Below are 70,510 nucleotides of genomic sequence, written 5' to 3'. Positions count from 1 at the left end.
TTCAAGAGGAAGTGCTGAGCAGTTCTTATCTCAAGGACATGGGAAAGCACTGGAGCATCCTGATTTGGGCAGGTCACTGACTTCTCTATGCCTCACTTTCCTCCAGTGTAAAGTAAGAAGAGCAGTAGCCACTGCACAGTGTTGTTGTGGGCACTGAATATTTAATATGCAAAAGCTTGAAAAAAAGTGCTGTGCCATTGTGCAGTTAATTAATAGTAGTATTGTATTATGAATGGCATTCTTAAAAACACAAAAAATTTTTCCAGACAGAGCAGGTTTCTAAGTCACACCAGGAAGAACATTTTCATTCCACCTGTGCTGGAAACAAGCTGGGTTATAAACCATTGTCTATGGCTCTGTGGGTTGTAAGACAGGCCAAGGTCATGTGTGCCTTGCCCCATACCTTACCCACTCTACCTTTTGGGTTCAGGTTACCATCTGAAAACACATGAAGCCAAACTGACTGAGGGGCATAAGCCCTGGGACTGTCCAGGACATCCCTGTTTCCTCAGCCATGCCTGTCAGGGTCATCATTCTTAGACTGATCTCACACACCAGACCCCATTGAAGACCCCAAACTCCTCCTAGGTACAAATAGATGCCAGAGAGCCTACTTCCCCCAATACCCAATACTCAGAGCCTTCAGTGAATGGGAAAAGTCTCTTTACTGTTGACTGATTACATTTCAAATATAGCATCTCACATGTCATATGGACCTCCCAGAAAATCCACATTCCTACTACACTTCCCTTGTAATTACACCTTCCAAAATGACTTTTCCACGCTTTCTGCAACCTTATATTCCCTATGCCTCAACTCCTGATGTTGATTCAGACATCTTTGAAGAAGGGAAGACAGCTCTTTAACCCCTCCCCATCACATGTACCCTCCCTCCACTGTCTCCGAAGGTTAGAGCAGCATGACCAGTTTGGTTGCAACTACACCCTTCTGAAACAAGTCATGTGGTTAATATGATGACCCTTCTATCTCAGAACAACTTTTTGTGTTCCCTTGAGTTAATGATTGCCTTTGTTTTTCATCTGTGGCCACCTGCCATACTAATCCACAAATCAACATATTCTTCAACTGCCATCAATTGAGGTTTCTGCCCACACCAACCCACTGAAACTCTTCTTAGCAAGGTCATAAACTTGCTCCCAGATGTGGTAGGCAAGACTAGGTCCTCACTGTCCATATTCCCTGTGCAGCATTCAACATGGTTGTGCTGGCCCATTTCTAAAACACATTTTTTTTTTTTTTTTGCTCCAGTGAAACTACCCTTACCTGATTTTTCTTTCCTAACACTGGGCACTTCTTCCAGTGTCCTTTTCTGCCTCCTCCTTCTATATGTTCCATTATCCCAGGACTCAGTCATCCAATCCCTTTACTTTTCTTTTTTGAGGTGTTTTTATACACTTTCTATAAGCTGATGATTCCCAAATCCTTATCTCCATCCTAGGTCTCTCTCCCAATTATCAGACTTACAGTCACTCAACTGCCCAATGACACCTCCCTATGGATATCCAATGGGCCTCTGAGACTTAACATAGTCAAACTGGGCTCTGGATTCTCTGCTGCCCCCTGCATCTCTCAAGCTTCCCCAACTCTGCCATCAACCACCATCCCACCAGCTGCTCCTCCCACACCTGACTCTTACCCTACTCACCCTGCTCCTTCTCTTCCCTCACCCTTGTCAGTCCTACCTCTCACATGCATCACAACTCTGACTGCTTCTTGCCACTCCTGCTTTGGAAACTCCCAACCTGTCATTTTCTTGTTCTAGAGGGCTTTGCTCCCCTCACAATACTGGATTGGCTTAAATGACTTCTCTTAAGAGCAACCTTCCCTGACTCTCCTGTCCAGAGCATCCCTCACTCCCACCTGTCATTTTCTCACTTGGGTCTATGTTAATACATCGCATGGTACCTACAGTTTGCTGTTCATGATTTATCTTTTCTCTCCCACTCCCCCATCTCTTTACATATATGTCTGTATGGCCTTTATGAAAACCCCAAAGCAGAAAGAACTCCATCCTTCATGTTCAGTACTGTAGCCCCACTCCTAATAGTGTTTTCCACATGGGGGTTTTCAATACCTTATGGCAAGAAGGAAGGGTGGTAGGGAGAGAAGCCCTGAGTATCAACCTCAGGTCTCCAGGGAGTTGCTGGGTGACATTCAGCAAGTCACACATGTTCCCAAGCTTACTTCCTTGATGTAGTAACCCCACTTCCTACCTCACTGACATCTTATCGGAATCGCATAAGTGTGCCAAAAAGGTTAAGATTTTCTATGATCCTTTCATAACAAAATGTTGCAAGCCTCCCAGTAAAACCCCCAATCTCAGAATATTCTTTAAAGTAGTCCTTTATCCTTAGGCCAGGTGGTCTAAGAACAAGTATGGCAGGGTGGGCCTCATTTTCAAGTGGACTGTTCTGCTTTCAAATAGACAGCTTCCACTTTTTTCCATGTTCCAGTTGTCTTACCTGAGGACCCTGGGTCACTAAGGCACACAAATGCTCTGTATTTGTGCAGACCTAAACCGAGGAGAGCAAAAGTTGTAGAAGCCTGAGAACCACTTCTGCGTTAAAATGAGGAGGGCACCTTAAGCGGGGATAAATATTTGAGAAAAATGCTGGACCCGAGTCCCACAGGTATGGAACTGAAGAGGACAGATAGCTGTCCTCAGAGCACATCTCAAATAGACTGAAGAGAAGCAAAGTAAAATCGGGTTGTGGGAAGGAGGAAAAAGATCGAAATATTTATCAACACTCTAAAGTGGATTGTTTTAAGGTTAAAAGAAATCAGAAGTTAAAAGTCCTTAGTAATTGTTAATATGCATTGCTGGGCACTATAGTGCATGCGTATAATCCCAAAGACTCAGGAAGCTGAGGCAAGAAGATCTCCCATTGGGGTTAGCCATAGCAATTTAGTTAGACACTGTCTTGAAATAAAACATAAATATGGGTGGAGGTCGTGGCTCAGAGCTAGAGTACTCACCAACCATGTGTGAGGCACTGGGTTCGATCCTCAGCACCACATAAAAATAAAAAAAGAAAGAAATATGTTTGCCTATAACTAAAAAATAAATATTAAAAAAAACATAAATAGCTCAGCTCTAACCCCTCTCCACCCGAATTCAATCCCCAGTGCCAGGAAGGAAAAGAAAATCTTAACAATAACCCAAGTTTAAAGCAAAATAAAGGAGAAAATGCACGTTTGGTAAAATATTCTATATTGAAACCTTGTACAGTGGCGAATTGGTTGTATTCGGGAATTTTCATCAAAAAGCTGCAGATCCCGGTGGCCAGGTCTGCTGCATTCCCTAGGGACCGGGGGCCCTGACCCTGCGGGTGGGGTCAGGTAGATGAGGACAGATGTTTCCTTTGCTGGACTGGGTTGGAGTCAGTCCTGTATTCATCCCTCTTCACCCAAAAGCAGCCACAGAAGGCGTCTCCTGGGCGGGGAGATTGGTACCGTTAGTCACTAGTTAAGACTAGAAAGTTTGAGGGCCTCGGGGACCTAACCCGCGGAAGCGCGGCGGCCGGGGTCGCTCACAAATTGTGGGGCGCAGCGCTGGCGCACGGCGTGCCTGACCCGCCGCCCTAATGAGGCGTTCTGTGCAGGTACCTCCGGGAGCCGCGGGATCGCGGGTCGGCGCCACTGGGAGCGCAGCGCCCGGAATCACTTAGCGCCATCAGTCGCGGGCGGGAGGGACCCACTTCGCTCACCGCCAAGGTGACCGCAGCATACGGTGCCAACTCCCCGATTCGCTGCGGCCCTGCACCCTCCCCAGCGGAGCGACGCTGAGCACCTGGCGGAGAAACGTGCGCAGAGCGGCCGCGAGGCCCCGGCCCTGGGGTACCAGAACTCGGACAAGGGATCCTGGACCCTGGCCGCCGCTGAGGTCCTACCCCACCTGCCGGACCCCAGCCCACCGGCCAGCGACCTCTCGAAGGGACTTGTGGCGGGGCGGGGGGGGGGGGGGGGCAAGAAGAGAGGCCACTGCGCAGCGAATGCTGCCCAGCATCGCCAGTGTCTTGGTTTAGGTACTGAGGTTCCTGGGTCGAGTAGCAGGAGAACACACCTGGCAAGATAAACAGCTGTGCAAATGTGTGAAGAAGCAGGATCCAAGCAAGCCAGCGTGTGTGAACGTCATGACATGCAGACTATAGAGTATGCTGAATCTCAGGCTGTAACAGTCTGCCCCAGCACTGAGTATGTTCCAGCCCTGTTCATTTTTCCTCCTTGAATCGCATAAAACCCCACGAGGCAAGAAGTATTTTTTACCCCATTCACAGACAGGAAACCAGAGAGAGAGAGATTGAGTCACTAGCCCAGGGATGCAAGATAATAAACAGAAGCCCTGGAAGTCAAACCATACAGTGCCTCAAAAAAAAAAAAAAAAAAAACAACCCTGACATTAAACCTTGAAAACCTTACCTATGTATGTATGTATGTGCAGTGTTCATATTTAGTGGTGCTAGGATGGAACCCTGGGCTTCCAGCTAGTCTGCCACTGGGCTACATCCCAGTCCTCTTTTATTTTTTATTTATTTATTTTTTTAATTTTGAGGCAGGGTCTCCCTAAATTGCCCAGTCTGACCTCCATCTGCTAAACTTTGGATCTTCCTGCCTCAGCCTCTGGAGTAGCTGGTACTACAGATAGGCACCACCACACTGGGCTCCCACAAGGACTTTTTTTTTATTTATTAAGATTTAGAATTAGAGGTTAATGGTTCCAGGCCTGGCTTAGGATTCAGGAGTGTCATCCAGTGATTCCTTATTCCTTCCCTCTACATGTCTAAATGTCTCTCCCCATGTCAAGGGGGCAGTCACAAAATGGGTTCCCTCCCCAACCCTCTTCCTCCTCAGGGGAAAGAAACCCACCCAGTACCCTCACTCCCAAGTTCTCAAGGCTTGGCAGGAACCTGGCTGCTGAGCTCACACCCAGTCCATTGCCCTGATTGAGTTTGGCCAGTCAAGGTTCATCCCTTCTGGGTGCTCTTGCATGCCCCTGAGAAAATGGAGTTCTGATACTGAGAAAGAGGAAGAGGTGGCTGTGGATCCATAATTGGGCTCTAGGTTTGGCTCAGTGGTAGCGCTCTTGCTTTAGATATGTCTGTTAAAACTGTGGCAGGATTTTATCTTTTCTTTTTATTTGTAGCTGGACACAATACCTTTATTTATGTATTTTAATGTAGTGTTGAGGATCGAATCCAGTGCCTCACACATGCTAGGCAAGCACTCTATCACTGAGCTACAATCTCAGCCCCCGGATTTCATCTTTTATCCATTCTGAGAGTTCCTGCACTTACAAAGCAGGCCTAACCAATTAACGTTTGCGGTGGGCTGACCTACTTGGACTCGTTTGCAAATATTTATCTTCTATGATACACACGTCTTTTTCCTTCTTTCCTGTCTCCTCTTCTTCCTCTTTCTCTTGATCCTCCTCCTCTTATTCTTTGTACTGGAGATTGAACCCAGGGGAGCCTTTACCACTAAGCCACATCTCCAGCCATTTTATTTATTTATTTTGAGACAGGATCTCACTAAGTTGCTGAGGCTGGCCTCAAAGTTGCAATCCTTCTGGCTCAACCTCCTGAATCTCTGGGATTATAGGCAGATGCCATGGTGCCCAGCTTCTTTTTCCCTACCTTCAAATTCGTTGATGATCTTTTAATTTTATTTCTATTCTTTTGGTGGTTTAAACATTACTTGAGGCTAATCCATATTGCTATCTTCCTCCAAAGCGAGCAGGATTCCTTGAGATGTAAAGGAATTCCTTTCCTTCCACTATCCACTATATTGTTGTTAATATTCTAATTTTTTAAAACCTGTTTATGAGACCTCTTCATATTCAGTATCGCTATTAATGATTAAAACCACATTCATACTTCCTTTTAGATTTCTAAATGGAGAAAAAGTTTTTTTCCCAAATCAATAATTGCATTCTAAGCCCAGAGGCTGTGCTAACTTTCTCCTGTGGGAAGATTGTTTTTGGAACCAGTCTCCAGCAGGGGTGTCTACTTTAGATTTTTCTAATTCTAGAAAAATTCTTCTTTGTACTGGAGATTGAACCTATATATCAAAGACCTTTTCAAGACTTATATATCTAACCAAGAAAACTTACAAAGTAGGATAATGTAGAATAGCTAACATTTAACTGGGCGCTAGCAGTGTGTTCTTGGCATATACATTACAAGTTACGCATATAGCTATATTATGACGTTTGATCACTACTTTCTTTATGTGAAACAGAGATACAATGAGGTTAAGCAAATTTCCTGAAGTGCCACAGCTAGCAAGGAACCCAATTGGGATCTAAACCTAGCATTCTTATTCCAAAGTGGCCCTGACAGGGATCATCATCCTTAGTTTTCAATGACTTCTCCCAGGGTTGTGATTTGCCATTCTGAAGGAAAATGGGTCTCCATCATACTCTAAATTTTGCCAAATTAGAGGGTCCAGCACAGTGGTACACACCTGTAATTCTACCTACTTGGGAGGCTGAAGCAGGGGAATCACAAGTTCAAAGCTATCCTGGGCAACTAGGCGAGACCCTGTCTCAAAAAATGAAAGAGCTAGGGATGTAGTTCAGTGGTAGAGTATTCCTTAGCCCCTGGATTTAATCCACAGTACAAAAAAAATCATAAGTCTACTAACAAAATGTTAAATAAAACATGTTCTATCCTCCTTAACTTGACATGTATATTTTCATAAGGACCTGCAAGTCCAAGTTCAAGTTTGGAATTCCTTATCTGGAATTCCCATACCCTTTGGAGTTCTGCAGTAGGACTTGGCAGTTTGGGAGGGCTGACTTCTCCTTATAGCCTTGCTCTGTCCCCATCCCAAGCATCCCAGGCTGCATGATCAAGTTCTGCCCATACCTCAAGAACTGCCTCCCTCTTCCACTGCTCAGGCATGCATGAGGAAGCACCCACCCTGGGGAACAGAACCAGGGAAGAGGATGTCTCCAGCACTAGACACAATCATGGGAAAGTTAGGCAGGCCCTAGCTCACAGGGTACAGATTCTGGGGGGACTTATCCCAGTCCTTGCCCTAATGTGAATCAGAGCAGGCTCTCTAAGGCATGGAGACAGGGCAGGAGCCTCTCTTGTCTGGGTCTTAGGCATCACTGGAGCTTGAAACCCTCAAACCCTGAAGTCTCACAGTGACAAATCCAACTCTGCCAGAACTCTGCCATCGGTAGGCGCAGGACTCCAGTGACTTAGGGCTTCATTTCCACCTGCCGTCGGACACTGAGATCCACACCAGAATTCAAACATCAGATTCCTTGTCTTCTGCCCCTTCCTGTGTCACTGACCTTGAGTTCTTGGATCCAGAGTTGTGGAAAAGAACTTGGGCAAAATTTAAGTACAGGCAAAATTTTATTAGGATTTGAGCCAGACGGAGGATACCACCCCTCTGACCTGGGGGTCAGAGACCCCAGGCTGACTCAGGCAAAGAACAAAGGTGAACAGTTTTTATGCACCTATGGGGAAGACAGGAGCTTGTTCTCTCCATCTCATCACAGGTACAGGTGGGACTATAGTTACACCTGTGCTCTGTCATTCTTTTTCATGTGTTGTGTGACTTACTGCCATCTTGTCTCTACCTTGGGGAGGGTTTATTATGCTAATAAGGTAAAGGAACGCTATTCCTCACATGTGTTCGCCTCTCACCACCTAGAGCTGCCTTTACCATCTGGAAAAGTGTCTAATATGATTATTTTGAGAGCTGGCATTTCTACTGACCTCATAAGAAGGCCAAGCTGACTCTCCCAGCTCCCTACCTCCTGGCATGTTCTCTCGCTCCCATAGCCTTGAAGACTAGTTCACTATTTAACTCCTACTTTTATGCTATGGCTGCTAACTGAGATGAAGAGCTAGCTTGACTCTCTTATTCCCCCTGAGATCTTTTATCCCACAGTCCTTAAGAGAATCCTGTTTTTCATGGGGGTCCCTGACTGTGTCACCTGGACAATCTCACACATCCCTCACATGGTTGAAATTATGTCACCAGCCCTCTGCTCCTGGTTTCATATTCTGTATCAGGCTTTGGAAATTTGAGCAAAAGGAATGTACTGGAAGGTGATGGAGAGCTCAAGTTTAGGGGAAAGCTAGAGAACCAGGCTTGAAAATGATGACTGCTGCAGGGCCCCAAAACATGAACCCAGGCTGTAACAGGAAATGTCATATGAAATAAATAAGTCAGAAGAAGGGTCTGGAGGGTCTTCATCCCACAGGGAATGGGTAAGGCTGGATAGGGCAGGGGAAGAAGTCAGGTGAAGATGTGGTCTCACCTGAGTTGACCCTCAGCATAATCCCACTGGGTTTTTTGAGTATAAGAGGTGCCAGAGAGTTCTCTACCCTGAAGCAAGAAGATTGATTGTTTTTTTTTTTTTAGAAACTAGGGATTGAACCCATGGGCATTTTATCCGTGAGCTACATCCACATTCCTTTTATATTTTATTTTGAAACAGGGTCTTGCTAAGTTGCTGAGGCCAGCTTTGAATTTGAGATCCTCCTGTCACAGCTACCTGAGTTGCTGAGATTACAGGTGTGCACCACCATTCCTGGCAAGAGGGTTGATTTTTTTTTAATATTTATTTTTCGATTGTAGTTGGACACAAAACCTTTATTTCATTTATTTATTCTTATGTGGTGCTGAGGATCGAACCCAGGGCCTCACACGGGCTAGGTGAGCACTCTACCGCTGAGCCACAACCCCAGCCCCAAGAGGGTTGATTTTTAAGGTATATATTTGTGTATTATTCAGTCATTGGCCAAAAAATCTGAGGAAGGAATCTCCCTTGATGAGATAGCTGCCATTGGCTGAGGACAGGTGATAGGAGAAAGGCCAGCTGTGAGCCATTAACAACCAATGTTCACACAACATCTGGGGAACAGGTGCCCCCAATAGTAGAGAAAAGAATCTGGGTGTACCATCTGGGTGTAGGGCCTGCTATGGATGCCTTCGGCAGGATCCCTCCACCCAGAGTCCTGTTCTGCTATCTATTTGCCTAGGTGTGGGCCATGTGCCCATCTCTTTAGTGTCTAAATAAACTCCCTCTGACTATAGTCGATGCAGAAGGGGTAATGCTCTAAAGGAAAATCAGGGTGAGATTACCAAGGGGAAAAGGATGTTTGTGGAGCTTCCGAATCAACTGAAATATTTTCTAAAATCAGAACCAGAATCCTATCTTTCCTGCCCACATCCCTACTGTTAGCAAAAGCAACCTCTTCCTCTTCCCTCAGATGGATCTGTTACCCTAGAAATGCCTTACCCACATGGTTCCATCTTTCTGCCCTCCTAGTCTGTGTTCCTTTCATCATTACATGCACAGGACCCCAAAATAGACTGAACCCTAGGTTTTCAGTAAGTGACCAACTGAGTTTGTCCCAACATCACATCCCTCATGTTCCTCCCCATGTGCTGGCTGCCTGGAGCCAGACACCTGTGAAGGGATACAAATGACTAGCACAGGGACATTTCTGGCCTTTTCCCTGCCTTGTCTGTAAGGGGGATGTGACTTTGCCCTTCTGTTCTCCTTCTCCTTCCCTACCGCCTCAGGTGCAGTGGTCTAGGATGTTGTGGTGTTCCAGTTATTGCTGCTGGATAACAAACCACTCCAAAATGCAGTACACAGAACCACCACCATTTTATTATGCTCACAGATGCTAAAAGTCAGGACACCTTTTATCTGCTTCACAATGCCTGGGGGCTCCACTGGACAGAGTGAGTGGTCTAGGGCAGGAATCATCCAAAGACTTCTTCACTCACATGCCTGGGCACCTGGGCAGGAGTAACCTCAAAGGCTGGGCTCAGCTGAAACTATGAACTGGAGCACCTGCCTTCCCGTGGCCTTTCTGTGGGACTTGGGCTTCTGATAGCTTGGGGGTTGTGAGATAGTTGGATTCACTTTTTATTTTTTATTTTTTCCCTTTGGTGGTACTGGGGATTGAATCCAGGGGATACTCTACCCTGAGCTATATCTCCAGTCCCCCTTCTTCTTTTATGAGATAGGGTCTTCTTGTACTACCCAAGCTGGCCTAGAACTTGTGATCCTCCTGCCTCAGCCTCCCTAATCATTGGGATTACAGGAATGCAATACTATGCCAGGCTGGATTCACTCTTGAAGGCTTTGCACTGTGGCTCAGGTCTTCAGGAATGAACATTCTAGAGCTGAGTTCTGTGGCATGTGCCTGTAGTCCCAGCTACTCAGGAGGCCTAGGCAAGAGGTTCACTTGAGCTTAGGAATTCAAGACCATCAACAAAGCAAGAACCCCATCAGAGAGAGAGAGAGAGAGAGAGAATGTTCCAGCAGAAAACAAGGAAGAAGTGATGTGGCATCTTAAAACAATCTCAGAAAGCACACAGGGCCCATACTGCCATATTCTGTTGGTTGGAACAGCCACATCTACCCAGGGTCAAGAGAAGGAACAGAGTTCATTTCTGACTAGGAAAATATGCCAGATAATTGGCAAACAATTTAAAATAATCATAGTGATGTGAAATCAGAAGAAAAGGAAACTAAGGTTCAGGACAGATTTTTCTAAAGAGCGTTGAAGATGCACACCTGCAATCCCAGTGACTTGAGGAGGCTGAGGCAGGAGGGTTGCAAGTTCCAGGGCAGTCTCAGCAACTTAGTGAGACCCTGTCTCAAAATAAAAAAAAAATAAAAAAGCTTGGGGTTGTAGCTCAGTGGTAAAGCACCCCTGGGTTCAATCCCTAGTATTGCAAAAATACAAGAAAAGAAAAATAAATAAATAAAGAGGGGGCAAGCAGCTGTACAATGTAAGGAGACAAATGAAAGGGGTTAAGACTTTTTAAGTCTTATACAGACAGAGCTGGAGTAGATTGACCAGGTTGAGCCCAAGCCTATACCCTGGTTTTTCAGCCAAGGAAACTGAGGATGTGTACTGCTTATCGTCATTTCCATCATCTCATTATAGAAGGTCACCTCACCGAGGCCATTGCATGCATAAGCACGTGCCCTGGCATCTCATTTCCCCTGTTGCTCATGCTCCTCTTCCCCTCCTCAGTCCCAGGAGCCAGAGCTCCCCCAGCCTGAGCTCATCCTGTGAGTGGGAGGGAGGAAGGCAGGTGAAAGGGGTTCTCTCTGGAGGCTCCCAGTTTCTGAGACAGGCTAATTACAGGCTTCCTAATTAATGAGCCATGGGGTTGCATTTCATTAGCTGACTCAGAGCTGATGTCTGGGCTCTGGCCCAAGGGAAGGGTACCAAGAGTCAGGGGGGTCTCCCCCACAAGGATGCTTTGCCCTTCTTCTTTTCAAACCCAGTTCTCTTCACCAGTTCACAGTGGCCCCAACCCACCCTTCTTATTCTTGATGTCTTCCTCTCATGCCATTCCACTCTACCAGGACCATACTGGGTTCATCTGATACTGATTCACACATGGTTTCCCAATCAGTTTTTTTTTCAGACTCCTTCAGCCACACACATTCCATACCTGGGGTCTCTGAAACATGACAAGGCCACCCCAGCAGGATACTGAGGCCCACTGTTCCTGTTGGCAGTTTGCTAAAGATCCTGCCCATGCCTTCCTCTTTCAGTAAGTGCACAGGATGGGTACTTTTCCATTCACATTCAGCCATATTTCTCCATTTATATGCAGCTAATTCTGCTGAGCCTTTGTTTGGGGAAGCATCTTCTATTTTTGTGCCTAGTGTTGTAATAATTGAATTTTCAAGAGTTATGCTGTGGCCTGGTCATGAGGTTGCTATTCCATACCTGCATTCTGCCGTGCCCTTGGTTCTGCATGGTGGATTTTTGGACACAAGTGAAAAGATTCCTGTATGTCATTTGATTGTTGGTTTCCCACTAGATCAATGATGGGATCTGTGGGAAACCATCTAAAATAGAACCTGAGCTAGTCATATTAGCTCCTCATATAACTGAGCATCAGTTTCCTCTTAATCCCAGAGCTGCCTGGATTAAACACATATAAAACATAGTTCATGTGAGGCTCAGAGGCATACATCTGTAATCCCAGTGGCTTGGTAGGCTGAGGCAGGAGTATTACAAGTTCAAAGCTAGCCTCAGCAGCTTAGTGAGATCCTGAGCACCTTAGTGAGAAAATAAAATAAAATAAAAAATAAAAAGGACTGGGATGTGGCTCAGTGGTTAAGTGCCCCTGGGTTCAGTCCCCAGTAACAACAACAACAATAACAACAACAACAAAACCAGTTCAGGACACTGTGCTTGATACTAGAAACTTTTCTTTAATTTTGGTACTGGGGGGGTGGTCAAACCTAGGGTGTCACATATGCTAGGAAAGTGCTCCACCACTGAGTCACATCCTTGGCCCCCTTTTAAACTTTTAAATGCACAGACTTTTTGTTTTTCTTTTGTGTTACTGAAAATCAAACCCAGGACCTTGAAAATGCTAGGCAAGTACCACTAAGCTACATCCCCAGTCCTTTTATTGTTTTGAGGCAGGGTCTTGCTAAATTGCCCAGGCTCATGCACAAAAGTTAATTCAAAATGGATCAAGGAGCTTGATATCAAATCAGAGACACGCCGTCTGATAGAAGAAAAAGTTGGCTACGATCTACATACTGTGGGGTCGGGCTCCAAATTCCTCAATAGGACACCCATAGCACAAAAGTTAATAACTAGAATCAACAAATGGGACTTACTCAAACTAAAAAGTTTTTTCTCAGCAAAAGAAACAATAAGAGAGGTAAATAGAGAGCCTACATCCTGGGAACAAATCTTTACTCCTCACACTTCAGATAGAGCCCTAATATCCAGAGTATACAAAGAACTCAAAAAATTAGACAATAAGAGAACAAACAACCCAATCAACAAATGGGCCAAGGACCTGAACAGACACTTCTCAGAGGAGGACATACAATCAATCAACAAGTACATGAAAAAATGCTCACCATCTCTAGCAGTCAGAGAAATGCAAATCAAAACCACCCTAAGATACCATCTCACTCCAGTTAGATTGGCAGCCATTATGAAGTCAAACAACAACAAGTGCTGGCGAGGATGTGGGGAAAAGGGTACACTTGTACATTGCTGGTGGGACTGCAAATTGGTGCAGCCAATTTGGAAAGCAGTATGGAGATTTCTTGGAAAGCTGGGAATGGAGCCACCATTTGACCCAGCTATTCCCCTTCTCGGTCTATTCCCTAAAGACCTAAAAAGAGCATGCTACAGGGACACTGCTACATCGATGTTCATAGCAGTACAATTCACAATAGCAAGACTGTGGAACCAACCTAGATGCCCTTCAATAGACGAATGGATTAAAAAAATGTGGCATTTATACACAATGGAGTATTACTCTGCATTAAAAAATGACAAAATCATAGAATTTACAGGGAAATGGATGGCATTAGAGCAGATCATGCTAAGTGAAGCTAGCCAATCCCTAAAAAACAAATGCCAAATGTCTTCTTTGATATAAGGAGAGTAACTAAGAATAGAGTAGGGTCGAAGAGCATGAGAAGAAGATTAACATTAAACAGGGATGAGAGGTGGGAGGGAAAGGGAGAGAGAAGGGAAATTGCATGGAAATGGAAGGAGACCCTCAGAGTTATACAAAATTACATACAAGAGGAAGTGAGGGGAAAGGGAAAAATAATACAAGGGGGACAAATGAATGTCAGTAGAGGGGGCAGAGAGAGAAGAGGGGAGGGGAGGGGAGGGGGGATAGTAGAGGATAGGAAAGGCAGCAGAACACAACAGACACTAGTATGGCAATATGTAAATCAATGGATGTGTAACTGATGTGATTCTGCAATCTGTATATGGGGTAAAAATGGGAGCTCATAACCCACTTGAATCAAAGTGTGAAATATGATATATCAAGAACTATGTAATGTTTTGAACAGCCAACAATAAAAAATTAAAAAAAATAAAAAATAAAATTCAAAAAAAATAAATAAATAAAAAATAAATTGCCCAGGCTCGCCTTGAAACTTGCCATCTTCCTGCCTCAAATTTCCACAAAGCTAGGATTACAAGTGTGCACCAACTTGCCCAATAAATGCATATTTTTTTGTTCTATGCATTGATATTTTATTATTATTAGTAGTAATAGTAGTACCGATAATTTAACCCAGGGATGCTTTACCACAGAATTACATCCCCAGACCTTTTTAATTTTTTATTTTGAAACAGGTTCTCATTAACTTGATAAGGGCATCAATAATTTGATGGGCTGGCCTTGGATTTGTGATCCTTCTGTATCAGCCTCCTGAATCGCTGGGATTATAGGCATGTAACACTACACCCAGCAAATGGCAAATGCAATATTTTGTGTTGTTTTAAACCCAGGGGCATTTAACCACTCAGCCACATCCCCAGCCCTTTTTATTTTTTATTTTGAGACAGGGTCTAACTAAGCTGCTTAGTGCCTCACTAAGTTACTGAGGTTGGCTTTGAACTTGTGATCTTCTTGCCTCAGCTTCCCTAGCCCCTGGGATTACAGGCATGAACCACCACACTGGCAATAACTCACTTTTTTCCTCATAGAGAAGTGTTGCAAGGGAAAACACAAAATATTTGTGTGATCATGTCTCCCCCCACCCCCCAATAATGAGAATTGAGCCCAGGGGCACTTTGCCACCAAGCTACCTCCCCAGCCTTTGTTTTGTTTTTAATTTTAAGGCAGGGTTTCACTAAGTTGCTTAGGGCCTCACTAAATTGTTGAACTTGAAACCTTCCTGTCTCAGCCTCCCAAATTGCTGGGATTACAGGCATGCACCACCACACCTGACTGGTTGTGTATCAAAAGTATGGTTATAGGTAACATTGTTATTAGTATAAACCTTTCATGGAAAAGATTGCCAACCACCACCAGGTTGTCTCTTGCTCTTTTATCACTCATCTCTATGACACTGGAGATTCTGTCACTCTTTGGGGCTGTCAGAGTAGCAGGCAAAGCCATCTCAAGCACCTCTTATAAGAAAAGGGAGTTCATGTTGGTAGTGTGGAGGCCCAGACTGTGGCCAATGCCCAGTGCAGGAAGGAGTTTCGAGCCTGCAATTCTCTCCATCACTCTTCTGCTCTCTCATTCTCATGAACTGGTACTTCTCCTGACAGGTTCATAAGAAGTAAGGGGCAAGCCACTCCACCAAGTTCATACTTTGGCCTAGCACTATCCAGAACTCTTGTCATGGTGGAAATGTCTTTATCTGTGCTGTCCAATACAGTAACCTCCAGCCACATGAATATCAAGCACTTGAAATGTGGCTGTTGGGACCAGGAGCTGAGTCTTAAATTATATTTACTTTAATTAAATACATTGTAATTAATTTTAATAGACTATCGACTACTATAGTAGACTGTGCAGCTCTGGCCAATTCTCAACCCAGCTCCTCCCCTTTCCATCCAGAACCCAAAGGAATATGCTGCATGTGCAAGTGGGTTGGGAGGCCAGGTGAGGCCACAGTAGGGGTGGCCAGGAAGGTGAGAGGTGGTGGTCAGACCAGCTCAGTACCAAGTCCTATTTCCAGTATGTCTACAAGACCTCTGTGGGAGGTGGCCAGTTTGCAGCAGCCCCATCCCCACCCCAGTGGCCATCACAATCAAGAGTCAGGCCAACATACAATGCCACCGGCAGGAGGTTGAGCAGCAGCCTTGTGCCTGTGGGTGGTTTCCTCCATGGTAGGTCTCTTTGTCTGCAGACCTATTTACAGCAACTCCAGCGTCAGAGGACCAGTTTCCTGGGGAATAGAAAGGCATCCAGCAGCTGAGTGGCCTTAAGCTGGAGGCCAATAGGAAGAAGCAAAACAAGTGTGGGCTTAAGATAAAAGTATGTATATCTCCAAGGATGTAGGCAGGTTCTGCCTACCCCTGTGGTTCCCATGTCTGGTTTTCCACTAGAGTTGCTAGGGAGTAAGAACCTGCTAGAAATGCAGATCATAGTCAGGTGTGATGTGAATGCCTGTAATCCCAATGGCTCAGGAGGCTGAGGCAAGAAGGATCTCAAGTTCAAGGCCAGCCTGAGCAACTTAGTGGGACTCTGTCTCAAAGTAAAAAATGAAAAGGACCAGGGAGATAGCTCGATGGTAGAGCACCCTGAGTTCAATCCCCAGTATTGCAAAAAAAAAAAAAAAAAAAAAAAAAGAAAGAAAAAATGTAGCTCACCAGGCCCCTGCAGCAGGTCTGGTCTGAGAAGTACCTCCAGCATAGCTGTTGGAGGGGAGATAAGGTGAGGGAAGGGAGCAGGCTCTGCCCTCATCCAGGTACTCTGCACTGCTCCCACTAACACCAAGTTGTTGGTTTCCAGGACTGGGCAGATAGGACATCCCCCAGAGAGAACATCTTCAGTGGAGAGCACTGAACACCTTGAACTACTGCTGGTGAAGTAGGCTGTTCCAGAGACCAAAAGAGGGTGAGGGTAGCAAGCACCCCCCCCACACACACACTCCAACCACAATGTGCTCTGCTGGGGCTTTCCAGGAACCCAGCACATGGAAGGGATGGTGAGATCCTGGAGTGGTATAGGCATTTATAGCCAAAGGGCACACAAGAGCCTCATCAGCAAGGGCATGGCTTGCCATCCATGCTTATGTCCCTGAAGTCTTACATGAGGGTTGCATCAAGGTAAGGATCAGAAGGAAGTAGAAGTAAGGAGAAGACTACCTCTACAGCCACCTTTGTGGGCAAAACCCTAGGAACTCTCAAATGCAGATTCCCCCCAGCTACTCTAGAAGCTGAGGCAGGATGATTGCAAGTTTGATGTCATCCAGGGCACCTAGTTGAGACCTTGTCTCAAAACTTCAAAAATTAAAAAAGGGGCTAGGGAGCCAGGCATGGTGGTACACACCTGTAATCCCAGCAGCTCAGGAGGCTGAGGCGGGAGGATCTTGATATCAAAACCAGCCTTAGCAATGGCGAGGTGCTAAGCAACTTACTGAGACCCTGTCTCTAAATAAAATACAAAATAGGGCTGGGGATGTGGCTCAGTGTTCAAGTGCTCCTGAATTCAGTCCCCAGTACTCAAAAAAAAAAAGGGTTGGAGATTTAGCTCAGTTATAGAGAGCTTGCCTAGCATGTGTGAGACTTTGGGTTTGATCCCAGCACTTTGAAAAAAAAAGAACGAAAAAGAAAAAAATACGCAGATTCCCTAAACCCAGCTGCACCTCTCTAAATTCTAGGGTCTGGATGGAGCCCTGGGCAGCAGCCCAAGGCCTGTCTACAGGACTGCGATTAATCTCAAGAACAAAACAGGAGCATGTGGGGGCCAATCCTTCCTTAATATGCTCAGCAGGGAATGAGAACACCATGGTGTACTTTCTCACATTCTGGTGAGTAGAGTCTGTTTGATATGGTAAACAGAATTGTGGGAATAACAAATTTAAAAGAAAAAAAAATACAGCCTATAAACAAGTGTTTTTTTCTGAAATGAGCCACAAGTAGAATAATGCCTTCCCCGCTTCTAAGAGCAGCCCTAGGAGCCAACTGAGTGCATGCTGATACGTGGCTAAGAGGTCACTCAATCCTCCCAACTGGCAAATGAATAGCAAACCTGTCATTTTGGGCTCTCCCAACTGAGTGGGTGTGAAAAATCCAGCTTTTGTTCTTTCAGCTTATTAACAAGAATCACAGCCTAATGGGTTGCAGCGACTACTCATGGCTGCCCTGTGATGGTTCCACTTGTGTGGACGCAGGTGGGGAACAGAAATATGACGACAGAGACAGGCACTCTGCCAGGAGGAAGATGTCAATCATCACTTTATTAAGGCGCTGAGTGTCTGCCAGTCAAAGGAGGAGGCTGAGTCATGAGCTCCACAGCCCCCACCATGGTCAGTATGACCCTGAGACCCTCTTTGCTATCCATAGTCCATTGTGCTCCACTCACAAGGCTCTGCTAGAAAAGGGTATGGACAAGCAATTCAGGGAGCCCTCAGCATGGGTACTCCTGCCCCAGTGGGGTTGGCTTCAGCAGGCCCTGGGATCTGGTAGGGGAGTGGCAGGGAGGCACAGGAGGGTAGGGACATCCCCCATCCTTCCCAGCCAAGCCTATGGCTTTTTTATCCTGTTGCCACCTGAGCAGGAGTGGAGTGTTTCCCCACTTAGTCCCTGTGCAACACTATGAGGTGATAAAGCCCTGGAGAAAAAACAGGCACTCTGTGCCTGCCACCATCAAACTGCAGGAAAGCTGTGACTCTGCTCCTGCTCCCACTCTGCTCCTCCCAGCAAGTGCTTCTCAGGTTGAGGCTGGTCACTCAGAAGTGGACCCGCAGCACATCCTGGCTGGCAACTGGCTGCTGGCAGGCTGTGCATGTCATGGGCAGGGAGCGCTGCTTCTCAGCCAGGCAGGGTCGACATAGGAGGTGACCACAGGGCAGCTGGTACATGGGCTCCTTTTTGAAGTAGGAAGAAAATGTTCTTTTGCAGGAGGCACATTCAGGGCCTGCGATGCTCCCAGGCTGCTCTAAATCAGGAGAACAGGATAGAGTTAGGGAAGGCTATTCCTTGGCCCAGGCTCACTCTGAGAGTCTGGCTTTTTCCTTCCTTAGCCCACCTCTAACTAATCTGGGAGAAGAGGTGACAGGGTACTGGGTAAACTGGCAGGCCTCCTCTCTATAATCTCTGACCAAATCTCAAGATTCCTATGACTGTTCAAGATGAACTGGCCTCCGGGACCAACAAACAGGACCAGCCCTTACCCCTAGTTTCCCAGCAAGGTATACTCTCCTGAACAGGCACAAACTCATCCTCATAATTGCAAGAAAAGGTGAAATGTGACAAGAAAAGAGAAAAGCAGAAAGTGGGCAGTTAGAAGGTCACAAGAGGGACAGCTGAGATTTGCTTTCAGTCACCTTCCCAACACCTCAACCCTTATCCTGTACTACCCTGGCATCTAGGGCAGGCCTCCCAGGGGGCCTCCTGAAGCTCCAGCCACTCCTCCCCCTCCTCCCCCTCCCCAAGCTGCACCTGTGGTGCTCTTCCTTCCCTGAGGTCCTTGCCTGAGGAAGCTGCTCTTTATCCCCTACTCTAGGGAGAAGCAGGAGCTGGCCTCACCTGTCTTCCTTCAGGTCCACTTCTCCATTCCTAGCCACCACTTCATAGGGGACCCCCAAAGCATCTCAAACTTTGAAACTTCTTAAACCTTAAAGTTCTACTTTGAAAATTCTTAAACCTAGCCCCCCTCCCACTCCATCCACTTTCATCATTATAATCCCAGCTACTTGGCACATCTCTTCCTGCCTGGATCACTTTCCTCCAGACTTGTCCTGGACATCTATTCTCAGCCCCCATCCATACAAGAGCACAACCTGACTCCCATGCCTCTGCTTTACACCTCCTGGGAGTGCCCCCCACCTTCTGGCACAGTCAATCCCTTGTGTGGCCTATGCAGCCTCGTCTCCTTCACACCCACTCTCATTCTTTAGGATCCAGCAACTTCAAATCAGTTCTTTTCTGCATATTTTGCTATTGCTGGTCTCCTGACATTGTGCTTACTGTTCCCTCTGCTTGAAATGTCCTTATGACATGTGGCTCAGATCACACCCCTTTCAGGAAGCCAACCCTGAATGCCCCTCTCCTGTGCCTCTGGAGCTTTTCACAGTTGTTCTCACACATGCCTGTTTCCTCCCCTAGCTCTGGAAGCCCACATTCATGCTTCTCCTCAGTCCATTCTTGGGGCCTAGCAAAGCACTTCATGTGGCCCACATTCAGTAAGTATATGTTGAATGGATCTGACTTCTGCACAAAGGGACCAGACATCAAGATATGCACCTCAGCTCCTTGCACTGTGCACCCCAAACCTCACAGGGAAGTCCAAATTGCAAGGTGGTCTAAAGAGTGCTGCCCTACCTCAACATCCCTGAGGCTGTGGCCAAGAAAGAAGGGCCTGGCCTCCAGTGTTTTCATTAAACAACCTAAAAGAAGCAGTGTATGTCCTCTAAACAAACAGGCCAAGAATCCACAATGAGTTGAAATATTCCTTTTCTTAATGGTGAATCTCTAAAATGAAGGGGAAAGCAGAAAGGAGAAAGAATGCAGGGAGAAGGAATGAAGAAAGGAAGCAAAAGGCCCCAATTCTCTCTAGCACCAATGAGAAGTTCCATTGAAGGGTTTTAAAGGCCTAAAGCCCCAGGGGCAGTTTCAGAGACAGAAAACAAAAGTCACTAAGGAATAAAGAAAAGACACAGAGTGAGATGAGTGAACCACAGTGTGGCTTCAGATGAGATGGAGAGGAGGGGAGGCAGGGCTACAGCATGCAGACCTCAGAGACAGCAGGAGGCTAGGTTCTATTTTAAGTTCAATGGTATGCCATGGAAGGATTTTAAGAATGAAGCACAGTTGGTAGAGTGCTTGCCTCCCATGCACAAGGCCCTGGATTCAATTCTCAGCAACACCACCACAACAACAACAAAAAATGAAGCACAGTGATCCTGTTTACATTTTAATAAGATCCCTCTGACTCCTGTGAGGGTACTGAAATAGTGAGTAAGGGTGGCTGAGGGGAGCCAGCAGGGCTACTGCAGGGCTGGTGGAAAAGCAGCAGGAGTGGTGCCATGGTGGCAGTCAAGGGAAGCAGTGCACACAGGAATAATCTAAGAACTACTCTGGAGGAGTAATGAAGGAAATGTCAAGGTCAGGACACTGATGTTCATGTTAAAGGCCTGACACAGGTAGAATACACTGCTTTTTGCCCAGATGAGCTGATTGAGGGGTGGAGGGGAACTTTAGAGGGCAGATACCCATGAAAAGAAGTTGAGCAGCTGTAGGGAGACTGGGGGTCTGAATCCCAAGGAGAAGTAGGAGCTGCATGGAAGGGAAGGGAGCCTCAAACCTCCCTAGTACTCCAGATGTCATATGGGAGACTGGCTAGATGAGAAAAATAAAAAAGAAGAAACAAAACTCCCCAGGAGAGAATATTTAACATAACATCTTAGAAAGAAACACAGCAGAAGAGTAGCTAAGCCATGAGTCCACAGATTGACTAAGGGCTGCCTGAAGAAGGCCTTCTCTGTGAAGGTCAGTTTGCCAGGAAGCCTGTTACCTCCTCTTGGAGAAGGCAAACAAGCAGTGTTCTCCCCAGGCTGGAATTAAGGAAGGAGGGAGCTGGCTACACAGGTCCACAGAGCCCCCAGGGACAAGCCCAGCATTCTGTATAGGACAGGCCACCTGTTCTATGGCTCTGGGAAGATACAGGGGGGAGGGACCCAGGTTACCCGAGCTGGCGCCTGGCCTCCCAGCAGTGCTGCTCCCTCTTATGCCCAGGTGCTGGAGCTGTCCCCTGGTCAGTCGGGCTGTGAAGGAGGGCATGGAACCAAGGGTGGACATCAAGGCAATTTCCAAGCTTTGCGATAGCTTCTGCTCATGGGACACTGGATCTGTTGAGAGATGCAGAGACTACAACATCCAGAGGAAGTTCAGCAAAAACAAAACAAGTCACAAGTCCTTTGAGGGCTACAAAATAGCACCTTCAACTCTATAGACATACATAAATGTAAAAAAAAAAAAAACAAACTAAAAACCTTCCTACTATCTCTTAGGACTTTGATGACAGAACAGAGGGAGTCATAGGCCTGGAAACCCTGAAAGTTCCTCTCCATCCCTCATGACTTCAAGGCCTTGGGCTCTCTAGCTTCCTGTTCCTGAACAAAGTGCAGGACAGGCAGGGGCCACCTTGTGACTCCATGAGGAACTGCAGCACCCTTTCTAAAGGCCTCCCTGGAGTGCACCAAGAAAAGGACAAAGCTAACAAATACCAGGTTTGTACTCCTACGCCTCCTCCCATCTTCCTTCCCCAGCTGCCTTAGTCTTTGCCTTCCTCAACTTCTCCTACTGGGGCCCTCAACACCAGGCAGTGATACTTGCCTGAGTTCTAGGTGTTGTGTCCTCTTTCTCCTGGTAAGTAAAGCAGAGTGGACTAACCTTAGTCACTCTGACCAGATCATGATCTAGGTAAGTAAAGCAGAGTTAACTAACCTTAGTTATTCTCTCTGACTAGGTCATATCAGAAAGCCAAGATATAGGATGAGGGTGGGGGCAAGAGGGGTTTGGGGGACAGCTGCTCAAGAAAGGCCCCAGGGATCAGCCTGTTGTCAGAATTTGCAAGACTTCCCCAACTCAGGGAGTGGAATATTTTGTCAGGTTTGTAGAACATAGGACATCAACTTAGGGCCTTCAAGGACCACTAGTCCACATGGCTCTGTGTCACCAAGTCTGTCAAGGCCAACACCAGTGAAACTTCTACAGACAAGAGATGTAAGGACCTTGTTGCATCCCATTGTACCTCAGATGCTTCCAGGAATTCCTGGGGTCATGCCAAAGACACAAATGTAACCATTAAGCACATTCTCAGCATAGCCTTTTAGAAAAAGACAGGAAATTAAAAGAATAATAAGATTTGAACAGACAGAGTTTCATAAGGAAAAAAAGAAAAAAGAAAAAAAGCTGCCAAAGAAAGAGATTCCTCCAAAAGCAACAGGCACTAATCACTAAAGAGAGTCTACCAAAGATGCAAAGAGTAGATTATTCTGATACTATTAAATTGTTCCAGAATACAGAAAAGGAAAATTTCCAAATTCTTTTTATGAAGTAAAAAAATCCCTGATCATACAATCAATCAACAAGTACATGAAAAAATGCTCACCATCTCTAGCAGTCAGAGAAATGCAAATCAAAACCACCCTAAGATACCATCTCACTCCAGTAAGATTGGCAGCCATTATGAAGTCAAACAGCAACAAGTGCTGGCGAGGATGTGGGGAAAAGGGTACACTTGTACATTGCTGGTGGGACTGCAAATTGGTGCAGCCAATTTGGAAAGCAGTATGGAGATTTCTTGGAAAGCTGGGAATGGAACCACCATTTGACCCAGCTATTCCCCTTCTCAGTCTATTCCCTAAAGACCTAAAAAGAGCATGCTACAGAGACACTGCTACATCGATGTTCATAGCAGCACAATTCACAATAGCAAGACTGTGGAACCAACCTAGATGCCCTACAATAGATGAATGGATTAAAAAAATGTGGCATTTATACACAATGGAGTATTACTCTGCATTAAAAAATGACAAAATCATAGAATTTGCAGGGAAATGGATGGCATTAGAGCAGATTATGCTAAGTGAAGCTAGCCAATCCCTAAAAAACAAATGCCAAATGTCTTCTTTGATATAAGGAGAGTAACTGGGAACAGAGTAGGGACGAAGAGCATGAGAAGAAGATTAACATTAAACAGGGATGAGAGGTGGGAGGGAAAGGGAGAGAGAAGGGAAATTGCATGGAAATGGAAGGAGACCCTCAGGGTTATACAAAATTACATACAAGAGGAAGTGAGGGGAAAGGGAAAAATAATACAAGGGGGAGAAATGAATGACAGTAGAGGGGGTAGAGAGAGAAGAGGGGAGGGGAGGGGAGGGGGGATAGTAGAGGATAGGAAAGGCAGCAGAATACAACAGACACTAGTATGGCAACATGTAAATCAATGGATGTGTAACTGATATGATTCTGCAATCTGTATATGGGGTAAAAATGGGAGCTCATAACCCACTTGAATCAAAGTGTGAAATATGATATATCAAGAACTATGTAATGTTTTGAACAACCAACAATAAAAAATTAAAAAAAAAAATCCCTGATATCAAAGCCTGTCCAAACATAAATAACAAACTGGGAAAATATATTTTTAGCTTACATTAAGGTCAAAGGGCTAAACTTGATAAAATATAAAAAGTTCCTAGAGATAATTGGGAAACAATAACAACTGATTGAAAATGGGCAAGGAAATGGGCAGTCGATTCACAGAAAAGGAAACACAAATAGTTTTTTTTTTTTTAATTAGGAATGTTCAAGCTCACTAATAATAAGAGATATAAAAACTAAAGCAATCATAAGATACCATTTTTTTTTACCTATCAAAATAATAGCTCCTCAATAAATAATAGTTCCTCAATTCCACAACGTGTTAGTAAAGCTAAGAGGAATCTCATATCACTAGTGGAATGGTCGTGAGGGCAACTGGGCAATATCTATCAAGTCTACAGAAGAATATAACCCAGAAATGTGAATTCTATTATACTGTCCTACAGAGACAGCTGCAGTTGTAAAATTATATATGCACTAGGTTTATTCTGTGCAGCAAAAGTTCAGAAAATAACCTACCATCAAAAGGACAGGGTAAGACTGTTTCACTCTGTGTGTATACAATCTGCTTTTCAGTTTTTTAAAACTACATGAATACATTGCTTTTTTAAAAACAAAAGGTACTAAAGTTAGGCTTAGTTAAAATAGCACAGTGATAAAACAGCCTAAAGATTTATGGAATCACCTTTAAAACTCTTACCTAATCTTAGATGTTCCAAATCACTAATCTTTTGTTTCAATTTTGCAGTTCAAAAAACTTAGATTTTAATCTTTTTTCTAAGTTTTAAAACAACTTTTGCTCTAAATCATTCACACTGACCTAAAGATAAATGTCTACATTGAGGCACTAGAATTTCTGCTCATGCTGCCTAAGCTGAGAAGACTTTTTAAAATTTATACTTTTTCATCTCTCTCTTCTACTTTTACTAGAATTAAGTATATTACTTGTCAGTCTTATTTGGAACACATATAAATCACAATGGTCTTTCATGCAGAGCCCATTATGAACATGAACGGGGTTCATCAAAATGAAGGCCCCAAAACTAAGCCCAATAACTACATGAAGAGGGTGGTGGTGATTGATGGGGAAAGCAAAGCTTAAGCTGTTCAGCTGCAGAAAGGCTAAGCCTGCATCCCTGGTCCCAGAAATCACTGGCAATGCCCTGGGGAAGAAGTGGGAAGCCAGAAGGCTTAGATTTCATACTAAAGAACACTGCAATTGTTCAAGTACTTATTGACACCTGTTCTTCAGTACGACTTCTCTCTCCTAAAAGTAGGACCCTCCAACTTAGTTATTTTCTGCTTTTCTGTGTGCTCATGGCACCTCGTGGTGAGGTAAGGCAGGGAGGATATTAATGCACTTCCACCAGAGCTCCTCTGTGAAAATTCAAACACCCTAGAAGAGTCCACTGATACATGATGAACTGTAAAGACAGAAGATGGAAGACATGGTCTGCTTTGAGGGACTAGAGTCTCTTTTCCCAGAAGTTTTGACCAGAGGATTCAAGCCAGGAAAAACTTTTGGCCTGGTCAGAGCACACCAAGGGAGTCCAAGACAGGGAAACTCACAAGCAGGACCATTAGTAGATGAAGGAACAAAACACTGAGACAGAAGCCTGGAATAGAGAACCTCCCAGGCCTCCAGATTGTCTGTGGTCTGAAGACAGCTAAAGCTGAGGAACGCTCCAATGAAAATGAGCATAAAGAAGGTCAGGCCCTAGCCAGAAGAACTGAAGCTGGCAAAGCACAGGGCCAAGGGCCACAGTGCCATATGTCATCAGGAAGAACAGGGAGGCCATTGGGCCCTGGACACAAGACAACAAATTACCTGTTGAGCAGTCCATGTGCGTTAGGCCAAGCTCACTGGTGGTTTTCATTTTCTTGGAGGTGTGCTCTGAGGTAGTAGGTGAGACCAGAGGATTTGTGATAGTAAAACAGGAAGCATTCACACCAAAGCTACTGCCTGGGGTCTGCTCAGCCTGCTCTATCTTCCTTTTCCGTGAGGGCAGGGCAATGGACGAAGGGGTCACTGCCAAAGTAGTCTGAGCTCTCCCAAGTAGGTGACAGCCAGGGATGGAGTGCTGAAGCAGGAAATGATCAATCCTGGCCTTTAGGGAGGGGTGGGGCAGGGGCTGGGAGTGTGGAGTAAAGGCTACCCCAGTAAAAGGGTCACTGGGCACTCTGCCCCATGTAGCTTCACTGCGGTTACACTTTTCCAGTGTGCTCTGGTCAATGACCTTGCCTGAAGGTAGCAGCATGGGGCAAGGCATGATCTCCAGGGTGATGGGATCCAGGAACTCCTCGGGCACATCACCAACTGCCTGAGCCAATTCCTGCAGGCTAGAGGGGGCCTGTTGGGTCTCAGACTGGCTCCCAGAGTCACAGTCACTCTCCATGGGCAAAGCTGGAGTTTGCAAAGCCAAGTCCTGAGGCAGATTCTCTGAGGCCATCAGTAGGACACTGTCTATCACCTCCTGAGAGCAGGTCTTGGCTGGCTGACCCCACACTTCCAACCGCTTGATGCAAGGAATACCACTGCCTGTTACATGGGTGATACCAATCTTTAGGTGAGCCACGTGGCTAAGGGAAAGAGTCCCTTTATTCCAGAGCTCCTGGGCCATAACAGCAGGGGAGGGGAGTGTGATTTCCATTGGGCTAAAGGGTGGCCTGGCCTTGAAGCCCCTGTGGCTGAAAACCACTTGGCTCTGGTTTTTCAGTAAGACTTTGCCTACCAAGGTGAATGCCTCCTTGTCAGGAACAGATGGCTCAGCTGGGCCTGGGGTCTGGCACTCAGGTGTATTCCAAGAGGCTCTGCTGGATAAGGCAGATGTGTACATTTCCAGGCCAATGACATTCTGGCCTCCTCCAGCTGTGAGGTCTATGTTAATCCTACAGATTTCCACATTAAAGGGAAAGGAGACTGTCACGTAGATTGGTGGCTTAATGAAATACTCTGTCCTAAAACCATGGCTTCTCTTTGTGAGGTCTTCAGAGATGAGATTTTCTACTTCGTAACCATCAGCTGATATCTAGATTTAATGACAAATATGAGACATACTGATTCAAATGAAGATGCTGCTTTGCAAGAACTTGTCATTTCTAAGAAAACTAAATTGTGAAGTTCTTCATTTTAAAATTTCCCCTACTAAACTAAATTGTCCCAGTTTTTTTTTGCAAGTACCAGGATCAAGTCAAAGGCTGAAGGCAGCAATTGTGTTCGGCACTATAGCCCAATTATATAAAAATATAGACTATATATATATATATATAAAATAAAACTCTACCCAACCTACCCAAAACTTCCTGCAAAATAACATCTCTGAGAAGAGGAGGCAGGTATACTAGTGGTTTTTTTATTTCAGAGGATGAAAACACGCAGATTTAAAGGAAAACAAAAATGTGCCTTAAAGTTCTCAACTTATATTTGAATCCCACCAATTATAACAGTTTCCCTAGGAAGGCAAAATAAACAATCTGATTATAAATCTATAAATGATGACACTGGTTTAAAAAAAATGTATTCAGGAAAAAGGACCACAAAAGACTATGGACATTTAAAACAATAAATGGGTTTTGGTAGGGGTTTGTGATGACTTCTTCCCTTTTTTAATATTTCTAATACTTGTTAAAATTAATGGATATTTTAAGGCATTTTTGTCTGAAGGAGTCAGCCTAATAATTTGGGAATGTAAAACAGTATGCTGTATGCAGAAACTCTAAATTAGGGAAGGGGTTCAATTTTTTCCTTGCTGTTTCCTTATTCCTTGCTTTGTGCTGTGAATAGATATCTTCCTTGACACAAAAAGGGAAGAAGCTTAATTCAAATAATAAATAGCAAGAAATCCAAACAACAAATACAAAACATTACTTCTAGTATTAGAAATTAGCAAAAGAGCCAGATGTGATGGTGTAGGCCTGTAATCCCAGCGATTTGGGAGGCCAACACAGGAAGACTGCAAAACTCAAGGCCAGCCTCAGCAACTTAGAGAGACCTGATTCAAAAAATAAAAAGGGCTATAATCTAGTTCAGTGTTAAAGTGCCCCTGGATTCAATCCCCAGTACCAAATAAATAAATAAATAAATAAAATTAGCAAAAGAACAAAAGAATGGGGGTGGGGGGTAATTTCCACTTTTGCTTTGACTAAGGGTAGAACTGAAATTGACTGTTCTAGAGGGAAAAGACAATGAAGACAACCCCCCACAAAATGAATCACAGCTTACCTCATAATGGTGCTCTATGATTCCAGAGGTAAGCCTGCCCCATGCTCACCTAAATGCCCTTTGGAGGAATCAAAGGGCGAAAATATAATAAACCTGAATCAAGTCCTCATGTGCAAGGCAGGAAATGGGAAAACTCAGGAAAAATATGTGTTGTATATCTATGTATATGTATTTGTTTTGTTTACCTTGTTGCAGTGAATTCTTGGTTTAAATTGTGGGAGACAAAGATTTATGACCATCTTTGTGGCTGAAAGGATAGCTTCCAAGTATCAGAAACAGCCTTAAATAAAAAATAAAACTTGGTATTAGTCATACCAGTTAAAATTCAGTTCTAAACTTTCAAGAGTTCCTAAGAGAAGAGAAACAGGGTAACAACAAAAATTTCAATATACACATAACTCTCACAGACTATACTCACTCTCCTTATGTCCTACACATGATGCTGGGAAAAAATTAAATTAACCAATAAAAAAGTATGAAAGAAATTTCTAGTGTAGGATCCACAAGTTGGTAAAGTCTGACAGTTCTCTGGCCCAACAGACGTGCCAAAGATCCATTAGAGGCAAAGTCTGTTAAGTCTGCAGGAGGCTACCCACAGGAAAGGGACAGTCAAAAATGACTTGAGCTCAGAAAAAGAACAGAGGTTTAGAATGGAAAGGTCACAGAAAATAATCACAGTAATGTTAAGCATCTTTATTATTTAACATTTGTTAATACAAGTATATTTTCCTATTAAAACAGACAATTAGGGCTGGGGTTGTGGCTCAGTGGTAGAGCACTTGCCTCACATGTGTGAGGCACTGGGTTCAATTCTCAGCACCATGTATAAATAAATGAATAAAATAAAGGTCCATCAACAACTAAAAAAATATTTAAGAAAGAAAGAAAACAAAGACAATTAGAAGAGTTAAAAACATCATTATTGCCAGGGATGGTGGCATACACCTGTAATCCTAGCTATTCAGGAGGCTAAGGCAAGAAGAGACCAGCCTGGGAGTGAAAGCCTGCCTCAAAATGAAAAAATAAAAGGACTAGGGATGTAGTTCAGTGATAGACCACCCTTGGGTTTCAATACATAGTACCACACACAAAAAGAAAAAGAAACAAAACAATCATGATTGAGAAGACTGTTAGGATTTTTATTGGATTATACTGAATCTACAGAACAATTTAGGGAGCTATTATGACATTTTAATGAAATTCACGAGCATAGCACTTCTATTCATTTATTTAGGTTACACCAAATTTCTTTCTGATGAATTGCAATTTGGATGCCCTTTAAAAAAAACACTGAAACAATAACATGATCATAAATGACTGATGATGTTTACCAAGTGCTACGTGTCATGCCTTTTGTTAAATGCAAAATGTGTAGCATCTATCTCATTTCATCCTCACAGTAACCTTAGGTGGGTACTGATATCCTTATTGGGCAGATGGAAAAACTGAGGCCAAGGAGAAGTTAAGCTGAGTTTCAGATTCCAAAACTTCCCTTAGGCACTCTGTGGCCTATGTGGGCACCATTTGCCTTGAAGGATTTACCATGAAGTAATGTAGCTGAAAAGTAGATGTTAATGCCTTACAACTTTCTTCTTCTGTTACTTGGATCAAGATATGATATAATTGATTTAAAAAAACAATTTTCTAGACTTGAAATTAATGTGACTATGCCCTATTATGTACAAATGGGGAAACCTTGATTGTCCTTCCCAACTTGCGCTGGAACAGGCCTCAAACTGTTTTTTAAGGAAAATCTTAATGGATCCTTCACACTGGTACTTCAGAGGAAGTTTCTTGCCTGTATGGAGATAGGCTAGCCTACTAGTCAAGTGTAGTAGAGCAGAATGAAAACTTTAGCAGTTTAAGAGCTGACAGGTGGTAGTTCTGCATGCTAACACACACCAGCTCTGCTTACTGACATTTAACCATAGAGGCCTGAAGCAGCTAACGGGTAGCTTTAAAAGATAACTGCAGTAGCAGAACCAGGAAACAAAATGATAGGGACAAAATAATCTCCCTTTAAGCTTGGTGCAGTAAAAGTCCCTAAGCTGTATGAGCTGAGTCCCTAGTTTGTTGACAGGCTTGTACCCATATAAGGAATGTAAATGTACCCTCCAATAGAATTACACCATCTCTCCTGACCTGATGTACACAAAACTTGCTTATGTAGAAAAGTAAAAGCCCTCCTGTGCTTGGGGCTCAGACTTTGGGATTTATCCATCTGGGCTGTGGCCACTAATAAAGTGTTGCTTCCAGATCTTGGTGTCCTGACTCTCATTTCCCACTATACAAGCATCTCACCTCATGAGGCTTTTCCACCTTGTTCAGAAGTCGTCAACTCTACCAGTCAACCATGAAAGCAAGGCCTGAGTAGACACAACTACTTACTCTCAATAGAACTTACCAAAATGTAATTTCAAGGAATATTCATGCAGACTGTTCAGTCCATCCATAGTAAATTCTCTTCAGTGCCAGCCTAAGTGGCACTTCTGGCCTCCTGCCTGGTATACCTGGTGGCTACTGCAGATCATATCCCACATCACCACCTGAGAGATTTCGCTGCAGTTTGGATTCTCAGCTGTAGAAAAACAGATGTAACACATTAATAAAAATTCAGTAGCCAATCTATGAAGATTCATAAGCCCCATCAACCGAGAACAGCAATTTGAGTCTCTAAAACATAAACTTCCTTGAGCATCATGACCCTCAGAGCAGACCATACCCAACTTCATTCATCCCAGCCACCACATCACTACACACTTCTCAACCCACCACAACTCTTCACCAAACTTCCCTGGCATAATGTGATCTATTAGCAAGGAATTTCATAAGACACAGCTCTTCAAGGTTAGATGGTGTTTTTTTTTAAAAAAAAAAATCTTTATTATATTTACTTATTTTTATGTGGTGCTGAGGATCGAGCACTGTGCCTCACGTGTGTGAGGCAAGCGCTCTGCCACTGAGCCACAACCCCAGCCCCTAGATGGTGTTTTGTTAGGTTACAAACATGATCATTCCCTACACAATACCCACTCTTTGAGACCACGAGAAAATTTTCTTTTATGTCTCAGTACTACAATAATTGTTTCTACCAAGCAACTCAGTATTTTATGATATGACTATGGATTATATGCCTTCTTTACTTTGGCTGCTAGAAAGCTCAGAATAAAACCTGTGGCCTCTCCCTCAAATTTTTCTTTGATTAAAACCCTTACTTTTATGTCACAGAGTATGAGAATGACCTTAAAATCATCACCTTTTGGTGAACAATTAGGTCATTACAACCTTTTTACTATGATAACATTAAGATTAAAATCTTAAATAAAAATTATGCCTTTTTTCCCCTTTGGTCTTAGTACAATTTTGACTTTTTGTCTTTTTTTTAATTTTAATATTTATTTTTTAGTTTTCATCGGACACAACATCTTTGTTTGTATGTGGTGCTGAGGATCAAACCCGGGCCGCACGCATGCCAGGCGAGAGCGCTACCGCTTGAGCCACATCCCCAGCCCTTGACTTTTTGTCTTATTGGATCCTACATATTTTCTTGTTAAGGTTCCTGTTCATAAATAGGATATGCTTATCCCATTGATTTTTCTAACCAATTATTTCTATATATATAGGAAAGGTTTTTCACTCTGGTTATCTTTATAATGTATTTACTGAACTAACTGAATTTAATAAATTTTCTGTTGGTTTTCTTGGGGCTTTTGCAATGCCATCTGCTCAATATTAATTAGAGTTCTTTTCTCAAAATGGTAACTCTTATTACTGTCTCTCATTGTATGGATTAGCTAGAACTTACAGAATTACACACACAAAAAAAATATAGTTGCCATCCTTGTTCCCATTAGAAAATGCCTCTTTAAACATAAAGCTGATTGTTAGATTGAAATATTATTTTTATGTTAATAAAGCATTCTAAATGTTTTTTGAAGATCAGTAATATGCTCTGAATTCTGATTTTTCTCAATATTGTTTTATTATTTATCTTATCTGATATATTAACTCATTTTTCTAATTTAAACTTATGCCTTTATTCCCAGAATAGGTTCTATTTGATTGTGGCAGACTGCTCTTCAAAAGTACTGTGAGGGTTGGGACTGTAGCTCAGTGACAGAGTCCTTGTTTAGCATGTGTGAGGCACTGGGTTCAATCCTTAGTGCCACATAATAAATAAATAAATAAAATAATTATTTTTTTAAAAGTACTATTCAATTTTATTTTATGTTTAATTTTAGATGGGATGTCATTGTACATTCACACAAGATTTGCAAACCCTGTGCTAGGTACTTGAGTACAAAGATAAATGAAGTGGTCAGGTGGTGAAACTATTGTGTTACCCTGTAATGGTGAATACGTAACACTACACATTTTGCAAAACCCACAGAATTATGTAACATAAAGAGTGAACCTTCACTCTTTATGTTAATAATGTAGCAATCATACTCAATCATAACAAATATACCACACCAATATAAAACGTTAATAACAGAGGAAACTGTATAGGGGAAGGAGGTATATGTATTATCTGCTTAATTTTTCTATGAACCTAAAACTGCTCTAAAATATAAGGTCTAACAATAATAATTGCAGGGAGAAGTAACTGAAAACAAATCAGGACTGGACATCGAATGGAAATATGCAAATTGAAACAAGTGATTGTTCCATTATGGCACAAGAGTGGCAGACACTTTTTTAAAAATGTCTTACAAATAAGCTAGGCATGGTGGCACATGCCTATACAGCTACTTAGAAGATTAAGGCAGGAGGAGTCCAAGTTTGAGGTCTGCCTCGACAACTTAGTAAGAACCTATCTCAAAATTGGAAAAAAAAATTTTTTTTTTGAAAAAGGACTGGGGATGTGGCTCAGTGATTAAATGCCCCTGGGTTCAATCCCCAATATTCGCCCTCCCCCAGAAACAACAACAACAAAGCTGGATGTGGTGGAAAATGCCTGTAATCCCAGCAACTCTGGAGGCTGAGGCAAGAGCATCACAGGTGTGAGGCTAGCCTCAGCAACTTGACAAGGCCCTCTGCAACTTTAAGTCCCCATCTCAAAATTAAAAAAAATAAAAATAAAAATGGTTGGGGACATAGCTCAGTGACAAAGCACCCTTGAGTTCATCCCCAGTACTAAAAAAAGAAAAAAAATCTTACAAATTATTCTGTTTCTTTGAGAAATTTTGGTGCCTACACTAGGATCCTACAGGACTTATTGCTATCAAGATCTTTCAAAGTCAAGTGCCTCCTACCCTAAAGCTTAATTTGAGGGGTGGGGGCGGGGAAATCAACATACAAAAAGGCAAAGAAAGAGCCTCACTCAGGAAGACTACCTCCCAAGCTCTGCTGAGGACATGGTCATGTAACCTGAATTCATTGCAAATATTGTCCAGTAAAACAGAAATTATAGCCTCTTTTTCCAAATGTGGTACAAGGAAGACTGGCCTGAATATAAACTGGGGACCTCAGATCATGACTAACGTGCCTTGCAGTTCAGAGAAGTAGCTTGGAGCCATATAACAATGGTATAGTAAGACAGTAGTATGCATTTGTTAGCAGATAAAATAGAAGTCAATATTTATTAGAAATTTTATATTACAAATCACTTCAGGTAAAAAAGGATTACAGACGATAACTCTTGAACCCACCACTAGCTTTAGCAAGTGTTAATATTTTGCCATGTTTTTGTCTGATTTCAGTGTAAAAATCAAAATTTTTTACCAAGTAAGCTCTATCTATCTAAAGTTGTTATTCAAATCATGTAGGTACGCATGTATCCATCATAATTGTATGTATTTTAATGTATCTTAATGATATTCTACTGTGCCTGTCATCTTACAACTTGCTTTTCCATTAAGCATTACTATTTTTAAAGTTTTTTATTTTGAAGTTTTTTTACCAAGTTTATTCATTTTAACTTTGCAGTATTCAACTGTATATGACTAAAAGTGTATTTATTTGTATGACTAAAGTGTATTTATCCCCTTCCCTATTACTTATGTTGTTTATAAATTTTTAGTATTAAAAAATTACTACAGCTGGGCATGGTGATGCACACATTAGTCCTAGTGGACTCAGGAGGCTGAGGCAAGAGGACTGTAAATTCAAGGCCAGCCTCAACAACTTACTAAGAACCTTTCTTAAAATAAAATGAAAATAAAAAGGCTGGAGATATAGTTCAATGGTAAGTGCTGCTGGGTTCTATCCCCAGTAACAAAACCAACCAACCAACTAACCAACTACAATAAATATTCTCTCTCTGTCTTCCTGTTGGGGGAAGTAAGGAAAAATGAAATAAGCAGTTCTGTCTTGGGGCAATCCACACCTCTTCCTAACAGATTATAGAATATAAAGGTTTATGACAACTTTCTGCAAATTACATTGAGAATGGGGAAGAATGGACTAACTCAATGCGTTTCAACTTGTGATTTTTGAAATCAAGTTGCAGATTGAAGAAAAAATGTAAAATACAAAATATCAAAATGCATAGGGAGGACTGGGGTTGTAGCTCAGTGGTAGAGCGTTTGTCTAGCATGTGTGAGGCACTGGGTTTGATTCTCAGCGAAAGAGAAGAAGAGAAAAGAAAAAAAAAAAAGGAAGGAAGGCAGGAAGGCCCATCAACAACCAAATATATATTTAAAAATGCATAGTGAATGGGTCTTACATCATGAAACCTGTTTCAGGTTTGTACAAATATATGCAAATCCATGTAAAACGTTCTTTATTGTGCTCCCCCCCCCCGCCCCCCCCCCCCCCCCCCCGCCTTCTTCTTGGTACCAGGGATTGAACCCAGGGGTCCTTAAGCACTGAGTCACATCCCCAGCCTTGTTTTGTTTTGTTTTTTAATTTTGAGACAAAGTCTCTCTAAGTTGCTAAGGCTGGCTTTGAATTTGTGATCCTCTGGCCTCAGCCTCCCAAGCCACTGGGATTACAGGCATATACCATTGTGCCCAGCTATTGTGGCTCTTGATTTAAAAAAAAAAATAGAAAACACCAGCCAAAAATATACCCAGAACTCAGGGACGGAGTCATAAAAGTAACACTAAGGATAACTAGGACACATGGCTTCAGGAACAACTATGAAGAGAGACAAGTACTACATATTAATGGTACAATGAACTATATATGCTCAATTATAAAAGTCAGGAAGAACAGGAACAGAAAGGGAAAAGCCCTACAGAGAGGGACCAGTAAGAATCAAGACCTAAAGGAGGGATGGTGTAAAGTAGGGTTAGGAAGTGCTATATAAGCCATTGACATTGTCATTTGTTCATTTTGAGACAAGGTCTTACTATGTTACCCAGGCTGGTGTCGAGTTTGGTGGACTTGAACAAACATCCCACTTTATCCTTCAAGCAGCTAGGACTACAGCCATACCAGCATGCCAGGTTTGAATATACACCACTTAGCTACAGGCTGGAATAGGAGGCAGGGAAGGCACTGAATATACCAAGGGGCTTAGACAACTTCATCTGGTAGAATGAAGTAGTGTTTCTCCAAACTCAAGACCAAGAGCTCCAATTAGTGAGATATAACCAGTAATATTTTTAATTAAGTAGAATAGAAAGTAAATATCAGTATGCACTAGCGTAAAGGTAAACATACTTTCTTGTAAAACTTTTTGTTTCAGTTATATATCCATGTACACTCATTCATTCATTCATTCAAGGTTTTGATGTAAAGCATTTTGATTTTTTGGTAGTACTAGGGATTGAACCCAGGGCCCTGCACATGAGAGGCAAGTGTTCTACCACTGAGTTTCATACTCAGTCCTTTTGGAGACAGGGTCTTACTAGGTTGCCCAAGCTGGTTTCAAACTTATGTTCCTTTTGCCTCATCTCGCAAGTAGCTGGAATCACAGGCTTGTGTCACTATGCCAGGAATAAAAGGCATTTCTTACTAAGGGTTGTTGTTAAAAAAAATAAAAATAAGTTTGAAAGCTACTGGTCAGAGGGAAGTCATAGAAGGCTTATAACAAGGGGGAGAAATGACACTAATGAAAAGCCTGCCATTAACCTCCTAGATGATGTAACAATTTTGAACCACTTAGAAGCAATTCATCCTTCAGTTGGTTTCCCTTTCCTCTGGCTGATGTGTTCCCACTATCTTTTCTGTATTATAGGAGAGATTATCTTTGTAAATGGCTTCCTAAAGATACCAAGGTATAAACTACTTAGAAATAAGCTAGTAGCCTCAATTTTTCCTTTGACATTTTCTCCCCTTTTTAGAGGGATATTCTTTTTTGAACTACTGAGCATTTCACAAGGATTTCAAAGCTACTAAGAAACTGATTATTTAAAAGATATTTAATTAAACCTTTCAAGATAATTGTAGGTTAAGTTGTAAGAAACAGAGTATCTTTTACACAGTTTTTCCTGGTGGTAATTCTTACATAGTTACAAGACAACACCATGACTAGAAAACTTACAATAACAATCTACTGATCTTACTTAGATTTCACCAGTTTTATATGCATTCATTTGTGCAGGCCTACCTCTTCAGTTCTATGCAATTTTATTCCATGTGTAGATTTGTGTAATCAATACCATAGCCAAGATAACAAAACAGTTCAAGCACCACAAGGATCCCTTGTGCTACCCATTAAGAATTCATTTATTGGCTGGGCATGGTGGTGCACCCTTGCAATTCTAGTGACTGGAAAAAGGCTAAGGCAGGAGGATCACATGTTTGAAACTAGCCTCAGCAACTTAGGGAGGCCCTAAGCAACTCAGCAAGAACCTGTCTCAAAATAAAGAGGACTGGGATGTGGCTCAGTAGTAGAACATCCCTGGGTTCAATGACCAGTACTACTAAGAAAAAAAAAAAAAGTCATTTATTTTATAAAGTCAAATACTTTTTTGTTTATTTATTGGGTAGTGCTGGGAATAGAACCTAGGGCCTCAAAAATAGTAGGCAAGCACTCTACCAATGCACTACACCCTCAACCCCAAAGTACTATTATTACCACAGAAATCCTGAAGTTCTTCACCCATATCTAAGTCCCTTAAGACATCAGTTAAGCCCACTGTTCACACTATAAGAAACAAATTTGAGTGATATTATCATTCATGTCATTTAAATAACTGCGACTATTAAAAAAATGCAAAAGTATACATAAAACAAAGAAAAAGAACACAAATCTTTAAATTCAATTATTTACTCATCCATATAAAATGTTTGACTTATTCACATTATCCTTAGAGCTGGCTAAAATGAAAGACAGCTGTCTCAACTTATCACACACAGTTGGTTGCCCACAAGTGAAAGAGCTTATGGGAGTATTTCAATTATATATTTGAAAAATCTGTATCTAGGACTATGTGTACATGAATAGTTTGGGAGGTAATGGTGGGAATGCAGAAGTTTAAACATGTAATACTCTACTAGACTAGAGGGATACGTTGGGGGATTTTCCCCCCCTTTTGGGTTTAAAATTGTTCTAAGTACTAACCAGGTGTGGTAGCCATGCCTATAATCCCAGCACTCGGGAGGCTGAGGCAGAAGGATCATAGGTTTGAGGCCAGTCTCAGCAACTTAGCAAGGACCTATGCAACCTAGGAAGACCCTGTTTCAAAATAAAAAATAAACAGTGCTGGGGATGTAGCTCAGGGATTAAGCACTCCGGGTACAATCCCAAGTACCCAAAACACACACACACTCTCACTCTCTCTCTCTCACACACACACACACACATACAAAGTTGTTATAAATAGTTAAACACATGCACTGGATTTCTGAGGTCTCCAGATGGTATCAGGGAGGACTGATCATAAAATATATGCTCTGGGTATTTCTTGGCAGCTGATAGCCACTGGATGTCCAGATGGGACAGACCTTTCTTCCCTGCCTCTCTGTACTCAGGCTCAGGAAGGGAAAATGTAAAGGAAAGAACAAGAAAGGAGTCAGAAGTCAACTGCCCAACTGTACTGGTCTACCCAGGACCAAAGGGATTATCAAAATGTGTGACTTTCAGTGCTGGGAGAGTCCCAGGCAAACTGGGACAAGTTGGTCACTCTGTCCTGAAGGTTGTTGTCTGTGATGCCCTGGAGCTTAAAGAAATGAAGCAAACCTTTTGATGTTGTTGTTGAAGTTCAGAACCTGGGGGTGGGAAAGAATGGAGGGGTAATTTGGAAGAGAATAAGGTGACCATGACACTTTTTGAAAATTTAAGCATCCACCTTCCTTTGGCCTACAAAAAAGTTACCATAGCTGAATTATACAATCTGATTTTGAGTTTCACGAAAAAGAAATGGAAAATAATTCTGCCAGATACACATATTTTTAAAGACTAAGCTCAAACAGGATACGGGGGGGGGGGGGGGGGGGGAAGAAGATTACCTGTCAAATAAGAGAAAAGCATTTAACCTCATAGAGTGGGTGGAATACTAACACAGTGAGCAATTTTATAAATTGGGCACTTCAGCTTTTAAAGACATATAATACTTCTTATAATTTCTAAATTGAGTCACCTGTCCATCCATGAAGTTTGACTTATATGCATTTTTCTTAGAGTTGTTTAAACTGAAAGATTGTTGCCCACCAGTGAGAGAACTAGAACACAGGCAGGGGTCTAAAAGATGCCTGCAATTTTATATCACATGTACCTAAGTCACCTTTAAGGGTTTATGTTTGAGGCACTATGCTCGGCACAAATGGACATTTCTGTGTCCATGCATATTAGGCAAGCACACTACTACTAAGTTATACCCTTAGCCCATGCATACAGTTTTTACTCTTAAGCAACCCACAGCATCAAAATGAGGCACAAATGGACATGTTTTTCTTTTAAAAGATTCAGACTCAAAACAAGATATACAATGAATTGCCTTAATAACAATGTCAGGGAAATTCTATGGGATCTCAGGTGAGGTGGCCAGGCTCTACAATCAACCTGACCTTAATCTGGTCCCTTTTCTCCAGGACCTAATTTCACGTCTTATCTCCCTCCTGAATTTTCAACTATCTCCAATTATAGTACTCTATTTTTAACAAATGCAATCATTCATTCAAGTCTATTCTGTGCACCACCACCACCACCATCCCACCCAAATAAAACTTGTCTTAATGCTATGCTTTAGGGTTGCCAGATTTAACAAATAAAAACTGTTCACTTAAACCTGAACTTCAGCCGGGAATGGTGGCACACACCTATAATCCCAGCAACATGGGAGACTGAGGCAGGAGGATCCCAAATTCAAGGTCAGCCTTAGCAATTCAGCAATTCTGTATCTCAAAATAAAAAGGACTAGAGATGGGGGCTGGGATTGTGGCTCAGCAGTAGAGCGCTTGCCTAGCACAGGCAGGACCCAGGTTTGATCCTCAGCACCAAATAAAAATAAAGGCATTGTGTTGTATCCATCTACACCTAAAAAAATAAATATTTAAAAAAAAAAAAAAAGGACTAGGGATGTAGCTCAGTGGTAAAGCATCCATGGATTCAATCCTCAGACACTCCCTGTTCACACACACATATACACACACACAAGAAAAAGCCCAAACTTCAGCAAAACAATGAATTATTTTAAGTATAAGAAATGTCCCACCCAGTGCAGAGACACACACCTGTAATCCCAGCTACTCAGGAAGCTGAGGTAGGAGGATCACAAGCTCAAGGCCAGCCTGGGCAACCTAGCAAGAACCTGTCTCAAAATAGAAAAATAACAAGTACTGGGGATATAGTTTAGTGATAGAGAATCTGAGAGTCTGAACTCAACCCGCAGTACTTCAAGGAGAAAGAGAGTGAGTGAGAGAGAGTGAGTGAGTGAGTGAGTGAGAGAGAGAGAAATATCACATGTACTATTTGGGTCACACACTAAAATAATTTATTAGAGACTCAGAAAAGTAGGAACAAAAAATAAAAGGAACTCCCTCAACATTATAAAGGGTTTATGAAAAAACGCACAACTAACATCATAATTGGTAAAAATTGGAGCTGGGGATATGGCTCAAGTAGTAGCACACTCGCCTGGCATGCCTCAGCACTACATAAAAAATAAAATAAAGATACTGTGTCCACCTAAAGCTAAAAAATAAATATTAAAAAAAATAATTCGTGAAAGATTGAAAACATTCAAGGAACAATACAAGATATCTACTTTCACCAATTCTATTCTTTATCTTACTAGAAGTTCCTGCCAAAGCAATCAGGCAAGAAAAAGAAATCCAAAGTGAAAAGAGAAACATAAAGCTATCTCTATGTTCAGACAACATGAGCTGATATACAGAAAATTCTAAAGGATCCAAACAATAACAACAACAACAACAACAAAAAACAATGTGAGCTAATAACTGAATGAAGCAAAATAGCATGTTTGACAGATCATGATCAAAGGCCAATGGAGCTGGGTATGAGGGCATGCCTATGATCCAACTACTTGGGAAGGTGAAATAGGAGCATCCCAAGTTTGAGGCCAGCCTCAGTAACTGAGGCCCCTTCTCAAAAATAACAAGGGCTGGGGATATAGCTCAGTGGTAAAATGCCCCTGGGTTGAATCATCAATATGGGAAAAAAAATGAAAAAAAGACTGAAGTGATGTTGGACAGAGTGAGAAATCTTCTCTGAAGAGTGACCTTTGAGAGACCTTAACAATAGGAGGAAGGATCCCCTCTTTCTTTTGCAGTGTGGGGGAATCAAACCTCATACATGGAAGGCAAGCAATCTACCACTGAACTACATCTGTAGTCCAGAGTGATCCCTTTCGAAAGAAATTTTCACAGACCCCAAGTGTTTACTAAAATTACTTATATTGTTATTTACACAGAAAATCTCTATGTTGGTGACTCTAGTATAAGCAAAAAGGAATCAACAAAACCTGTCTATGGGACTACCTGATTTGAAAGGTAACTCATTTTCTTCCCATCTGGGCTACTTGCCATGAAAAACATTCATCAGATTTGGGAACTACTGGCCTCTTAGGCTCTTATATAATTCTACTTTTCTAGATCCAATTTTAAGAAGAAAATATGGGAAGCCTGGAGAGAAGAGTTTATGCAAGAAGTGTAGAAATGTGGAATAGGGAGCTAAGAAGAAGATATTAATTCCAATTCTGAAATTGGAAGAACAAGCAACTAAAGATAACCAATCAAATCTAAAACAAAAATGAGAACTTTCATTTTAGACTGTGAAGAACACACACAGAGGTAAAGTCCTGAAATGTAAGTAAAGCTGTGATTCTTCTTTAAAACAAAGAATATGATAACTACTTTTATAAAAATTGGCTTTAGACAATACCTAAATTTTTATTCTAAAAGCTTAAAATAATTGAGACATAAGGCTAGTAAACAAAGTGCAACAGGAGGGCTGGGGTTGTGGCTGAGATGTAGAGCACTCGCCAGGCATGCTTGAGGCACTGGGTTCAATCCTGTGCACCATACAAAAATAAAATAAAGGTATTGTGTCCACCTACAACTAAAAAATATATTAAAAAAAAAAAAAAGAAAGAAGGAAATAAAAACTGTAATAGGAATTACTAGACCATGGACATTTTAAGATGTTTATTACTTACTAAGAGTAATATGCACAAATTAGCAATAACTTATTACTGCTACAGGTCACAATTAATTCACAGTTAACATATATTAGCTTCAATCTGTAACAAATAACACCATGATTAATTCTCTTCAACAGATGATTTTATTACTAAATTTACATTCTGGCTTTTATAATTATTTTGCTGTATAAATTAAGTATGATTTTATTCAAAATGCTCGGGACCAGGCTGGGCACAGCGGCGCACACCCGTATTCCCAGTGGCTGGGGAGGCTGAGGCAGGAAAATAGCAAGTTTAAAGCTAGCCTCATCAACTTAGAGAGGTCCTAAGCAACTTAGCAAGACCCTGTCTCAAAACAACAACAACAAAAAGGGTCGGAATGTGGCGCCTCTGGCTCAGTTCCTAGTTAAAAAAAAAAAAAAGCTTGAGACAAGAAAGACTTTGAGTTGCTTCATGCTTCAGATTAAGAAATATCTGCATAGACTACCATTTGAATATCCCTAATCCAAAAGTCTAAAATCCAAAGTGAATGTCATGGTGGTACTCAAAAGTTCCAGATTCTGGAACGTTTTTGATTTTCAAATTAGGGATGCTCAACCTGTACACCAACAGTTTAGAGTAAAAATACCCATGAAAGCCCTTTAGAGAACAGAAGTGAACACTTTCTCATGGAGGAAAGCCAGCTTCTCTAAGCGCGTTCGTTTTAGTAGTGGGAGCCATTCCCAGTAGGATAATTCTACCACATGGTACCCAAGCCGAACCAGCTGCCGCCTCTTCATATTGTGCAGTCCAAGCAGATCCCTGGAACCATAGCAATATTGGTTCCTGTTCGTCAACTGAATAGCCAGCTTCACTGGTGGGGCCTGCACATGGGCTGAGGGATGCAGGCCAGCCATCTCCACAGCTCCCAATCTACCTGCCATATTGGAAAGGAAGTTCCCCAAGGATTCTTTCTCTGACTTTACAGGCTGCTGCAAAGTCTCTGACTCATTGTTCCCCTGGAAATGCCCTCTTGCTTTCCCTTTCAGCAACTGATTCATCAAATTATCTGTAAGGCTGACTCCTACATGCTTAAACCTTAATTTGGCTACATCGTCAGCTGGTATGGCTTCTTTATTAAATGGTAATGGCTTCATGTTAATGTCAAGCTGGACCTCTAAGTCAGAAGACCGAGTATGAGGCAAAATCATATGGTGCTTGATGTACTGGGGGCCGCCCAACATGGTCTCAAGTAAAGAGAGAGCTTCTAGGAATTCAGGCTTTGAGTTCATATCTTTCCTTGCTAAATTCCAAAGCTTAGCAGATGCCTCTTGCTGAAGGTAAGAACTAAGACGACTGCCTCTATAATCTGGACACTCAACACCAACTGTACCATCAAGAGTATACAGTTCCTTGGTGAGTTCAAATTTACTTCTCTCCTGAGCTAGCTTGACAAACCCTGGACTCAAAGCAAAATCAATAAGCTCTATTAGAAAGTACTCCGAAAATGCCAGACCCAGCAGGCAGGTGAGCAGGTGTTCTGGATATTGGTTGAATTCAGGCATCTTTCTGTGAATTTCGTTGATCAGGCTAGAATAAAATTCTTCTGTGTTGGGTGGCTTATAATTCAGAGTTCCAAATGACCATAGAATTTTGGCAATATCTTTACTGCGACAGTGCACTACTCTAGGAGGCAAAGAAGCAGCCACAGCATTCATTACTCCTTCATCCAGAAAGTGTAAAGCTGAGCAGGCAAGAGTCAGGTGCATAACACCCTGAACCCCCAGGGAAGGAATTCGCTGAGGAGCTATCTCTCCAAAGCGCTTCATGAAATTTACATGATCCACATGAGTGAATCTGAACATTTTAAGAATATGCACTAAGGCATGACTACTCAAATGCTCCATGTCAGCACAAGCCAAATCTCCAAGTTTCCGCATTACAAATTCAGAGAGACTACTACTTGACTTAAAGAATCCCAAACAGATTGTACCAACCTCCTCTAAGTTGATCAAATCTATATACTTAAGGATCAATGATTCCAGTTTTTGCATTAGGTCCTGAGGCACCTGTCGACTTTCACCTATAATATAAATTAAGTGAATCAGCTGGGACAAGGATAGATCTTTCCAGTGCAAATTAAGGTAACTAAAAAAAATTTTTAAAAACTGAGGTACTCTGAGACCTAAGCACCGCCAGAGATCAGCCACCAAGAGAAGCTGATTCAGACTCATCTCCCATACCTGTTGACAAAACCTGGTTTTATACACATCTAGCATTGAATGAGAGTGAGGAATTCCTAAACTAACAAAGGCTTTCAAAATACTGATTAGATCTGGAATATCAAAGACTTGTATATTTTTCACACTCAATTGGCAGAGCAGAGCAAAGCTGGTACTTGTCAGCAAAACAGGATGCTGTTCTGTAGGCAAAGAGCTCAGCTTACAAAAATAATCAGCAATGATTTGAGGTTGAAGGTTACTTTGATAAACTGTGACTTTGTGCAAAATTAGTTCACCTTCTGAAACAGAGAGGGGCTGACAAGTCTCAGATCTGTTATAGCTGTGAAGCTGGTATTCTGGCCTTAGCTGTAGGAAAACTCGGGTGCCTTCAAAGGAATCAAAAACTTCTACATCCTCTTCATCAATTTTCATAGTCCTGGGTGAGTCCAGCTGCAACTTCCTGGCTTTAGAGGTAGAAGCTTTGCTGAATTCCAAACCCAGAAAGGCACTGCTGATTGTGAAGACCCTCTGAGAAAAGGTGGCGCTACCAACGTTCTTAACTTTTCTGGCAGGATGGCAGGAACTACTACGCTCAGGAGGGGCCTGTCCCCTATGCCGTATATTGCTTCCCATATTCCAATATGCCACACTTTGGGTGGCACTGTAGGCAAAAGAATCGCGAAATGCTTGATATTTTAAAGGTTTTAATAATTTGAGAGTAGCTGCCATTCTGATGTCAGTACTGATCTTTTTGGCAGTCAGAGCACAGTCCTCACAGGTTTGACCAAACAATTTCTTGTTTATATGATGCTTGATTAGAGCTTGATGGGGAGATGTTCCACAGAAACTGCCTGGAATCTTCGGCATATCACAAGAGTCACGGATCACAAATGACTCAGCCCGAATTGGTGCCAGATACTGAAAAAAGGGTAGATGAAGAATGAGTGGCTTCCACCTATCACATACCCAAAATTTATACATTATAAGAAATAGAGTCAAACCACACTGTTATCCACTCAAGTTAGTCTACTGCTAATGAATGCCCAAACGACAAAACAGAATGTTATCAAAGATAAACTGTGTACCTTGTATAAAGGCACAGAAAAACCCCAAACCCAGGGTACCCACAGAGTAGTTCCTAGACTGCTGTTCAGTCCACACTTTCTTCCTTTCAGAAGAGAAGCAGTGACAACTAGAGAAGACAGGTGCTCTACTAATACTCAATAGAAAGCTGGGAGTGAAAGTAAGCAATCATTCCATCTCTTTAATATCAACACAGAAAGATCACACTTGGAGAACAGAAAGTTTATAAAAACTGCCATGCATAAAGGAAAAAGTGGGATTTGGTATAAGATTTAACTTATACACAAAATAACACTCCCAATTCTTATAATACAAACTTTTAATTACAAAATTCTGTTATTCTAACACTATGCCTATACCTTTCAGAAGATGGTGACTGTTATCTCCAGAAGGATATTTTTAGTTCTAGAGCCTGAATCAAGGAGTACTCTACCACTGTGCTGTGCTACATCTCCAGCCCTTTTTGAGACAGGGTCTCACTACTTTGTTCAGGCTGGCTTCAAACCTTCAATCCATGGGCCACTGTGCTAAGCACCAGGGGGCTTGTAAGAGAATCTGAATCACTAGTGCAAAGTAGTTGTTCAACCAGGAAGTATGTTCAGAAATTCATGTTGAGCTAGGAGTGATTCAGTGGCAGAGCACTTCCCTAACTGTGAGGCCCTGGGTTCATTTCCCAGTACTATTAAAAAAGAAAAAAAATGAAGGAAAAGAAGGAAGGAAGGAAACTAGCTCACTTGTGCTCATGGAGTAAAGCAGAAGACCAAGGCGCTTTCTGTCAATTCAGAGGTGAACTCTAAGCAGGGCTTAGAGTTCAGGGAACATCATTTTACCATACTACCTGGCTACCATGTGGGGGAGCAGTGCAGCTTTCCTATGATGAAGGCAGATTAGCAACGCTTCTACTGAGACAAGTACTGAATCAAGTGCTGATTATATCCTTACTCTGCCTGTAAACAGTACAATTTTCATTTTTCTCCCATGGCAGAAATCATAGAGGCTATGAAACTGACTCTGCCATACTCTTGCATTCCTTAATAGTTATTCTTTCTTTCCACTTAGGTGCCAAAGCCTAATAAGCAAAAACTGAGATCTGAGCTGCCAACTCATGGAGCACGTAAGGCTATTCCACAAGGGTTGCAGAAAATTCCACAAGGGCTCTCAGGGGGTCAGAATGACTTTCTGAAATGTCTGCCCAATTCTGCTGTCAGGTCCTTTCTTCCAGAGCCCATAGCATAAGAACCACAACTATAAGGCAGGCCAGTGGCTATTCTGGTAGGCAAACTACACAGGCTTCTCTTGGTGGCAGAAATGTATTTAATTTCTTTCTTTGTGAACTATAGCAGAAATCTTTCACAGTACATCTTTATACAATTGGCTGCTGTTTTATTGGTTTGGGCTTTGTTTTGTTGTTGTTGTTTGCAGTACTATGGCTTCTTCAAGCAGAATTTGGGACTTCAAGAGGTAGATTGCCAAATCTGAATCTATAGCATCTGACTCTAGGTTGAATCTTGGTAGGCAAAAATGGTCCATAGGTGCTGGGGTGGTGGCGCATGCCTATAATCCCAGAAACTCAGGAGGCTGAGGCAGGAGGATCATGAGTTCAAAGCCCGCCTCGGCAACTAAGAGCAGCCTTAAGCAACTTAGCAAGACCCTGTCTCAAAAAATAAAAAGGATTGGGGATGTAGCTCAGTGATAAAGCACACGCTTAGCATGCGTGAGGAATTGAGTTCAATCTCCAGCACCACCAGGAAAAAAAAAAAAAGAGGATTTATATGCCTTAAAATAGTCACTAAGAATCTCAACAAGGTAGCACAGGCATGAAGGAAATAAAAGACAAAACAGGTAATAGAACGCTCTAGTTGACAGAACAGGGCCTTTAAGAAAACCTGCTTGAGACCTGGAATTTAAATTTAGTCCAACACAGTATGAAACTAAAAGTTATACACATTAAATCTATAGTCCTTCATCTCATCTGAATTCTTCAGAGATCCTTCATAGACATAACTTAAAAAAAAAAAAAAAAAAAACTTTCTCTTTTTGATTTTTAACAAAATATCCATATAAAAACTGAAAACAAGTCAAATGTCCAAAATGTCCATCCAGTAGGAAGAGGCTGGTTTGCATGGTATGTTTGTGACAGACTCAAGTGCACACAAATATTCAACAGAGTGAATAGTTCATTTTACACAAATGAGTGCCATCACCTAAAACAGTCTTTTTTCCCAGTATTAGGGCACTTTACCCCAGCCCTTTTAGTGTTTTTTGTTGTTGTTGTTTTTAGATAGGATCTTGTTAAATTGCCAAGCCTGGCCCCAAACTTGCAATCCTCTTTCCTCAGCCTCCTGAGTCACTGGAATTACAGGTATATGCCACTGTATGTGGCTTCATCTCCTTTTTTTTTTTTTTTAATATTTTTTTAGATGTTGCTAGACATTTATTTTATTCATTTATTTATATGTAGTGCTGAGAATCGAACCCAGTGCCTCAGACATGCTAGGCAAGAGCTCTACCACTGAGCTACAACCCCAGCCCCTCATCTCTTCTTTAGGAGTCATACTGAATTAGAGTGGATCGTTAGAGACCCTTAGACCCTGACATTTCCAAAAGGCACTGCCCAAACCACCCTGAATGATGTGATTTTACAAAGTTGAGGAATCTTACCTTTCCATCTTCCAGGTACAAGTCTGAGCAAGGCCAAAGAGCTTCATTTTAAACTATGGTCGAGAAGTTAGAAAAAGGGAGCCAGGTAGAAGAAGGCAGCCAAGCTAACTGTAGATTAAATATATGACACTCTCAGCATATACAGTTTACCAGTTGCCAGATCTCACCCCTCAGTTCTCATTATTTTTTTTAAATATATTTTTTTAAATTGTAGTTGAACACAATACCTTTATTTTATTTATTTATTTTTATGTGGTGCTGAGGATCAAAGCCAGCACCTCACATGTGCTAGGCGAGCATCATACTGCTGAGCCACAACCCCAGTCCATCAATTCTCATTCTTTTCCTAGAAAGGAAAAGATCTTCCTAAGTACCAATAAAATCACCATAAATAATGAATACTCCAATGCCACCATCATCACCTTTAAAAAAATTTTTTTCCCCTAATGCTAGGAATTGAATCCAGGGCTTCACGCATGCTAGAGACATATTCTGCCACTGAGCTACATTCCCAGCCACCAACCCCATTTTTGTCTCAGCAAATAATTTGTTGAGCAACCAAAAAGCAAAGAATTAACTTTCTCTAGGTGAATCCTACTGCTGAGAGCCTCCAAAGCTTTAAAAGCTCCCAGTCAGGGCTTACAGGTAGACAGTAAAGACACTCAGCTGTTAAGGAGGATATTAACTGAGCCAGACTTTTCTGCACTTCTGTTTTCGTACAGGAGCAAGGCCTACAAGAGAAGGGTCTACTAGTACAAAGAAGGTTAAGAGTTAGTGCGAAGAAGGTGTCTAGGTTAAGGTTAAGTATCATCCACTAAGATAAGCCAAATCAAAATCAAGTCTAGCAACACATCCCCTCCTTTTTGTTCTAGTGCTTATAGGAGAGACATTAGCACATCAAATCATCTGTGAAACCTTTTTGCCCTTTATAGCCCTCCCTGGCCTTCTAAGATACCACTACTCTTCTATCAGAATGGCAAGAAGGGTGTGGGTAGAGATAGTCTGACAAAGCTGCAGATGATCTTGTCAGAGTCACTTCTTTCAAAGAATTTCATAAGACAATATTTTTAGAAAATCTCTCCTCATGTAAGTGGAATAAAAGTTTTATGAATGGACTTAAAAAAAAAAAAAAGAAAGAAAGAAAGAAAAGAAATCTCTCCATATAACAACAGAGAACAGACATTTGTGTCCACCAGAGAAAAGATGAAATCAAGGCATGTAAAAAGAAGTACCCACAAAGTCATGAAAGAAAATTCCCAAGTAAATGGTCTGAGTACCTATTACTGTTAGTGCATGCTTGGTCTTACCTGGTTTTCCAATTTGCAATGTTTTGCTTATGCTTTTTAGTCAGGCAAATGAGGAACTTCAAAATTCTTTTATATCAAACTTGACTTATTTACATGATGAATGGCAAGGCCTTGTTAGAGATCAGGAAAAAAAAAAAAAACACTAAACAGAAAAGAAAACCACACAGACAAACGAATATCAGTCTTGCATTATTCAGGACACTCTCTCAGCTGTATGATACAGCAGTGTTTTCATATTTTATTTTGGTCCACCAGGCAGGAGTAAATCATTCACGGGATTGCTCAAGGCCATTCAGGGCTATTAAGCACAAAGCCAGCTGTTACTACTTAACAGTGTGTCCAAACTGCAGAAAACATGACTGGAGCACAAAAACACCAGCCATTGTTGATACTAAAGCATTGAGCTATGATCTCCACAGGATGAAACACTGCCAATCGGTCTACACTGAGTAAGCAATGAAGTGCCACTTGAGAAGCCCAAGGTTTGCACCTGGTATACGGGCACCTGCTCAGTCAGATCAGAGAAGCTTTGTCATGATATGCACAAAAAAAGATCAATTATTTCCTGTCCCTGGAGAGAAAAGAGGGAGGGACAATAATACTACTCTGAATTAGGCTTGCACAGCCAGAAACTCTCTGCTAAAATGGGAAAAAGGCATATATCAAACTGGTACTTACTTAAGACTCACCCCACCCCAATCAAGTTCTAAGCAAAATACTCTAAGGCCTGGCTGATCGAAGCGTGGTCTGCTGGAAGCTGGTTAGAAACAGAATTTCAGGTCCCACCCCGAACCTGCTATCTCCAAGTGAGAATGAGAGGCACGCCAGAAGGTCTCACTACATTCTCACAACAGCTCTGGGAGGCACGTACTGTTGGGATCTCCATTTCACCGGGGAGAGGGGAAGCAAGGTTGCGGTCTCCTGCCCAAGGTCAAAGAACTCCGGAGTGGCGAGGGTCGCCGAGGTTCTCTCCAGAGGAGATCCTCTGAGAGTCGTCCGCGCACTGGCCGGGAAGCGCTGACCAGGGCCTCGACTGACGCAAGCCCTGGGCGGACCTGAAGGGCAGGAGGCACAGCCGAAAGCGAAGTCGGTCGCAGGCACACGGAGCGGCCGCCATGACATCTTCCCGGGCCACCGCCACCACTCACCTGAACCTGGCGAAGGCGGGCAGCGCAACACCAGACTCTGAAGCCCGCCCGCCACAGCAACACACTAACTCCTCCGACTGCACTCGGCCTCACAGACCAACTTCCGGCCAACTGCCTGCTACTTCCGCCTGCTACGCGAGCGACGGGTGCGGCTGAGGCTCAAAAACCTCTGTCAGCGTTTTCCAAGGACATTTTTCACTGGAGGTTTTTGACGAGGAGAATGAGGGAATCCAAGACCTGCAGAGGGAAAATACTTCCCCGAATGAATCGCTCTGGAAGTAATTGAGCAGCATAGTCAGTTTCGACTCTCAGGACCTCGTTCAGGGTTTTATGGCCTTGGGGAATTCACATAAACTCTCTTAGTGTCTCATCTGTACAATGAGGGTAATAGGGCATTTATAATAGAAATGTATCTGCAAAGTGCTCTCAAGAGAAGACTTAGTGATGGAGAGACGAGCTGTTGAAGAGCTAAAACTTGAACCCAGGTGATCTTACACTTCCCTTAATAAGGGTCTCATACCTGAATCGATTTGGGCACAAATCTGAGGCAAGAAAGAAACTCTACAAAGCCTCTACTTGTCAGGAGGGCCTGGCCCCAGACTGCCATTCCTGAGGGCACTTGAGAGCAGCTGATCAGGTTCTTTGTATCTTGTCAGTGCCCGAGCTACTGATTCAGTCATCTTAAGTGCTGTGAAAGAGATCTGAGAAAGCATGCTCCCTCCAGGGCACCAACTTGCAAGGGAGACAAAACAAATGTAGAGAAGACATAGCCTTGCAAGGAGGAGCAAGCATGGCATCCCAACTCCCGAGCTTTGCCTAGGCGTGAACATTTGGGAACTCAGACTACTGGCACCACTGCTTAGGGTGCATTCTTTCAACAGATCAAACCAAGGAAAACTGTTAGCTGCTGATTACAACTCTGGCTTTGCCAGCAGAATCCAAAAAGGAGAGGAAGTCCATCCCCAGGGAGTGATCCATAATTGCTCCAGGGCAATTGTGCCAGTCCCATGCGTCTTTGCCAAAACTCAATTTCCCAGTCTCCCTTAAAGTGGGAGGAGCATGTGACTCATTTCTGGCCAACAAGATTTAAAGGGAAGGGTGTTGACAGTGTTCTGCCAAGACAAAACTAAAGCTTGGGTTTGGGCAGCCACCTTGTGGCAAGGAGGAAACAATAAGTTAGAATGGGAGAGTGGGAAGAAGAAAAGTGTAGGTCCACCATGATGGATGAACCTCCACTTCCACCTGTGATACCCACATCCATACTTCTTGTCTGATGAGAAATAAAAAAACCACTTATTGAAGTCCTGTAAGTCAGGTTGTATTACATATAACAAAATGCACTCCTTTTCTTTTTTTTTTTTTTCAATAATATGGGGATTAAACCAGGACTGCTTTACCACGAATCTACATTCCCAGCCCTTTTAAAAGTTTTTTGTTGTTTTGTTTTGTTTGAGATGGGATCTTGTTAAGTTGCTGAAGCTGGCCTCAGATTTCTGATTCCTGCATCAGCCTCCTGAGTTGCTGGGATTACAGGTATGTGCCACCACGTCTGGCTCAGCAAGATGTATTAATTGTGGGTTCTCTGAGAACAGAAGGAATTATAAAAGGATAGCTTACTGCTATGCCACATGCTTGGGTACCTTTTGCCACTAACTGCAAATCTGTTCTCAGCCTTCAACTTATGTGTGTGTGCACCATGTGTTTCGGGGAATCAAACACCAGGGCTTCATGCATGCTAGGCGAGTGCTCTATCACTGAGCTATACTCCTAGCCTTTTAGCTTTCATTTCTATGCCCTCAACCATCACCAATCACCGTAAGGTGGATCAAGTGACTGAAGGCTACAGCTTGCAACCTGCATTACCTACCTTCTGACCAGCAGCCTGGTGTCCAGAATCTGAAGGCTACTTTGAAACCCTTTATAAATGACAGTCTTAGCTGAAGAGAAAGCCCCACTGGACAAAATCATGGAACTATGACTCCTCTTGGGCAATGTGGAGAAGTCTGGGCTTTGGGCCAACATCCTGGCATGCTCCAGTGAGCAACTCTAGTCTTGTGCCTCCTCCTCTGGGAAATGTTTACTCCAGCTCTGTCCTCCCCATTTCCCCACCCTCCAGGCCTCACCTCCCACACCTGCAGACACAAGTAGGCCACAAGAATGCCATTCAAGAGGCTTTCTCCATTTTATTTCTTTGGGAAAGGAAAACAAAAGTCTTTCCATCACATATGGTAGAGATATATATTTATATATATTTATATATAATTTATTTTGTGGTTGGACATCCCAAAGCTGAGTCTGAGATACATACGTGTGTATGTGTGTGTGTGTGTGTATATATATATATATATATATATATATACACACATACTTATTTATTTATTTATTTATTTTCCCCCTACTAATGCCTTCTCTTTTCCCAGCCCCTGTGGCCCAGGCCCAGGTTCTGGGGCAGGTACAGTGAGAGGTGAGTGGGATGGGCAGTGGTTGCCAGGGTGGCCTCACATGTAGCTTAGAGAGCTGGTGAGGACCATCCAGAAGAGGCTGTGCAGAGGGTTAGAGGCCACATAGAAGGGCACTCCTGTTTTTGTGGGGGATGCACAGCTCATTAAACAGTCACCAGTCATGGGAGGAGGCTGGTCAGGGACTGGGGGACTTGCTCACAGTAGTTGCCAGCTCTCTCCACCCTGCCCCCAAACTCTTGGGGGTAGAAGAATGAAAGAGAGAAATACAAGGGCTGAGGGCCAAGCCTCCTCTGATTTTTATTGCTGGTGAATTAGAAATTTGCTTTCTTAGAAGGGAAATTACAAGTTCCCTTCCTATCTTGGGGAGTTAGATTCTGAGAGAGCCACCAGAGAAGGAAATGACATTGGCTGTCCCAACTCCTACTGATGGCCATGCCAGGCCTCCCTGGGCAAATGCTGAGCCAACTCAGAGCTTGACAAGGAACCAAGAGGTTTGTGTTCCTCTTAGGTCAGCCTTGTTCTTCAAGTGCAATTGCATCCAACCCTCCTGGCACCCCAAAACAAGGGCCTCAGGCTCAGACTTGGGCCAGTGGAGCTGGGAAGTGGGCAGTGCACCAAAGATCAAGCAGAATTTTCTACTAGAAGAAAAGTGAGACTCTGGGGAAGAGGCAGCCTGGGAAGATGATGTTCTGAGCATGAAAGCAGGAAACTGGGGGAAGTGAGTGAGGGAAGACACAGGAAGACATCACAGACACTCATCTGACCTCAGAAGCTGGGCAAGGGGAGTGCCTGAGAGGCAGGTAGCACTTAATAGCTGTAGTTAGAGCCGACAGTGGCCATGGGTGTGGGGTAAGCCAAGCATCTGGGGCTCTTGCCCTGCAGGATCCTGGCCAGAAGGGTGAAGGTAGAAACCTCCAGATGACCCTTCGCAAGAACGTGAGGGAAGATCTCCCTTGGACACTAAGCTTCCAGCCCAACACACACAGAGGAATACACACTCAGGGCCAGGCCAGGTTCTGAGGCCTGAACCCAAGAGACCTTACGGGGGAGGGGCTGGGCAGGTAGCCCTCTCAACCACACAGGCAGGCCATCTGCTCCTACTTGTCCTGCCAATCTGCCCAGGGAGGGATAACACCACAGGAAGGAGAGAGGCCAGGAGCCCAGGGTCTGTCGGCCTTGGCAGACCCGTGCAGGCCCCTTCAGGCTCCACGGCCTAGGAAGTGAGCACAGAAAGCATCACTAGACACAAGTGGCCAACAACAGCAGCCCAGACTCCCTGAGGGTCTGGGGCATCTTATGGCACTGCAGGCCTGCTGCCTCCATCTCCAACAAGGGGCTGCCCAGAAAGGGGGCATGCTCCCTGCTGCCTGGGCTCTCATCCCTATGCACTCTGCCCTTTCCCCATTCTCTCCTTGAGAGGAGGGTCCGAGTGACTACCCACAGGGGCAGTACTGGAACTGGGAGGGCGTGAGGGGGCAGGGAGGAGCCTTGTCACAGCTGCTCTAAGAACCTCTTTGGTCTGGGGACATGGGGCACATTGGGAAGGGAAATGGAAGGGAGGGGAGGCTGGGGACTCTGGCCTTGAGACAGGGCACTTGTCAGAAGGCCACGTGCCCAGGTGGAGGATCAGATTTCTGTGGACTCAATGCGTTCAAGGCGGGAAGGGGTCCAGGCCTTCTTCTCCTCACCATGTTGCGGGGTAGGAGTGCTTGCACCCCCTGCTGCCCCACGCTCCCGAAGCCTCCGCTCCAGCTGCTGGTTGCGCTGGTACATCTCCACATAACTCAACTGCAGCTGCTTCTGATACTCAATGACCTTCTCTTTCTCCTCCAGCCAAACGCGGCGCTCCTCTGCAAAGCTGGCACCCTGGCGCTCCCGGGCTCTCCGCTCTGCTGCCAACTCAGCCTGCAGCCGCCCCACCTCCCGCCTTAGGGCCCGTGTCCCATTCTCCCCTCCAGCATCCACCTCCCCGTCCATGGAAACTAAGGAGGCAGCAGCTGCCACCCCAGCCTGACGGCGCATCTTGGCCTCATCACTTTCGCAGGTGGCCAGTGCCTCCTGTGGTTCGGCGGGGTCCACGGGGGTCAGTGCAGGCTTGAGGCAGGTGGCAGGCAGCTCACCTTCACCCAACTCCAGGCTGGCCTGTTTGCTGCCAAAGGAGTCCCTCAGGCTGAGCAGCTGCTCCTCCTTCTCCCGCAGTGAGGCCCGGCCCTCCCGCAGCTGTGAGCGCAGACCCACAATCTCACTCAGCTTCTGGGATACATCAGCCTGCGAGTCCTTCAGCTGCTGCTTCAGAAGGGAAATCTCCCCGGCCTTCTGGCACACCTGGGCAAGGGCAGGTGGGAGAAGAAGCCAGGATAAAGGCAGAGTTCTGCTCACCCCAACCCAATCCCCATATCCAACACCAGGGCCACCAAGCTTCCCCAGGACTCAGGCTCAGCCCTCCATCAGACCAAGCAAGGATAACACACCAGCCTCCCTGCTGGACTCAGGACATACAGGGTTCATCTGACATCAGCCCAGGGACAGTTTCATGTCCCAACAGACACTCCAAAGTCAATCTGGTCCCTCTATTCCTTTCTCTCACCCTTTAGATAGTGGTAGGCTACTGCTCTGGGGTTCTCCAGAGGGTCAGAGGAAGGGGAGACAGAGGGGAAAGCCCCCAGCCCGCACCTCCCACTTAGTTTCCTCCATCCGGGGCAGGAAGTCGGCCTGCTCCTTCTGGCAGGCGGCCACCTTGTCCTCTAGCTCTTCCCGCTGCCGCATCAGCCGGGCCGCCTCTTCCTGAAGTTGCTTCTTGTCCTGCTGCAGCCGCAGCACCTGCAGCTGTAGTCCCTGCTGGGCTCGCTGGGCACGGCGGGCCACCTGCTGCAGCTTCCCGCTACAGCCCTGCCGCAGCTCCGCTAGCTCTCGCTCCCATGCCTTCTGCCGTTCCTCCAGCACCTGGGCCACAGCTGCCTCGCTCTGCTCCAGACTGCGCCGCAGAGCTGCCACCTCCTGCTCCTTCTCCCATAGCCGCTCCTCCAGCTCCTGGATCAGTGCACTGGGCGAGGGTGGTGAGCAGGCTGCAAATGGCAGGCCTCCACCTCCACCCTCCCCAGATCCCAGGTGGCTTGGCCGCCCCATGGATGATGATGACCCACTCTTGCTGGAGGCCCGCCCACTGTCAGAAGTCCCCAGGTCCTGGTAGCCCGAACCCCCACCACTGCTGCCACTGCCATAGCTGGCAGTGCCGATGCGGTTGATGTGACTGGTAGAAGCACTGAGGGGCGCCAGGTGCTGGCTGTAGCTGGAGCTGTAGGTGGGCAAGCTTGTGAGTGAGTTCCGGCCTGAGTCTGAGAGGCCGCCCCCACTTCCGCCTGCTGGGGTCATGGTCCGAGACTTTTCTAGTCCACCCTTGAGGCCACCAGGGCCCTGTCGTCCCTCAGGGGTCCCATTGGTCTGCGGGGGACACAAGTTCTGCATGGAATGGAAATTCTTGGGTACAACAGGCTTGAAGGCTGATGGCCGAACTAGTGGTTCTGAGCACTGTGCAAAAGCAAGGAAAAGCAGTGAGCATCAGAATGAGTCCTTGACCTTGGCTCAGCCTCTTCCCTTTAGCTGAGCCTTGTTCAACCCCACATCCTACCCCTGTGGGTTTCCACTTGGTATCTCCCCCAAGCCAGGTCCCTGTCCTGGATCCCCCAGCTGGTCTTGGCCTCAGGGCCCCACTCCATAGCTCTTTGGCCCAGCTTGCCTCCTGGCCCCTATGATCCAACCTCCAAGAAAGCCCTCCTTGCCCATCTCTTTGAACTACTTCCCACCCCAGAAAAAGGTTGTGACGGTCTCAGGCCCTAGAGACTGACCTGGTCTAGCTTGCCAGAGGTGGCCAGGAGCTTGGGTGGGTGGCTGGGCTCACGATACTGTGGTGGAGCCTTGTCACTGCCACCGCTGCTGCTGCTGCCACCGCTGCTACCCACCACATTGCCGCAGACATCTGTGTGGTCACTGCCCCGCAGCTCGCCGTTGAGGTAGAGGGAGTTGGCGAGAGCCTTGTCCTCTGAGGGGTATCGGCCTGGCCTCTCCCTGCTGGTCCCACTGCCACTGCCTCGGGGGCCTGGGAAACTGCCCTGGTTGCCCCCACCCCCTGTGCGGGTGCCCACGCTCTTCATGGCGAACTCTTGGGCATGGGCCACCCCACTGCCCACACTGCCCATGGCCAGGCGGGGGTCTGGGGGTCCAAGCTCAGAGGGCCGTGGGGCAAAGGCCAGGAGGGGATCCCGCCCTGGGTCAGCACGCACGGGCAGTGTCTCGAGCTTCGCCATGACTAAGCCAGGAGGGCACTGTGGGCACAGACGGGAAGGTAGAGAGGTCAGACCCCACCCCTATTCCCACCACCCCAGCCAAGTCAACCCCAGCACCACCCTGCCCCTCAGTGTCCCCTTTCCTAATGTAGAAGAGTTCCCAGACATTCAAAGTGAAGGAATAGGGATGAGTAAGAGTAATAGCTTGTTAATGGGGGCTGCCTGTTGCCCCAGGGCACTCCACTCCTCAACCTGTGCTTCAAACCCACCTCATCCATAAGCCTCCCAGACTCATGAACCTCTCTTTGCTGCAACTCCCAGAATTTAGTTCTTTACCCTGGGTCAGGGCCTCTACATCTCAGCCTCAGTGGCTAGGGAAATGGGGTTGGGAGAGAAGTACCTGAATCCATTAGGGAACCTCAGAAGTTAGGGGAGGGCCAGAGACACAATAATTCTATTAAAAAATTGAAGGCAATGGTCTTTCCCAGCCCCCTACCCTAAGGTGTTGCAGTCAAGGGTGGAAGTGGAAGCTCACTACCAGCGCAGGCTCCTCTCCTTGCCTTTCCAAGGGAGTGGGGGGCCGATGGGTCCTCAAGCCTGGGACCCTCCGAGGCCCGGTCTGCAGGGGCCATGTGGCTGACTCTCGCAGTCGGGGCTCGGCCCGAACCAGCTGCGCGACTTTGGACGGGCCGACTGAGCCATCCTCTGCGAAATGGGAGGAATGAAGAACCTACCTCGCGGAGCTGCCGCTCGGCAGGTGCCCCGAGGCTACGTGCACGGGAAGGAACCCGGTCACCAGGTTGGGTGGGCGGAGCTGCCCCTGCAGCATGCGCGGGTGTCGCGGGAGGGCGGTGCCATGGGCACGCAGACTGGACTGACCGAATGCAGGCCGAAGCTGCAGCAGGTGGCAAGGGAGGTCTTCCCAATTCGTCTGCAGAGGGCCTGGCCCGAGAGGGACCCCCTCCCCGACGTCAGTACTACACAGAGGCCCCCAGGCTGACAGAGGCCAGGACTGGAAGGCAGTGCTGCCGGCTTCTGGCGCTGGCCGAGCCTCCCTCGGGGCCTACATCTCCCACAGGTGGGGTGGGGGGCGGCCTTTGCACTCCACGGTGCTCCAGAGGATCTTGCACCTGCTGAACCCTGCCAAGAATGCACTGCCACCAGGAAGATTTCCTGGATTGCCCCCTCCCCCGCTCCCTGTGGACTTTGATCCTGTTCAGTTCACCATGAAGTCAATTCTGTGGATGTGCGCCCCCTCCCCCAAGGCAGGCCTGCAGAAAGAGGGGGAGCAGGGCCTCGGATTACCTGAGCTCAGGCAGGCCTGATTTCCTGGTTCCTTTGTCTCAAGTCTGCACCTGGGAACACCTGTCACCGAGATCTACATAATCCAGCTGGACAGGGGCACTAGGGTGCTAGCAGCTGGCTAGATGGCTCAAGATGGCTCAAACTCTAGTGCCTTTCAGGCCTTTAAACCTCCTGCCCCCACCCAGGTTCCACCAGAAACTGGGCAGGAAGCCCTCCTTCTCTATTAAGTGAAGGAATCCAACCTCCCTTTGAGTGTTCTGTAGACTGTCTTCTAATGATGTCCAGTGTTAATGTTGTATTGTCCCCTCAGGCCCCCAAACAAGGAAGCCTGGTAAAACCCTTGCTCTTCAGGATCTTCAGGCCATATCAGCCTTAGATGGTGGGTAAGTTCACCGCCAAACTGGTCTATTAAATGGAATGTAGCATTCCATTCTCTCAGTCTTTCCCCACAGGTGTGGAAAACAGCAAATTTTCACCACCCTCATCCCTTCTGCAAGTCTATCCCCATAACCAGCAGTGGCACTAAGCTGGGCAAGAGAGGCACATAGGGCACAAGTGAAGTGCAGGACGTGCAGGTACACCCACAACCCTGAGAGTGAGGCCTCTGTTGCCTCACCCTAGTATCTGCCTCCACTCCATCCTGGCTGCTACTCCTTGGCTTTGAAACCCCTCCTACCCTAAACATGGCCCCCTTCTCTCAACATCCCTCAGTGAAGTATAGGAAGCAGCTAGAATTGGGAGGATGGTTGCTGAATGGCCTGAAGCTTGAAACCAGTGGGGAGGCCTAGGCAGGGTTTGGAGAGGAGAAACTGGCAAAGCCTCATACAGCTGGGTTTCAGGTAGTAGGGACAAGGGAAATGTCTGGGTTGGGGCACCAGGGGGGGTAAAAACAAGGGAAGAGTCTGAGCTGAAGCATAAGGGTGGGTGGGACACCCTTAACATAATGGGGAAATTGCTTGAGAGAAATAGGTCTTAAAAATAAATTTTAAAAAGTGTGTGTGTGTGTGTGTGTGTGTGTGTATATATATATATATATATATATATATATATATATATATATATATATTTGTAGGTGAACACAATACATTTATTATTTATTTTATTTTTAAGTGGTGCTGAGGATTGAACCCAGTGCTTCACCTGAGCTAGGCGCGTGCTTTACCACTGAGCCACAACCCTGGCCCTGAAATAGGTCTTTTTGAGAAGACCAGAGAAATAATTCTCATGCACTGAGTGGAGTGAAAGACTCGAATCTTCAGCATACAAGGGCGGTGTGGGTGGGCCCAGCCTCCAACTAAGGCAGAAGAGCCCCATAAGTCTGGGTGACAGTGTGGGAGATAGAAGGCATCTAGGAGAAGCTGGGCCCTGAAGACCAAGACGGAGGGGGGGACTCAAGAATGTGGGGGCAAGCTAGATGCAGTGGTGTACACCTATAGTCACAGCTACTCAAGAGGATCACTTGAGCCCAGGAGTTTAATACCAGTCTTAGTTTTGGTGACATAGCGAGACTCCATCTCAAAAAAGAAAGAAAAACAAAATGTGGGATGTGGGGGTAGCTCTCAGGGTTAAAAAGAAAAGGGCCAGGTAAAAATTGGGATTACAGAGTGTGCCCTGGATTTGGCAGTTGAAGATATCACTGGTGTGTGTGTGTGTAAGAATGGTTTCAGAAAAGTAGTACAAGGGAAAAGCAGACCACAGGGGTGGAGGGGTGCAGAGAGATGAAATGGCAGAATTCCCTGCTAACAGAGGCCAGAGAACACCATCATTTAAGGAGGTTTGAAATCTCAATGTTTGTTTTCTTTTTTAATTTTAAAATCAAATATGATAGAAACTTGAGTGTGCTGATATGCCAAAGAAAGGCACCACTAGTAAAATTAAAGATCTAGGCAGGGTAGCTAGCAAGGGGGCTGCATCAGAAGCCAGGAATGAATAAGAAGAAATCTCAGACATGATAATGTTGATTGTGAGTGACAGGGCTAATGCTTGGGAAGGTACTTTCTAAACCGTAAGATACAGCACAAACATGCAAAACCACCTTCTTTGAGATCCAGGAAAAAATAATCTGACCATAAATTTGAGTTGGTCATATGCCAATCTGCCCCACTCTTTCTCTAGCCTGTGTGTTATTTCCCACTAGGTTCACATGCCCAGAGCTCTGGATAGAAATGACACTGTCCTGAACCTTCTTTCCTTGTGCTGTACCTGGGGAATCCTTGATTGTCATTCTACAGAAGCTTTCTCTGGAGCCCAAAGAGCTTCTTGCCATAATTCTACTCTGTCATGGTCAACCTCTTGCAAGTGTTCCCTGCCCCCCTTGCCTCTCCCAAGATTAGACTGCTGCTGGTACTTTCCTCAAAAACCTGACAGGGAGCTGGAAGGACAAGGAGTTGGGATATTTTTTACTGCTAAGAAGGAATTAAGCTGAGAGGAAGGGTTGTGCTTCCTTTGTGGGTCAGGGTCTTGCACTGGCCCAGGTAACAGTGCGATCTGAAAAGAAAGCTTCATGGCATCAAACCATGTCATCGAACCACGACAGCCTTGTTTCCACACTCTGCCTCTATCTCTGGCTTATTAATACTCAATGCGTGTGACATTACAGTTTAAGTGGTCACAGAGGGACCTACGGGTTACACATGAAAGTCCCTCCAATCCATAGAAACCACCTCGCTCCTCACCACCTGTATTCCCCCAAAGCTAGAACACTTGAAGTCCCAGAGGCCCCCAAGTCCAACTCAGTCCACCCCCTAAAGATCTCAGCAGCATCTCCTGCCAGCACCTTTGCTGAGTCTTCTCAGTGGCCCTTCTTCTGCACCCCCTTCTTGAGCTGCAGCCAAGAGACTCTTTCTAAAGGGCAAAGCCATTCATGTTCTTACTCTGCCCAAATCCTTCCATGAGCTGGGTCAAGTGCAGAAGATGGAGTTCTGGCTCCATCAGCTCCAAGTGTAAATCACAGCTCGACTGATTGGAGTGGAACCAAATGTAGGTTGTTTCACCTCAGATTCTCACATTTACCTTGCAGGAATTTTAAGAAGCAAATGTATTAAGGGCAAATTGCTTGATACTCCTCTTGGTCCCCAGAATCAAGCAGAGCTTGCAGCAGTGTCCCCAAGGTCCCTCCTGATGCCCATCCTTTATCTTCCTTGACCTGAGCTCCTCTCCACTCCACATACAACCTCAGCTCTCTGTGCTCATCCTATAGCCTTGTAGAATCAGTCCAAATGCTGTCAATACAGCATCCCTGATATATCTCAGGGGTCTTGGAGCACTTAGCTCAGGACACCCCAGGACAAAAATGAAAGAGTCCTCAAGGTTTCTGGGCCCTGGCACCAAGAAAATGCAGGGTGAATGCCTATGGGAACGCTAGTTATGAGCAATGCAAATAGGTAATGAACACAGGCAGAGAAACCAGGAAGGGCTTCCAGGAAGGACTGAGGGAGGAAAGGGATCCAGGGGCACTGTAGGGCTCTGGGGGTACAGAGATCTCCAGAACTTCTTGGTTGGGATGTGTGAGGGGAGATCCATCTTCCCTTGGAGGCATGGACACTATCCTGGCTCTGTTGAAGCCCATGTTTCAGGACTGAGGGGGCCGACAGCTCACCCCCACACATACCCGGAGCTCACACACGCGCGCACACACGAGCCTCCACTGGGGGTGGGGGTCGCCATTCACCAGCAGCCCACAGCGCACAGCACCACAGGCCATCCGCAGGGGTGCCCAGGGGGTCTCTGCTGTGGGGAAAATCCCGCCCGCACCTCCTAGGGCTACCCACCGACGCGTGTGGCCCTGGGGGGCGGGGCGCAGAGGGAAGAGGTGACATAATCCGGACCGCACCCCCTCGGGCCGCCATCCCCCCCCACAGGCCGGGCGAAGCATCCATGACATCATTGGCCTCCTCTACATTTCCCCTCCCCCGCCCCCGGGACCCTAGCAGCGGGATGCGACCCCTCCCCAGCTCCCAGTCGGGACAGACGCGCCGAGCCGTGCAGCAGGCACGGCGGCGGGTTGGAGCGAGAGGGGCGACGCGGTGGGCCTGCCTCACTTACTCGCTGCCCCGGGGTCCGGTGTAGGGTCTCCGACGCGGGCACCACGGGCCCGACTAGCTGGCGCAGCCCGAAGCCCGCCCGGCGGGGCGCGCGGCGCGGGCCCGGCTCGGCTTCGCGCCCCTCCCGCTCTCCGCCCGGGCCCCGCCCACCAGCGGCTGCGGCAAACGCGGGCCCGCCCCCCGGCCACGCCCCCCGGGACCACCAATCCCCGGGCTGGGGCGGGGCACGGTGATTTAACCCGTTAGTCTCTGCGTCTCCGCCCGCACGTGGGACCCCTCCGTCTCACCAGCTGCAGGATGCTTAATAGTCTGCCCGAGTCCCTCGGCTTGTCATTTGTCACCCGTCCTCTCAAGTCCTTGGACTTAGTGCCCTAGTCTCTCCTAACAAATCCTGTGGGACTGCGCCGTCCTTGAATCTAAGATTTTGCTATGGGAGATGAGCCCCTCTGGTTTCGAAAAAGGGATCCCAATTCCGAGCCCCAAACTCCCATTCCTCTCCGGCTTTGGGGAGGCGGCCTCCAGGCGGACTCGTTTAGATCTTGAAAGACTTCGTGGTTGGGACTCAACGAGCCTTTGCGGGTGTATCCGACCCAGCCGCCCGCCGGGTCACGGGGACCACAGGCACGATCGTGGGAAGCTCGAGGGCCAATAACTACGTCAGCCAGCAAACCCAGAGGATTTGAAACTTGCTGCTCGCGAAGGCTCACGGTCTCCAAGGTGCAATGAGGAAAAATATGCATTACATTCCGGCAGGGTTTGAGCGCTTTCACCTTGTGCGGGGTCCCTCCCTGGTGTAAGGCCCGGCCCAAGTCCCTGTGTTGCATCCCTGAGTGAGAAGCAGTGGCGGGGACTTCATCCCTGACCCAGAAAGCCAGCTTCCTTCACTGCGGGGAGTGCTCGATGACTTGGGAGGACTGCTAGGAGTAAGGAGTCAGCCTTGAATTGTGGCCTTAGCCTCGCTTAGTGTGGCGAAACAAGTTAGACCTGGGGTCAGGCACTAGCAAAGCCTGGAGGCACAAGGGTCTGAGGTAAAAACCGCAGCGCCTCCACTCTGGCTGGGATTTAACCCATTATATTTCTGCTGCGATAGCTGATGTGTTTGCTCATTCTATTTTGTAATTTTTATTTCTTGTTGTTTTAAATTCCCCCCCCCCACATTTGCTTTTATTTTATATAGTGGTTTTTAAGGCAAAAACCTTGTTTTTAGTTCTCCTAATGACTTCCTTTAAATTTATTTTTATGTCACTATATGACAAATCATTCTTTTTTATATTATTTATGTAAAGAGAAATATTAAATGTTTTCGAATGTCACATAATTGTATGTATTTGTGAGGTTGTAATAAGAAATTGAATGTGCTTTTTGCCCTCATACCTATTTATATTTGTCCACTTTTGACAGGATGACAGACCTTCCTTTTGCACTTTTTTTTTTAAAGAGAGAGAGAGAGAGAGAGAGAGAGAGAGAGAGAGAGAGAGAGAATTTTTTAATATTTATTTTTTAGTTTTCGGCGGACACAATATCTTTGTATGTGGTGCTGAGGATCGAACCCTGGCTGCACGCATGCCAGGCCAGCGCGCTACCGCTTGAGCCACATCCCCAGCCCTCCTTTTGCACTTTTTAAGCCACAATATTATTTTTTTCAGTGGTAGAAGGTTTGCCTATTATGCAGGAGGCTCTGGGTTCCTCCCAACCCTGCTTTTGGGAATAGAATTCAGGGACAAGGGTGCTCCACCATTGAGATACATCCCCTTCTTAAACATGTTTTCTCTCTCTCTTTTTTTTTTTAGCCCTTAGCCACTGAGCCATATCCTCAGCCCTTTTTGTCTAGTTTGAGACAAAGGTCTCACCAAGTTGCTTAGGACCTCTCTAAGTTGCTGAGGCTGGTTTTTGAACTTGTGATCCTCTTGCTTCAGTCTCCCTTACAGGTGGGATCCACTGTGCCCACCTCTTTGTACATTTTTTTTTTTATTGGTACATTATAGTTGTACCTAATAATGGGATTAGTTCCTGATATTCATACATGCACACAATATAATTTGTCAGTATCACTCCCCAGCAATCAACCAATAATTAAAATTTATTTTTTACATAAGGTCTCATTAAATTGCCCAAGCCAGCCTGGAACTTGCCATCCTCTTTCCTCAATCTCCTGAGTTATCTGGGATTACAGGTGTGCTACACCATACCTTATAAAATTCTTGAGTCTCAAACTCTTCCCCTCAAAATTTTCTAGTCCTGTTCTCCTGTCTTCTAGCACTGAAAATGGTAGCAAAACTGGGCTTGTCTGGTTAAGGAAAGTAAATTGGTGCTTGTAAGGGTTTTTCTTTAAACTCAGAAGTCAAACCTCTTGCCTGTGTAAGTCTCTGGGGACCTTTGCCTATTAATTTTCCAGAAACAAAAGATGTCTTTTCAATTTAGGAAAGTCTGTTAATGTGTTCCTATCCATTTTGTGAACAGATTTTTTTTTCTTCCTTCCCTATCACATTAGACCTCCACTGTCAAATCTCTGTTCTGTTTATCTACATCCTGAAAGAGTATTTCAAGGTTTTCTTCACCATCATAGACTTAATTTCCTTCAGAGTCAAGTGTACTGTTTGTTTTCACCAATAAAACATTTGATTCTGCTATTTAATTTTTCCTTTCATTTCAGCCAATTTCCATTCCCCCTCTAATTTGATCTCAACTTACTATCTTTACAGTTCTCTGTTTCTATTTTATAGAAAATGTGGTTTTCCATCTTTAGAAGAACATCAGAAAATATTTTCTAATGCATAGGAAAACCTTGCTAAAGTTGGCAATTTTCTGGAAAAAAAGAACTACAGAAATAAAAAATATTTTGAAAATATCAGAAATGTCCAAAAAGGCTCTGGGCTCAGGTGGTTTGAAAGAATAAACCACTCAGAAAGAAACTTCCACTGATCAGATCATCCTCACCTTGTAAATCTGTACAAAAGCAGGGAGGGGGGGGGATTCTATTCATTTTGTCAAGCCATATTCCCCTTATAACAATACCTGATAACAATACAGAAAGGAAAGCTACAAACCAACCGCACTTAACAGTACAGGGGGAAAATCCTAAATACAATTCAAGAAAACAAAATGTTATTGTATATGAAATCAATAAGCTATGAGTTTGTCAAATGAGAAAAAACAATCACCAAAAGAAATCATTCAGCTGGGTGTGGTGGTGCTCACCTGTAATCCCTGCTACATGAGAGGCCAAGGGGATTACAAGTTTGAAGACAACTTGTGCAACCTGCTGAGACGTGTCTGAAAATAAAAAAGGGGCTGAGAGTGAAGCTCAGTAGTAGAGTGCCCCTGGGTTCAATCCCCAGTGCTACAAAGAAAAACAGCAATTCAGTTAGGTGTGGTGGTGCACACCTAAAGTCTCAGTTATTCAAAAGGCAGGAGGATCACTTAAGCCCATAAGTTCAAGACCAACCTGGGCAACATAGCAAGACCCCACTCCCCAAAAAATAAAAAAGAGGGCTAGGTTGTGGCTCAGTGGTAGAGCGCTTGCCTAGCATGTGTGAGGCACTGGGTTCGATTCTCAGCACCACATGTAAATAAATAAATGAATAAAATAAAGGTCCATCAACAACTAAAAAATACATCTTTAAAAAAAAAATCAGACTAAGGTTCTGAGGAATGATACTAATGAATTCATTGTAAAGAAGTGTACTTTTTGAATTACCTTTTCCTTCTCTCTTCCAGTTTTATCTTTTATGTTACATGATTGGTTTGAATAACTGATACATATTTTATATTTTTAAGTATTTTGATTCTAAAGCAACATGTTTTTATGTAAGCATGAAAAAATGATTATTTTTTAAAAATCACAACAAATCACCAAGGAAAATCATTGTTTTGCTTTATTTTTAAATCATTTTCATTATTTATGTCATACATATGCTACATATAACCATATAAAACTTTATGCTTTTCATACATTAATGTAATATGTGGTATTTTCTATTGCATGTTTTAATTGTTTTTATATATATTATTTCACTTAATATTGTACCATAGGGTTTTCATTAATGATAAAATATTAAAGGAAAACCTGATTATAATGAATGCATGTTAAATAAATTTTTTTTAATGCATGTGAAAAATAAAACCTATCAAATTATTTGGGAGGCTAAAGCAGCAGGATTACACTAAAAAACAAACAAAAACACACACACACACAAAAAAAAAAACCCCTATCACATTAACAAACACTACTAAAGGGAACTTGGGGCTTCTCTAGAATGTCTGAAGTTACCCCTGATTACCAAATTGGTGGCATATGAGGCACTTTATGCTAAAATTTGGATGTTTGTACTTGGGCTTCTTATTTTTTGAGACTCAGTTCCACTACGTTGCCCAGACTAGTCTTGAATGCCTGGGCTCAAGTGTTCCTCCTGCCCCAACCTCCTGAGTAGCTGGGTCTACAGACACAACTCATCACACCCAGCTTATACTAAAGCTTTTTACAGCTGTGCTTGCTTTATGAGAAAATGAATATCTCCAAAATTGGGCCAAAGATTCCTGCAAATTACCAGTAAAGGTCTTGTGGGTTATCTAAACCAATATATAAATGTAACTGCAACGGTTATGATCCAAGTATGCTGAGGTCTTTTATAAGCTGTTTTATGATGATAAGCTGCGCACGTGCGCAAGCACACATGTGCACACACATGGCCCAGGAAAAAAACAAAAAGAAAAAAGTAAATTTACTAATAACCATATTCTCCTTCTTACCTCTATTCTTTACTAATGACACATTTTTACCTAAAATACATGGTTTATGCTTACGTTCCCCAGAAACCCCCATCACATTTTATGTTGTTTCTATATAATTGATGTGTTGTTTTATAATACTAAGGATTCGTCGGTACCTATATACTTTAAGCCTCATTGCAAGTTATTAAATAAAATGTAAAGAGAAGCACCAGTCACCACCCCAAGTGTGTTCTATATACTCACATCTATTGTGAAGTACAGTATCTTCCCTAAACTCCCTCAAAAAACAATAAAATTGTTATTGAACCAGGGAAATTATGGTTATGTCCAAATATTTAACAAATTTTATGGAAAAACAGACTCAAAAAATGTTACCAGATTTAATTTTTAAAAGAGTTTTTTTGTAGCTGTAGATGGACAGAATGCTTTTGTTTACTTTTATGAGATGCTAAGGATGGAACCCTGTGCTTCACACATGCTAGGCAAGTGCTCTGCCACCAAGTTACAGCCCCAGATTTAATGTTTGTAAAAGCTGGTATAATTAGTCTAGTCCAAACTTTTTTTTTTGAATTGGGGGGTCGAACCTAGGGCTTTACAAATGCAAGGCAGATGCTTTGCCACTGAGCTACATCCCAGCCCTCCAAACTTTTTTTGCTGATACTGGGGACTGAACCCCAAAGCACTTATCTCCTGAGCTACATCCCCACAGCCTGCCACACCAGATTTTTATTTTTAGAAAGGGCGTTGCTAAGTTGCTGAGGCCGGTCTTGAACTTGTGATCCTCCTGCCCTAGTCTCCCAGCTGCTGGGATTACAGGTGTGTTGCACTGTGCCCTATAACCTTTGTGAACTTTTTACACAATTATTGCAGATAGACATGGTAGTAGCTTAATGAAACTTTCATTACCTGCCTCTGTGTTCTTCATTCATCACTTGCCAACTTTTCTCTCCTGAGCTGCTGCTACCCAATAACAACAGTAACTGAGATGTGGAAAAATATAGAAATTCCTGACAATTGAATAACTGCTCACTTGTGATATTTACTCTGGTCTACTTTGACATGAGGCAATAAGTACAAACTAAAAAACATTAAGACAACTGCAGCTGGGCGCAGTGGTACTAACCTATAATCCCAGCACCTAACGAGGCAGAAGCAGAAGGATTGTGATTTTGAGGCTAGCCTTATCAACTTGGTGAGACCCTGTCTCAAAATAAAAATTAAAAAGGGCTGGCGATGTGGCTCAGTGCTAAAGCACCTCTGGGTTCAATCTCCAGTACCAAAAAAAGACAACTGCTAAGTAGACATTAAGAATGTGCCCACACATCTGCACTGCTCCACAAACTACACAGTGAACTGTGGTGTTTGGCTCCATAAAAAAATGATTAGAGGGAGCTGGGGCTGTGTTTCAGTGGTGGAGCACTTGCTTAGCACATGTGAGGCACTGGGTTTGATCCTCAGCACCACATAAAATAAATAAATAAAATAAAGAACTAAAAAAATATATATGTTTAAAAAAAAGTGACTTGACTCACCTTATTGTTAAAAGAAAACTTCTTAAAACAACATAAGTATTAAATCTCAGTTATTCAGTTCTGATACAGTTGGAACATTAATAGTTTTAGTATTATTATTACAGATGTTTTTTTATCATTCGTTAGAAATGTAAATCATATAAGAAAGTTAAAAGGACTAAAATCTATCCAAGTAAATCTAGTAAGCTACAGGTAAAAGATTACTTTTATGTAAGTTTAAGGTTACAGTATCAGTATTTATTAGGTCCTGCTCTTAAGGTTGCCTTTCCCATTTTGTTATAATGAGTAATTAAATAATGTATTATCCCCAAATCATATATGGGATCAGGATAAACCAAGTCAAAATATTTTTTCTGTTGTGTTACTACTGTAGTCTAAATTACTTCTGGTACAATTTGAAGATTATCAAAATCTGTGTATGCAGCTGAGGATATACCTCAGTCATAGAGCACATGCTTAGTATGTGCAAGGCCCTGGGTTCCATCCCCAGCACTTAAAAAAAAAAGTTATGTGCAATATACAATTTTACCCAGATACATCCTTGGCCCTGTTCAGTATAAAAGGAACAGGCCTCCTTAGCACCCTGTTTTTCAAACTATAGGTTGAGAGCTATTTGTGGGTTGGAAAATCAAGTCACCATCAGCAATGAAACAAAATAGAGAAGCAAATATTAACATGTGTCAAAAACCATAAGTGGATCCTACTGTGAAAGTTTTGCTTGAGTTATCTACGTGTATACATGTATACGGATGTACTAAGTCCTTAGTAAAATGGATTTCTTACTGAGAGATACTATACAAAAGCTTGAATACCACAGCCTTAATGTAATAGGGGCCTCCAATCTTAAGGCCAGTGCTTGGGACTAGAGGAATTGGGGCAAACACTCACAAAGGCTGATGGGGCACTTTTCAATAGCACCTATAGATCCTTTTTTCTAGAAATCTGAAATTCCACAAGAACTCTTACAGAAATCCATCTCATTAGATACTTAAAACATTTACCTTCATTCCTTTCAATAAATTCTTTGATATGTAATCTTTTGCACCTTTCAGAGCTATGGAGAGAAAACCCTTCCCTCCACTATTCCCAGGACTATTCCTGTTTTTAAGTAAAATGTACATCCTCCATCTGAGCATTGGTGAATCAACTGGAGTGAGTAATAGCTCCTTCTCCCTGTCTGGAATTCTGGTTCCATCTGGAATTCTGGTTCCATCTGGAATTCTGGTTCCGCTCATAGGAGCTTCACAGACTCAAGTGATTTATTTAATACCTCTAAACTTCTTTAAGTGTCCTATCTGTAAAATGGGAATAATGATAGCTTTTAAATCAATCTGACGCGACTAGGGTAATAGAGGCACAGAGGATAGCACACAGTAAATGCTCAACATGTCAGAGGGGAAACATGAAAAAGGCTTAACCCAACACAATGTGTACTCGACTTTAATTAATTTAAATGGGAAAAAATTCTAATTTTTATCAGATGAAAAAATTTAAAAAAAAGATTATAATGAAAATAGCAGTACTCTGCCCTACTTATCCTCTACTTCCCCTTTTTCCACCAGTCAGCACTTTTGTTCATTTATTCTATTAGCTCCATATTTATAAGCCATACATTTGTACCACTTATAATAAGATTTATCAACTTTAAATGTCATCTACTCAAATGAAGTGTGAAAGAAGGAGCTGATGGAGTGATGGATAAATTTGTGGGATACAAAAACTTAATGGTTTAAGAAATGAGGTATTGGCTGGGCATGTTAGAACATGCCTCTAATCCCACCAGTTTAGGAGGCTGAAGCAGGAGGATTACAAGTTTAAAGCCAGGCTCAGCAATTTAGTGAGGCCCTAAGCAACTTAGTGAGACTATTTCTTTCTTTTTTTTTTTTTTTAAATATTTTATTTCTTAGTTTTCGGTAGACACAACATCTTTGTTTGTATGTGGTGCTGAGGATTGAACCCGGGCAGCGCGCATGCCAGATGGGCGCGCTACCGCTTGAGCCACATCCCCAGCCCGAGACTATTTCTTAAACTGCAAAATAAAAAGGGCTGGGGATGTGGCTCAGTGGTTAAGTGTCCCTGAGTTCAATCCCCGGTGCCAAAAAAGAAATGTTATTGACTCAAAACACCAATTAGACTTTTCCCTCTTCCCTTGCCCCAGCTCACCAAACATAGCCCAAATCTCTGAATTTAGCTCTCACCTCCCTTACCACTTCTCTCAATTATTTGCCCAGTCCTTTCCTCTTCCTCTACCCAAAACCCCATCATCCTGCCAGCTTTTACATTCTCTGCCCCATCTGTCCTCTCCTCAACCTAGGACCCTCTCTGTTAGCCACAGGTCCTTTCACTCCAACATGTGGCTGTGCAGTTGCCAGCTGGGTGATTGGCCAGTCTCCTTAGGGTAATACCATTGCACCTGCCCCTACTGTGTATGGCGTCATGTTTCGCAAC

At 44.1% G+C, this 70,510-nt stretch overlaps 3 protein-coding genes across 13 annotated transcripts; all 3 read right to left on the bottom strand.

The window, feature by feature from the left end:
• Nucleotides 1-17,699: 17,699 nt before the first annotated feature.
• On the bottom strand, nt 17,700-49,795 carry Ubox5 (U-box domain containing 5). 7 transcript variants are annotated; one of them, XM_027954564.2, is made up of 6 exons: nt 49,707-49,795; nt 30,218-30,391; nt 27,999-28,093; nt 25,420-26,620; nt 21,170-21,331; nt 17,700-18,420 (listed from the first exon to the last, which is right to left on the bottom strand). In XM_027954564.2, exons 3-6 carry the CDS (start codon nt 28,050-28,052, stop codon nt 18,212-18,214), a joined length of 1,626 nt encoding a protein of 541 aa, XP_027810365.1. In that variant the 5' UTR covers nt 28,053-28,093; nt 30,218-30,391; nt 49,707-49,795; the 3' UTR covers nt 17,700-18,211. The 7 variants fall into 7 exon arrangements, with proteins under 7 accessions (XP_027810365.1, XP_027810356.1, XP_071464900.1 ...); XM_027954555.2 differs by lacking the exon at nt 49,707-49,795 and adding an exon at nt 49,430-49,486; XM_071608799.1 differs by lacking the exon at nt 49,707-49,795 and adding an exon at nt 48,559-48,643.
• Fastkd5 (FAST kinase domains 5) lies at nt 41,296-49,789 on the bottom strand. Of its 3 annotated transcripts, none has more exons than XM_027954545.2 (2): nt 49,707-49,789; nt 41,296-44,425 (listed from the first exon to the last, which is right to left on the bottom strand). In XM_027954545.2, exon 2 carries the CDS (start codon nt 44,372-44,374, stop codon nt 41,948-41,950), a length of 2,427 nt encoding a protein of 808 aa, XP_027810346.2. In that variant the 5' UTR covers nt 44,375-44,425; nt 49,707-49,789; the 3' UTR covers nt 41,296-41,947. The 3 variants fall into 3 exon arrangements, with proteins under 3 accessions (XP_027810346.2, XP_071464898.1, XP_027810321.2); XM_071608797.1 differs by lacking the exon at nt 49,707-49,789 and adding an exon at nt 48,559-48,643; XM_027954520.2 differs by lacking the exon at nt 49,707-49,789 and adding an exon at nt 47,252-47,341.
• A 2,074-nt stretch (nt 49,796-51,869) lies between the features above and the next one.
• On the bottom strand, nt 51,870-61,924 carry Lzts3 (leucine zipper tumor suppressor family member 3). 3 transcript variants are annotated; one of them, XM_071608796.1, is made up of 4 exons: nt 61,801-61,924; nt 56,014-56,490; nt 54,842-55,696; nt 51,870-54,493 (listed from the first exon to the last, which is right to left on the bottom strand). In XM_071608796.1, exons 2-4 carry the CDS (start codon nt 56,470-56,472, stop codon nt 53,795-53,797), a joined length of 2,013 nt encoding a protein of 670 aa, XP_071464897.1. In that variant the 5' UTR covers nt 56,473-56,490; nt 61,801-61,924; the 3' UTR covers nt 51,870-53,794. The 3 variants fall into 3 exon arrangements, with proteins under 3 accessions (XP_071464897.1, XP_071464896.1, XP_027776466.1); XM_071608795.1 differs by lacking the exon at nt 61,801-61,924 and adding an exon at nt 56,990-57,061; XM_027920665.3 differs by lacking the exon at nt 61,801-61,924 and adding an exon at nt 56,948-57,025.
• Between the last annotated feature and the right edge of the window lie 8,586 nt (nt 61,925-70,510).

The sequence above is a fragment of the Marmota flaviventris genome, chromosome 2, assembly GCF_047511675.1.
Source record: "Marmota flaviventris isolate mMarFla1 chromosome 2, mMarFla1.hap1, whole genome shotgun sequence".
Taxonomy (NCBI): domain Eukaryota; kingdom Metazoa; phylum Chordata; class Mammalia; order Rodentia; family Sciuridae; genus Marmota; species Marmota flaviventris.
Note: the sequence above shows the minus strand (reverse complement) of the source record. Positions and strands in the feature narration are given on the sequence as shown.

Coding starts and splice junctions, on each gene's coding strand:
- Ubox5 (XM_027954564.2), bottom strand. CDS start 28,052: ATGGTCATAAATCTTTGTCTCCCACAATTTAAACCAAGAATTCACTGC. Junction 21,332..25,419: donor GCACATGGACTGCTCAACAG/GTAATTTGTTGT, acceptor ATCTCTCAACAG/ATCCAGTGTCCCATGAGCAG. Junction 18,421..21,169: donor GAGGCCAGGCGCCAGCTCGG/GTAACCTGGGTC, acceptor CTCCTGATTTAG/AGCAGCCTGGGAGCATCGCA.
- Fastkd5 (XM_027954545.2), bottom strand. CDS start 44,374: ATGCCGAAGATTCCAGGCAGTTTCTGTGGAACATCTCCCCATCAAGCT.
- Lzts3 (XM_071608796.1), bottom strand. CDS start 56,472: ATGGCGAAGCTCGAGACACTGCCCGTGCGTGCTGACCCAGGGCGGGAT. Junction 55,697..56,013: donor CCTCTGGCAAGCTAGACCAG/GTCAGTCTCTAG, acceptor GCTTTTGCACAG/TGCTCAGAACCACTAGTTCG. Junction 54,494..54,841: donor TGGAGGAAACTAAGTGGGAG/GTGCGGGCTGGG, acceptor GCCCTTGCCCAG/GTGTGCCAGAAGGCCGGGGA.